The following is a 72,089-nucleotide window of genomic DNA, read 5'->3' as shown; positions in this document are numbered from 1 at the left end:
ATCAACCATTTCAATTGCATAAAAAATACAAATAAATGATAGACATTTGATTGGCTCTAGACAGGCCCTGCTCCAGTTGTCACTGAATTTAAGGGCAGTATTTTTGCTGGGTGACTTTGAATCAAGGGTTAAAGACCTCTCCCCTCATTGAGCCACCTCAGCACACACCTGACCTACAGCAGGAATCTGCAGTTGTACTCAGCACATTTGTAAACAGAAAAACATTGTCCATACAGTGAAAAATATGCCAATACTTTAGAATACAATAGGACAGAATATTTCAATAGAAAAGAACCTAGAAGGACTTTCTAGTACAGCTGCCTGACCAATTCAGGGCTCACCAAATTAAATCATGTTATTAAGGGCCATGGCCAAATGTCTCTTAAATATTGACAGCTTTGGAGCATCAACTACCTCTCCAGGAAAGGAAGCCTGAAGTGTTTAACTGCACTTTTGGTAAAGAAAATGTTCCTAAGGGTAGTATTATGTGGGTTACATTAAAATACTAAATAAATAATTTAAATAATTAAATTACTTTACTTTTTCCTGTTTCAATTTTCTTTTCCTGTCCTCCTAAAAATTTTGTTGAGTACAGACTAAACATTAGCCAGTCCTGAAGTGTCTTGTGACTGGACTAATTCAGGATAATCTGGCAAAGAAACTCCATTCTCCAGCCCCACTCTTGCATGTGCAAAGCATTCCCCATCACTTTAAAACCCAGAATTAACATCGGCACTCTGACTGAAGGAAATCAGAGTCATCAGTTTCACCAGGTCAATCATCAGGTATCTTGAATAGAATTTTGTACTATTTTCCATTTCTCTGCTCTACATCCAATAATTACACACACTAACAAATAGCATGACCTTTAAATAGCCAAACTTAAACATGACTCAGCTTGAGCCTTTCTTTCCTTGCTCCCAAAGCAAGCAGCTTATTGATTTTTAAAGCATGGAAAATAAATGAAATTTTGTGAGGTTAATACAAGATGCAAAAGGAATTGGCTCAGTTGCTGGAGCACTCACAGCCTCTACTTCGTGCTGTCAGTCAAGGCAATTTGACTCTAGTGCTAAGGATTTGATTTTAGTTCTCATGTCCTGGATCCCCCCGGGTCCCTTCTGTTCTGGCCATCCATGTGCACCTGCTGTGTCCACATGTCCAGCAGGTCAGAGAGATTTTTGGGGATGTGGAAAATCTAGTGGCTTCCCCACACACCAGATATTCCTTCAGGGCATTGACCTTCAAGCCAAATTATCAAACTAGGAGTTTTCTCCCAACTAGACATGATCCTGTCACTATGTGTATGGAACAGGAGTGCCTGAAATGACCAGCAAAAAATTATGTGTGTCCCACCTGGAACTGCCTGTGGCTGGAACCCTCATTTTGAGATATAGAAGATGAGGGTAGAAGTCCTTATTTCTAGTGCCCACACCACAGACTAATGTGAGCCAGTTTCAACATGAATCTTCTTTCTCACCCAGTGAACATTTAATTAATTTACAGATTTGCACATTGGCAAGAATAAAGGTTGTTAGTGAGGGAATTTCTCTGAGACATGGGATCAATCAACCAGAACACAGATTTTAACCTGAATTTCCTGTGTGATTTAAAAACTAGGATGCTGATTGATCTCAGCAGCATTTTCCATCCTTTAACAAACCCCTCTTAGACATGTCTCAGAATTGATTCTTCAGTGCCTAAATAGCCTGGGAATTAGCCATTACAAAACTGCAATTAAGTTTTGACAAGGCCATTTAAAACTAACCTCCGCTGAGAGCAGAGAGCAGGTAAAATGAGAAGAAAACAATGACACCCCAGTGCTTCAATCAGGTTCAGTTTTAGTCTAAAAGCTAAATGAATTTGCAGCATGAAGAGTTTTGCTCGAACTGTTGCCCCTAAATTTCTTAGGTTTTTCAGCAATCCCTGTTTTCTACTTCTTTCTCTCTAAATTGCCTCCCATATTTCACTCCCTTGTGTCTATTTCCACAGGTGAGGGCTTGTTATCCTAGAATATAGATCAAAACTGAATGCCATAACCAAATATTAATACAGGGAATGTCTAAAAATTGTCACAAGAGCTTTGATTGAGTATGACTGTCAGTTTTGTGTATCACATAAACAACATGTTTTCCTTCTCTGCCATTGCTGTTCTGACTCCGTGTTGGAATCAGGTGTCACTTATACCACTTCCCATGAGTATTTCAACTGTGATTCAAAACTTCTTTGGCACCCATGTCAGTTCCTCAAGATTTTTAAGTCTCTGGGAACTAAGACTTGTATTAACAGGTAATAGAATGTGATCATTTTCCTTTGTTCATGTTTAACAAAGTCTCCAAGTTTTGTCTGATAAAGGCAGAAGTTTTCTTTTGCCTTTGTTAGTCCACTTGGAATCAGAATGAATAGATGGTCTCTCCTAACATATTTTGCTCTTTTATTGTGATTTCCTTTTTTTCCTTCTGAAAAATATATTCATTATTTTACAGCCCCAAATTGGGCAGATGAGTCTGTAATTTGTCTGGATTAATCCTTTCCTGCAGTCCCAGTGGGGTGCTACAGAATCATTCACGATTGTAAATGTGGGGCTGTTCTGCAGTCAGTAATTAACAGAGCTCATTAGCCCTCCAAGGTGTTTGTGATAGGGCTGCAGAGGACTGGAAGAGCAGAAGGAAGTTTGGGATGCTGCGTGAAGGAAAGACATGTGGAGCTACCTAACAAAGTGCTGTGGTCAGAGGCAGCAGAATGGAGCGGGAGCGCTGCTGGGGGCAGCCTGCATGGGCTGCGTGGTGCTGGTGCCTCACAAGGGATGGTCCCAGCAGCTGCCAGAGCATCTGAGCAGGGTCTTGACACAGAGAAAGCTCCCATGGAAGACACAGCCCTGCAGGGGTGCAGGGACTCTCACTAGGGCTGGAGGAAGGTGGGCTCATCGCCTGCAGGAGCTGTGTGCTCATGGAGAGCCTTTCTTCTCACCAAAAGAAGAGCTCTGGGAGCAGATCTGCAGACTGGAGTGGCAGAGATGATAGAAAGAAGTTGTCCAGATCCTCTCCAAGACTTTGCAGGTACAAGAGCCTGAACATTCAGCTGTACTGAAGAAGACACAGGGACAGTCTGAGCTTGTCTGGTTGGGAAACAGAGACTCACAATGACCAAGGCTGGAAGCTTCTGTTTTGAGCACCATGACATTAGGACCCAAACAGACTGAAGAAACAGGCTGTCAGAGCATTGGGGACCACTGAGGGCAGGTAATATCTCTCTCTCAGTGGTGGTGAGAAACCTCTGTACGCTCTGTCCCTCACTGGACTCCCCAGTACGAAAGAGATGTGACAAACTGAAGTGAGTGCCTCACAGGCCCACGATGATCATCAAGGGAGAGTGGGGCATCTGCCACGTGATGTGACACTGAGAGGCAGAACTGTTCAGCCTGGAGAAGGGAATGCTCCTGGGAGAAGTCTTACCCAAATACCTGATGAGGGAGTAAAGGAGACAAAGTCTAACCTTGGTGGTGCTCAGTGAGAGGAAAAGAGGCAAAGGGCAAAAAACTAAAATACAGAAAATTCCATTTAAAAGTAAGGAAAAATATTCTACTGTGAGAATGACTGAGCACTAGAGCAGGAGGCCCAAAGAGGTTGGGGAGTCTCCATCCTTGGAGACTTAACTGGACATTATCCCGAGTAACCCATTGCAGCTGGCCCTGCTTTGAGCAGGTGATTGGACTAGATGATCTCCAGAGCTGCTATCCAGCCTCACTGTCTTGAGGGAAACTGTCTCTTTCCAAACTTCTCAGAGCTGTTGAGAATGCTGATACACCAGCTTACTTTCCTGCTGAGCATTCCAGACCAGTCAGAGCCCAGGAAAACAGAACAACACACTTAAGCAGCATATTAGAAAAGGACCTCTAATTCATGGCTTTTATTTATGACTCACCTCAGGGTACTGTAGGGTTGCAAGCACAGTGGAAACTGTAAAAGTTTTCTAGTTTAAAAACTATTTTCTTTTAATAAATTCTGCTTATGTGGCACTCTAAGTACTGGTTTGTTTTTTAGGAGGCTGTTTGCATGCTGTGTATGACTGCCTGCAGCATCCCTAGGTGAAGAACCTCTGAAATTCAGAGACATGCAAATGACTCTGAGGATACAGTAGCCTGCCTAAGAATACAGGAATCACAGATTGCTACCCAGGGTAGGTAATAATGAATTTTGACACATGACAGAGAGTTATCAGACAGAATAAGAAGTACTAGGTTGGGAGACCATCCCATCCTATAACAATGAAAAATTTATTGTTGTCGTCAACCACCAGGAGAGAATAGGGAACTCAAGTTGTGTAAGACTTGCAGATTATGCCAGTTACAAACCTTTTCTTTCCCATTTTTGTGATGAAAAACATCTAAAGAATTTTAAGATACATTTATATATTTGACTATCACAGTCACCCTAATTAGTTTTCAGGGCAATCTTTTCCTGCATAACCTTTAGAAGCAGCACCATAAGATCTTTATCCCACTTCTAATTGATATCTTGAGTCTTTATAGCATCCTGAGTTATGCTCAAGCACGTATATAAATATGGGCTGTATTTTGGCTCATGCAGACAAGAAAAATGTTTTTTCAATCTATCCCATTTCTACTGTGCAATAGAACCATGCTTAATTTATTAGAGTTCATCAAACTTACAGAAAAAACCACTATATTATTAAAGAAATGTTACAATAAGCACAGACATGAAAGGTTTTTCATCCTGAACAGGGTCTCTTACCATAACCTCTTTAGGCACCTGGATCCCCAAGGGATATAAAATATTTAAAGATTAACACAAATTTTGTAACAATGCAGATTTTGTAACAATGCAGATGCATATTTACAGAGTAGGAAGGATTAATTGAAACATTTCTGGTTTTACAGACTTTCAGTGAATTAATTCCTACTGGTCCATCCTCAAGTTAGATATCTTAGAAGCTGCAGCATCACTGGTATGAGTATCTTCAATAAAACTAACAATCTTGCCATTTTCATTAGAGTTATTTTCTGCCAAATTCAAGCAGAACACCAGCTTCACTAGACGTAGACCTACAAGGTCTGGGAAGGCACCTTTCACAGAAATCTTGGGGATTTTATGTTTCTTTTCAAATGCAGCCTTTAAGATTTCTTATCATGCAGAAACAGTGTTTTCTGACAAGCACTAATACTTTACTTTGCAGTGCACTGAACAGAGAGCCTGTCCAGAAATTATTACCAAGAAACTGCATTTAGTTCCCACTGATGCTGGGATTTTTGCCCGAGTATAAAACTCAGTATTAAGCTAGGAAAAATATAACATTAATAAATCCAAATTAACACATCTTTCTAAGAACTATATTAACAATATATCTTGCATCCACAGATGTTTTAGGGGAAAAGTGTCTCTGAGCTATAGCTTATCAGGTAGCTCCCAGCCCTGGGATCCAAAACACCAAGGCCTAATTTCTAGTTGTAGGAATTGCTACTTTGTGCCTCTGTTTTCCCACCAGTAAGACAGGATAATGAGCTCTTCTTCCTTTATAAAACATTTTAAGATCTGCTGGGGTTATACTGATTAAGAAACAAAGATATTTGGGGTTGCTATTATTTAAAATAATGAAAATTAATAAGACATTGAATTAATGTGAATTTCCCAACCTCCCCACATGGATTTCCTGCTTATTACATCAGGCCTCTACAGAATTACTTAATAATGTCATGCATAAAAAATATATTCCTATCATGATTTTTTATTTTGGCCAATCCACAATAAATACAAGCCATGTTAAAAAAACACACTGATGTGCTCATGCCGCACAAAATATAATACTCCTGAAAATACAGAATTGATCACCATGAGTTACAAATATGTCAAAAACTACTCTGACCTATTCAGCAAGTCCATCTTGAAGCATTTCTGCCCACAGACTCCTAGGAATTATATTGCCTATCACTAATTACAATTTGTTGAGGTGCAATTCTGCTTGGAGCTGCTCTAAATTTGGTATGGCCAGCATCCATGCTAGGAGCTAGCCCAGAAGCTTCTCCCTGCTTGTTCCTCCCATTTTTCCCACGCATATCCACCTTTTGACCCATCAATTCACATCCTCAAGAAGCTGGTAGGAGGGAAAACCATTTTTTTAATGAGTTGGCTCACATTTATTTGTTCTGGGAAAGAGGACATGGAGCAGTTTGGCCCACCTGAAGTCAGTTTTTCAAGTGAAGCCCATCCTTGTATAATTTTCTTTATCACAACTCCAGTCCTTTCTTTATCTTTCAACTATTGCTGTGCACCTCTGCTCAGAGTTCTGCATGACAGAGTTGTCTGCATGACAACTTTTATGTCTCTCTCCTCAGAAAGACCTTGAAAATTCTGGGTCCATCAGTATATCAGAAGCTTAGCCTATTTTTACTAATGTGCATTACCTGATGGTGCCCAATTATACTTTAATAGTCCCTTATGAGGGCTCTTATCAAAACGTCTTTTGAAAATCCAAGTATGCTGCTTCCAGCAGCTCCCCTGCATTAACACTGAAAAGAGCTCAGACAAAGTAGAGAAGCACATTTCTTTCTTAGAGAAGCAGGGCTGCTTTGATCCTGAGGAGCTATACTTATCCAAGCATTGTGCACTCCTACCCCTAATTGAACTCTCAATTGGGTTCCCTGCTATCATAATAAAGTTTTCTGATCTGTAAAGCCTCAGATGCCCAGAGCCTCATTTTGAAGATAAGCATCATGCTAATGGGTTTTAAGTTTTCAGGCTCCCTTGCTGTAAAGACTATAATATATCCTTATCAATGTTGCTCCTCTTTAATGCTTTGTTTGTTTTCAAATCCTTGGATGAGTATCAGTCAGTCCTTGTGATTTACTGCTCCTGGGTTTCACAAGTTGTACCAGACATTCAGTCTATTAAAGGCTATGATGTGATTTTAAATAAAAGTGCCCTTTAAATAGGATTTTCCCCATGTTCTACTATAACGACTGATGCACAAGTGTGCTTTAATTCCTCTGCTTATTTCTATTATAGATGATAGAATGAAAAAAAAAAATCATAGGAGTGAAACTTTACTTAAAAACACTTTTTCAATGTTCCACTCTCCTAGCATATTACAAAACTCAGTGTGAGAATTTGCTTAGCAGGACTGAAGCCAACAATATAAAACCATCCAGGTAATTTTCAACACTTTGTTCTTCAAGGGATAAAATGCACAGTTTGCCTGAATCCCCTCAGCAAGTCCCTCCACTCTTCTGAGTGTAAGAAAAGCCCAAGGTAACTCCTAATTTAGGTGCATCAACTGAGTTCCATTAAAAAGAGAGGAGCATGAGAAATTTTAAAAACCCTCCAGAACTTAACTTGGAGTTTCTCAGTCCACATCTGCTCCAGAGAGCATCTTCATCTTCTGTAAGAGCCCACAGGTTTCCACCAACTGTGGACCTGCCCAATGCACCAGTTGGACCAGCTCCCTAAAATACACATTCCTGAATATATGGGAAAATAGTGCTATGTCCCAATATTCTCCCTAGTTTTCCCAAGGCTGATTTTTTTTTTTGTACTGGAAGACTTTTATAAAATTGTTCAATTGTCATTATTTTTAAGCACACCTCTGTTTGTCACACTGTAAATATGAGCTGAACCAGTGACAATGCTTTTGAACACCTAGTGGAAGAAAGACATACTGTTTTGTGCATAATTAAAAATAAAAATTTGTTAACTTTCTCTTTGAATATTCTCTGGACAGTCATACCTAGGAGGGAGGATGATGGAAAAATAAGGAGAGGGAGAGAACTGACTGGAGATGGTTATCCAGGCTGGTGTTTTTTCCTGTCTTAGGAAATATTTACTCAAAAAGGAGGATAAGACTTTGAGAAGTTATAATTTTCACATGGTCAAGAAGGAGGTTGCTTGATTTTTTTTTGTTTAATATAATTGCCAAGAAGACTTGGATGCAGTCAGTCTTCAACCTAAGAACACAGACTGCTGAACCCAGACACTGAGTATACAGGCTGGATGTATTCTGGCCATGGGTTGAAGTTGTGCAGTGGTAGAATCTGTTATTTGTCATGTCAATACCTCCCAATGTTTGCAAATCAAGTGGACTGAACACAAGGGGATGGACTCACAGCTCCAGCACTGTCACCCTCAGAAACCAGATCAGCACAGTTCTCCAGCTGACCACTAAGCAAAAACTGCCCAGAGCAGACATTTCAGAGCCAGTAATGGTCAATTCTTCATCTTTTGGCTGGGTTAGCTTGCAGCACTGGGGCTCTGATCTGTGTACTTGCTGTGTCAGCTGAAATCAGCCATAGCTCTGATCAGAGCAAATTAACTGCAGGTGCTCAAAATGTTTTGGTATGACGACACTTTACCCAAGTCAAACTAGCGCATAGGTTGCTTTAATGGTCTTTATTTCGAGATAAAACAGAACGTGTAGGTAAAGGCACAAGCACAGCACAGCAGCAGGAGGGCCAAGGCCCCGCTCTGCAGGCTCAGGGCGAGCATACACACACGAGAAGCTTTGCTTTGAAGCAGCACTGGGCAGAGCCACCCACCTGAGGCTCTGCTGACAGTGGCACAGGCTGAATCTGGTGAGAACAGCTAGAACTGAGGGACCAAGGCCAAAATTAAAGGTTTTTCCAGGGTTAATGCCAGTCTGGTTTGTTGGATGAATGTCTATCAGCAGGTTGGAAAGCACCAAGTGTCTTTCAAAGCACATCCTTTAGCTAAGTTTCACCCAAAACAAATTAACTCGATGAGGATGATAAAGTGCCACTCCAATTTATCTCTGACTAAAATTGAAACATTAATGTGGAGGTACCCAGAGTCTCCAAGTTATCAAGCTTGTGTTCTGGCCAATAAGCATTTTTGTTGCTCCAATTTTGCCATAAAATTCAAAGTTTCCAATTCAGTGTAACCAGAAATTAATTAAAAATGTCAAAAGGCTCTCTGCATCAGAGTTGTTGGCAAGTGAATAGCTCTACTCAGAACACCATGCTGTTGCACACCATGAAGAAAGAACATTGTGCTGCCTCTCATGTTGGCATGGAGAGTCATTGACATGTTTGCTGCTGACATTGCTCCAGAGGTTTGATTACCTGTGAATTAATAAAGAGTTTAAATTTAAGTCATTAGAAAATATTAATCCCTCCACATATAAATAAATTGTTTAATTTATGCACCCATTTGTGGGGCTGGATTTGTGGCAGCTGAGGAGATGCCTCTAACTCTGCATGTTCATGTAGTTTAGGGCTCAGCATGACAGCCCTGCCCTCACTCCAGGAAAGCTCGGGTCCTGCTGCTGCTATGGCCAACAGCAGCTCTGTGGGTCGTGTTCTCAGAAACAGCCTGTCAATACCCAGAGCTGATTCCTCAGCAGGATGTCAGTGAGAAAATGGAAGACTCAAACTGGTCTCTAAACTCTGAAAAGAAATTCTGAAAGTACAATACAGCTTTATTCAGGCTGATTTTTTCCTGGGGACAGGTTTCTATAGAGGCCATCAAACCAGCAAACCCACCACTCTGCGTGGCTGCACTCAAGCCCCAGGGCACCAAATAGAAAAGGCAGAACCTGAGTGCAGCTTCCAAGACTTTTGTGGCTATCTCCAGCCCCAGTCTCCCTCCCTCCAATCCCTAAAATGCTGCAATGAGCTGATTCAGAATGAGGGTTAGTTCTGTGGAAATTACCATAATAGATGTTTGTTTAAACCAGAAAATTAAATCTTGGGAGGCTCAGCCAGCAAAGAGTTGCTTAAGTTTGCAAACAAAGTGCAAGAACAAGGCAATGAATGTATTTAAGTGTGAAATTAGAAATCTGTAATCTGAGCAGACTAAGTTTGAGGAGTCACAGAAGCTAAATACCCAAATAGAACCCACAGAGCCTAACAACCTTCTGCAAGGCAGCAGCTGCAGGGTGCCCACAAGCAGAGCAGCAGATCAAAGGGGCCATCCCGTCTGTTTGCCAGCCTGACTCTCACTGTCAGCACCAGGGCTTCCTTCCACAGCCACCTCTGATACCCAACAGGCCCTCCAGCCCTGCAAGGGGTTTGCTTGCTCACTCAGGATGTTATGTGCTTTGACACTTTCTCAGAGAGAGGACTATTCTAAAACTATCAAATGCTTCCAAAAAATACAGTATGTGCTTCTTTTCACCACCACTCAGGCTAATTCATGCCTCAAGTAACAGCTATTCAAGTGCCCTCTTAATGTGAATGGGATTGAGGATTTTACTTTTATCACTACAAAGCACTAGGCATTTTATTAAACATTTGCCAAGCTGTCTGCAATGCAAAACTTTCCCCAGCAGAAATACAACACAAAGTACAAATTCCTTGGTCTATGTGTAGTTTTATGAGAATCTGAATAAAACATGGAGAATCTACTGAATAAACTAAAATGTTTGTGCACCACACAAACTACCCCAAAAAAAAAAAAAACAAAAAAAAAAAAAAAAAAAAAAAAAACCCACACTCACTTTTCTCTGAAATGCAGTCATTCCTGAAATGCTGAAATGCAAGGCTGGAGAAAATATGGATACACAACCATGAAGAGAAGTCTGTCTGAAACTGGGTAGATACCTTGTGATTAACCAATTTCTAGTCTAATCAGGTCTAAAGTCTGGATCAATTAAAAATATGCAAGGATCTTTGGTTCTGATAAAATATGACAAAGTTATTGATTCTATTTCTTACTTAAATAATTGGCTAGCAGCCCTCAAACCTTGTGGTGATGCATTGATTTAGTGCTTAGTGTGGTTGAAAAAATGTGAGATGCAATAGATAAACAATTCTGTCCCCTGTCATTAGCACTGGTATCTTGAGAACGAGGAAAAGTGTTATAAAAGCAGCAGAAGCAGGCAGAAATAGTGACAGAAGTGTCTATCTAGACAGTAATGCAAATAACAGCTATTTGACTCACTAGGCTACCTTGAAAATTGTGCTGCCCCATCTTCACTGCTGCCTAGCCAGCTATATTGGGCATATCTGTCTGTACTGTAGTCACACATCTTATTACAATACTTTTGGGAGTCTCCAAGTCATGTATTGAGGTCTTTTGCTTAAAATGTAAAATCTGCTGCTTGAAGTACAAATGAGAAATTCAGAGGATTAGAAAAAGATTAGAAATAGAAGCCAAGCAAGCAATCAGTCAGCATTCCTGGAAAAAGTAGAGACAAATCCCTAACAGGTTCCCAGCATGGCTATGACAGTGGTACACAGGAGGCCCCAGTGCCCAAGAGCCACCTGTGCCAAAGGTGGTACATCTCTTTGAAATTACTCATTTGGTTTTGCTACAAAAGAAAAGGAGACTCTGGAATTTCCTGAGACAATTTATGCTGCTTTTTACACAGCTAAACAGCTCTAGGTAGTTCACTACAGGATTTTCACTGAGACACCACCAAGGCTGTGATCTACAATCAATATTATTGATTGTTGCCTGGTTTCTGACACATGCCTATGGTGCATGGAAGGAAGACCCGGTGGAAAAACACTATAATTAAAAGCCCATCCTTTGTAATTTTTGCCAAAAGCAGTTGATCTGGAGGAAGCAAAGGTTTTTCTGTACTTGTTTTCTTGCCACCCTGTTGCAGATACCCAAAGCCCAGATGACTCATGGCCATCACAAATGTCTGGAGGCACATGTCAAGGCTGTGGGGCTCCTGCAGATTTGGGGACTTATTTCAAGGTTCAAGTCCTTGGTTTATATACCTAATACTAAGCAGAATCTCATGAAAGACTGTGTTTTATCCCTGCAGCTGCCTCAAGGTTAGCACACGCCTGCCATATGGTGGACTGAAGACCCATCCAAGTATTTTGAGTACCATTTAATTGCTTTTAATCAGTAACCAGAAGCAAACATCAAAGGCTTTCCTTTGAAACTCAATACTCTGAAATCTCAAATAAATTTCTACCCAGACTGAGGTGTAGGCTGCAGAGCTAGAAATTGGACTTTTATCTAAATTTACTTATCTGACACCATGCAAGCCTAAGCAGTTGGGTTTTCTCTCAAGGTGACTGTGCAGAGAGATCCTGATGAAGCTGTAAAGTATTCACTGGCACAGAAGATAGCTATGTGTCAGGCATTAATACTGCTTAAACCTCAGATTTACAGAATGATTTTCTTCCATGTGCTTCAATGCCACAATTTACTGGATTCTTGTGTAACTGATTACAATAGGAGTTGGTGACAGTTCTAGCAGACAGACAAGGACACTTGAAACTTTTCTGCATGATTTCTAAGTCAAAAATACCTTAAGATGTGTACTGCCCACCTACACAGAAGGTGAGATTTTATTTATAAAGGACTGCAGACTGACAATCACCTCCCAAGGGATAGACACACAGCCTCATAAAGGATGCAGCTCCTTGTGAAGTTTCAGGGGTGGCATTAACTGCTAACAGAAGTCATCCCAAACTCCATATATTGCCAGCTGCCAGAGCCTTTTACTTCACCTTTAAAAAAATAGCTGCAGTGTCATTTCACAGAAAGAAGAAAACTACATCCATAGGAAACTTGTTCTGACACAGTTTGCCATCATGTCTGTGTGGCTGTAAAGCACAGATCATCTGGAGCAGCAATTAAAATTGGAGGAGGACGAAGAGGTCAGTGGACCAGTCAATAATCAGAGCACCTTCTCCCCACAGCTGGCACACAACCCTTCTGCAGCTTGTTGCTTAATTAAGATTTGGAGTTTTCTGCAGTGCACTTCTGCCATCTAGAGGCTTTCCTACCCTGCAGGAAATCTCTTCCAGGAGGGATGTTTCTCCCTTCTGTATCCCAAACATTTCTAATCGGGTATCAAATCTCTAATTAAAGGATGGCAAGGCTAAGACTAATATCATGTATGGTTAAAATAGAATTAAGCATAGGTTGGAAATATGAAAGAGGTTTATTTTGAATCAAAGCTTCAGTGGACTGCAGATTTTATCACATAGTTACATTTCATAATAATCCCTCTGAAATAAACCATTTTGAAGTAGAAGGGATAATACAGAAGACCTAAATCAAAATCTAAGATAAACCATTCCAAATACTCCAGTTCAAGACACCGATATTTTTTAGGGTTGTCTGAGTCTGGAAAAGCTTTATGTTTATCACCCACAAAAAAATTCAACTTATAATGAAGGTTGATCCATGATTAATACAAATCTTTTACAAACTGCATTGCTAAGATACTGCAGTTAAACATCCCTAAGCACACAAAAGTAAGGGGATTTACATAATTAATCCCTCCACTCACCCCATCACACAACAACCCACCCCACATGGTTCAGTCAGACCCCCAAGGCATACTCAGAACATCTTTTAAAGCCCCAGCTATTGATGCAAGCAGGAAGACAGTGGCACTAGCTCAGCTACCTACTATCCTGTAAGCTTTGGGCACCTCTGTTGTGCACAGCTCTCCTATTGAAAAGCCAGAGCCTTTTCTTCCTCTCTCGTTAAGGAACTACTCATTGCTGTATTAGGAGAGAGAGTGCACAGGAGAAAAAAGAATGGGAGAGGCAAGTGTGGCAGGGTGAAAGCCCCAAGGCAGGGTGCAAATCCAGATTTAGGATCCATGTTTGCACTGCAATGAGAGGTGCTGCCTCAGGGCTGCTTTAACACCACTCAGCACTGCTTTAGTGGCAAATGGGAAAGCTGAGCTCCAGGGGCAGCTGAGGCTCTCCTGGACGGTGCTTGTACTTGGAGCCAAGTTCATCAGGCTGCATGTTGTCAAGTGCACAGAGAGCTTGTGTTCAGGCTGTGCAGGAGGTAATCTGAAGGCAAGTGGACCACGAGCCAGAATGATCCTAATTGCTCTTGTGCATCCATCAAATCCATCTTCCCATCAACTGCAATGTAGTATAATCACTCAAATGTCAGCGGCCTCAGCCTAAAATGAAACCTCAAAATACAAAATACATGTTCAAGAGCTGCCTGAATGTTCACCAGAAAGATATGGATCTGCCAGCAATGTCTGTAAACCTCGTGCTTCTCTTGAAGCCCTGCTTGAACATCAAAGCTGCTGTGGAGCAGGGTCCCAGTGCCCTCAGCAGCCATAGCCCATAGCCACGTTTGGAAGTATCTAACACACAACAACAGGATCACAGGATCAGCCTTCATACAATGCATGGTTGCAGATTTTTTTTTTTTTTTTTTTTTTTTTTTTTTTTTTTGATAAAAGGGGGAGAGAAGATTGAGCTTTCAATATCCTGTTAGTTTAACGTAAACTGCATGGTGCAAGGTGGAGGCTTGGGATAGTGTGAATCCATTGCACACCTTTCTGAGACCATACTCTGCTTATTCTGCTGAAGAACAAAGCCTCTCAGCCTCTCAGCATCTGCACTTTGAAAGTCATCTCTGCTCTTCTTTTAAAAGAAGAATAACTCATCTTTGGTCTCAGGAGCAAGTTCTAGGTCCTGGACACCAGTGTGCCTCCTTACATGGGTCTGAGAGGGAGGATTTCAGTGACATCCCTGTGTTACAGATTCCTGCTAGTTTGTTCTGGTTTCCTCCCTTCTTTGTAGACACCTCTTTCAATACATTTTTAATAACTGTACAGGATTTATGTACCTTAAACTGAACATTGGCTTAAACTCTGAAAGGTACATATGTCTCACATAGTCACTTACTATTCAGGACATGTTTATCTAAATGAAGTCTTTGGTGACCATAAGGAGAACATTGAGCCTTCTGCCTATTTCTGCTGCCCAAGAAACCAAATACAGTCATCGGGCATAAGCAGTGCCCTAATGCTGGAAACAACTCAGAAGAAAAGGAGCACAAGGCTGTCAGAATCTGAGTTACTGGGATGCTCTTATGGCTCTGTTTTCATCGTGTGCCAGTCCCAAGCCAGCTCACATTCGTGAAGAAGCACAAGTGCCTGAGGAAGGCCTCGCTGGATTTCATGTGATAGTGGAGGCCAGGAAAGGCTCACCAGCACAAAGTGCATCTGTTCCAGCAGGCACAAGGACCGGAGTCCCTAAGATTTGTCTTTTGAAGACAGCAGGGACTACTCCAGTGAGTGGTTAAGCTCATCTACTTCATCAGCTTTTAAAGGATTTGCTGTGGCATGGGGCTGCCTCCCAGTGATCAGATGTGACCCCACCAAGTGCTTTAAAGTTTTAGGGAAAATTGACTTGCATCTCAACCAGTTAAGAACTTCAGTTCTTCTGCCAAGCAGGAATCCTACTACTGGTGTCCCGGGAATAAAGGCCATAAACAAGCAGTAGAAACATCCTGCAGAGTAACCTTTTTGTTCAGTGCTCACAGAGCAGCTAACGCAGTGGGATAGCAGCAACACAAATCATCATTATTATCATCCTGAAAGATGGAGAGAAAAATACCTAAAGGAACAAAATTGAAAAGAGAAGCATGCTTTCCAGGTCAGCTTTTAAACTAGAGGCTGTGCTCAAGTGAGTTGCGATTTAACTGTGGGAAATTTTTATCCTCTGTGTGTTATAAAATACAGAGCAAGATGTGACTAAATTGATATAACTCAAACTCCTCCAGGGAAGCAGGAGAAAGGCACTGTGCTAGAAACAGCAGCTGAAGACATTGTGTTAAATTTTGAGACCTGTATTCTGGGGTTTTAAACACTGATTTATGGAATTACACTATTATCACCAGTATTGATTTGAAACTATTAATTTCCTGAAAGTGATAGGTGACAATGAAATAATTGAAAATTACAATATTAAAAATACTATATGTTTAAAAATAGTGAAATCTAAGTCTATGGACTCTTTTTAGTTATGTATAAAAACTCTGTGCCTGTTGTCTGTGCAAGCAGCACTGAGAAAACCGTCCTGGAAGGTCTCTTCTTTTCTGAGTTCAGTCAAGTTTTAATTGTTTTTCCTATGCACTGGCTTCAGGTGCAGTAGAGTTAATTTTCTTGACATTGACTAGTATGGAGCTATGTTTTGGATTTGTGGACAGGTGACCCAAAGTGACCAGAGAGAATTCCAGATCATATGACATCATGCTCAGGATATAAAGTGGGGGGAAGAATGAAGAAGAAGGGGACATTTGGAGTGATGGTGTTTGTCTTCCCAAGTCACCATCCCATGTAAGGGGGACCTGTTCTCTTTGAGATGGCTGAATACCTGCCTATCCCTGGGAAGCAGTGAATTAATTCCTTTTTCTTTCCCTATTAAACTGCTTTTATCTCAACTCATGAATTTTCTGGCTTTTACCCTTCTGATTCTGTCTCTGATCCCACTGGTGAGGGAGTGAGTGAATGGCTGCCTGGAGCTTGGCTACTGGCTGGGGTTAAACAGCACCACCTTGTGCATTTCAGTCCTGTTGAAACACCGTTTCTAGTCAGCCCCTTAGAATGGCTTGCCCTTTGTGGTGTCTTCTTCTGATTTCCTTCATACTGCACCATTTTGAGTTGTGTGAAATAAAAATTCTGCCATGTGGGGCCATTTCTCATCCACTATCATGATGTGATAAGCAAGGCAGTGTGAGATGTCTATACCTACACCCTACAACCTTTCTGACATTAAGTCTTGGCATCTCCTGACATCCCATCTGAGGTCTTATCTAAGGTAAAGTAGAGAGCAAGCACCCACCAGAGCCACTCTATCACTCAGCCTCCTCAGCTGGGCAGGGGAGAAACAGCATAACTAAAGGCTTTTGGGTCCAGATAAGGACAGGGTTCTCCAAAGGGTCACAAGCCACGAGGAACCTGCTCCAGCATGGACCTTCCATGTACTCTAAGCCTCCTTTCAGCATCTCTCTGCACAGTGTGGGGTCCTTCAGGGGCTGCAGGTGGATCTCTGCTCCACCATGGGCCTCCATGGGCTCAGGGCCACAGCTGCCTACACAGGGCTGCCTGGGAATCTCTTTCCAGCACCTGGAACACCTCCTGCCCCTCCTTCCTCACTGACACTGGTATCTGCAGGGTTGTTTTCTCACATATTCTCACTCCTCTCCCTACTGGTGTTTTTTCCCTTTCCTGAATACATTATCCCAGAGGCACTATCACTGTCACTGATGGCTCAGCCTTGGCTAGAGGCAGGTCTGTCTCAGAGCCAGCTGGCATTGGCTTTGTTGGATGTGGGGAAAAATTCCAGCTGCTCCTCACAGAAGTCATCCCAGTAAGTACTCACCTTCTACCAAAATTTTGTCACACAAGCCCATTACAGTACCTTTGTGTTTCATGCCAGCTCCTCCCCAGAACAGTGTTGGAGCTGTAGAGAGGATTTGAACATTCAGGGGTGGTTGGTGTCTGGGGTAAAGCACCGCCAGCAGAGGAGGCGAGACAAAGCTCATAACAAGTGGAGTCGTACAAAGAATGGTGAGTTTTGTTCAGTACCACTGCTGGTTTTTCACATTTCTCATCTCAAATTCAGTTCTTAGCCCCATGTCTGAAATTGAAAGTCCAGGGAAAAGGCCAAGAGCATCACTCTCCATGTGGCTGGTGCCATTGGTTGATCCAAATCCAACAGCTAAAGCAGATATTATGATTTAAATGAACCTTGTGATGAGGAACAAATTACACCAGAAAATATATTACGGGTCTTGCTCTTACACTTGATGAACTGTATGTCTATTGATTTAAAAATATATTTTTCTTTCTTATTGTCACTTAAATGTATGGGATAGTAACTGATTCATGAAGCAGTAGGTATTGTTTCTTTTAACTCTGATGATAATTACTTTTATTTAATGAATAAGGTCCAGGTTCAATAAAAGACCCATCTGGCTTCATATAATAAATTGATTTTATGGGGCTGCTGTGAAGTGGAAGCCAGAGAGTTTTTATTGAATCTAGGCCCAAACACAATATATCACAACTCTCATCTTCAGCTTACTTCATCTATTAATAAAACTCCATTTAATATCCTTGGATATTTTTGAAAAGGTTTGTCCTTTATCCTCTTTGTCATAATTAGCACAGAGGGTAATTAGTTTTTACATAGGCGTTTTCCTTCATCTAGATAAAAGTCATCTAAGTTGTTTTCATTTGCTTATGGAAATGAGAACACCACATTTTTATTTCTCCTTCAATTGCTCCCTGGCGATTACCTTAATTGGAATTACTATTTCTATACTCTGCCGGGGAGATTAACCCTTCAGGGTTGTGGTGGACAAGGAGCCCAGAGCCTTTGGTAAATGGCACATGAATTGGTTGTGCGTGGACATAAATCCTTCAGCTGCCGTGTTGAATACCCACAGGTAGATTTTGGAGGTCATGGACCCCTGTGGCTATGGGGGTCTCGGGAGGGAGCACAGATCCGCAGCCCCACGCACGGCCTCGGGGGAGGCCACTGGGGCAGATTCCGCCCTGCGGTGCCGGCACCAGGACTGCTCTCCTGAGCCCAGCAGGGAAATCACAGCCCCCGAGCAGCAGCCGTTGCTCCTGCCTCAATTCCACAGAACCTGCAGTCCTTGGGGTGCCCAGCTCATGCTGCATCTGTAAACAGAGCTGGAGGGGAAGCTGAGGCGAGGCTTGACCCAGTGAAGGCTCAGCTCCACCACAGGGCTCCGTTTGCATTCAAGGGACTTTCAAGGGCCTGTCTGCATCGCTGCTGAAATATTCTGTTTGTTTGTTTGCTCAGGAAGATTGTTGTAAAAATGAAAAAGACATAGACATATATACCTGCAATAAAATTCATAGATTTTGATATAGTCTCACATGTAATACAGTGCCACATAGAACTCGATTTGCATTTGATAAATATCTATTTTCTATAATGTCTTTTATTTGAGACAAAATTTGCATGAAAATATAAAGTCAATTAACATTGAATTATAAACTGCAATAAAAATATTATAAGATATGATTATTTATTTAGTATTATTATGATTGATATGATTATTTATTTAGAATATTTAAATTTGCATTCCAGTGTCTGAATCAAATGGGCTAAAAGGAATTCAGGACTCAAATTTATTCCTATCTCTTTCTTTAAATATGAAATTAAATTTTCTATTCTATCAAAAATAATGCAAAGAATTTTCAGATTTCAAAAATATTTTTCTTTTTTATGACAATTTTTTATTCATTAATAATATTTTAGGGACACCAAGTCCTTAGATTGTTGTTAGTACAATTTTGTTGCTCTTTTCTGTTAATCTTCTGCAAACTGCAATATCAGAAGCTCCAAGAGAACAGAAAGGCATGCAGAAAACAGGAAAGATAAAATGGAAAAATATTGAATAATTTTATTTTTTCCATCTTTAAAATAATAACTTGTTTTAAACAACACAAAATATTATGTGTGTGGGATAAATATAATCTGTCATTTCAGAAACATATTATTTAATCTTAAATGTTTCCAGAACTACTTACTCTCACTCTTTTGAACTCACATGGGATCTGTCAGGGCTTTTTAAAGACTGCTTGCTTATCCAAGTATTTTGTTTAATTACTAAGCAGCAAGTAATTTTCTGTTCTTGTTGAATAATGCAGACAATAAAAAGTTACTTATTATGACTAGATATAACACCTATTTGACATCTTTATGTCATAGACCCAGTGGTATCTTTTCTTTAAAATGAAGGTCATTAGAAATTCACATGTTAACCCTTCTCACATCAGGAAAATCACTTTCAAAGTTAATGTAGTAAAACCAGGAGTGCAAGAAAAAAGACCCATAAAAAATAGGCACGGAATTAAAAACCTGGGCAAGCACATTTGCTCAGAAATCAGCCTTGGTGTGTACTTAAGGGCATATCTAAGAAAGGAAAAGATTTTCTAGCTGACAGCCACTATTAACCCTTCACTATGGGACAAAACTAGCGGGGATGAATCTGCTCTATACCTGCATGTCCAATGAACAGAAACCAAGTTATAAATTGTTGAATTCCATAAACTTTGTTTCTGGGGAAGAAGAAAGGACACAGATTTCAAATACTCCAATTTGAGATGTAACACTGAAGGTGAAAAAACACATCTAAGAGGTGAAAACTGAATAAGGAAACCCAAGAGATACAAAAATGTGGCATATGGAATAACAGCTCAGAGTCACCCCTCAGAGCCAAACTTCACTTTAGAGACTTGTCTGCTTATAATTTAAAACAAACAAAACCAAGTCAATCAAATATTTAAGCTGTGTGATTACTGGAATATCCTATTCTGGACTCCTGCATACTGCTTCAGGGACCAATTAAAAGCACATCTTAATTCCAGTCCTGCAGGTTTCGTCTCAGCTACTGGGAGTCAAGGGGTGCCAGCTGCCAATGGCACAAAGCCAGATCCTGAACAGGATACCAACAGCAAGAAGAAGGCAAAAGAAGGAGGAAGCAAAAGAAACCTGATTGCTGCAATCATTCACACAAGTAAAGCACTTTAATATTCATCTTCCTAACTAGAATAGCTAGCAACATTCCCAGAGATGGCCCAATGCAGTAAGAAATGATGAAGGCCAAAACACGGGGCTAAAAGTGCTTCATCCCCTTGGGTAGGAATGGGTGCACATGGAGTGATGGTGTGTAAGGAAGAGTTCAGCTGAAAACATCTCCTATCCTGTGATTGGACCTTTCTTTTTTCATCCTATCTCTGGTTTTGACACAGGCATTTTGATGGAGAAGCAGAGATTGGAGGCTACAGGAGAAGAGAAGCCAGTTGGCAACTAAGCAGGGAGTGCCCTTTGTACTACAGTCATTGAGCAAGGTGGCTTGCAGGAGACAAGACTTTGCTAATGAAATACCAAAGAAAACACTTTTGAGAGATAACTAAAGATAAGCAGCTATAATAGGGTCTTTAATGGAAAGGAGGGATGAAATCTGGAGGTACAATGTAGGCTTGGCACTTTAGAAGAAGGCTAACCTGGGGAAGCTGAAAGCCTTTGAGGCTGGAGAAAGAAGCAGATCTGAGGCAGCATCAATAGTGACAGGGAATTTCTAGAGATAAGAAATTCAGCCAGGGCTGATTGCTGGGACGGAGTCTGAAGGAGTTACCATTTGAAGGGCAGCTGAGTTGGATATCTCCAAGAGAGTTCCTATTTGAGATGTCCCAGCAATTTGCATATAAAACTTATAATTTGTTTTTTAATTGTTTTTGTAATCAAAATGATGTCATAAAAGTACAAGAGTTCTCACTGTCCAACTGCAGGTGCCAATGGCAACTGGAGGACTAGTTTTCAGTGCTGTCATGTAGCTACTGGAGATGGGCTTTCTCCAAGGGATTCAGCAAAAGCCCACCACAGATGATTTGTCTCTTCAAGTGCCTCTTTCACTACAGAGGGAAGCTGGATTAATAGCATAGGGTAGGTACCTATCTTTTACATAGGTAATGTAGGTAAGGTGAAGCAGACTTCAGGAAGTAACTTGAGTGTTTGAACTTACCACGTGATATAAATGCCTTCTATGCATCTGCCTTCAACATTGATGTTGGACTCTGGGATCCTCAGAGTCCAGTGTTGGAAGAACATAACTGGGCAGATCAGACACTCGACTTACCTTGTCCAAAACTTGCTACTCTATCTGGATGTCCATAGGGGCCTCAATTGGATTCAAGCCAAGGCACAGATAAAGCTGTCTACTGTCATCACGGGATCTGTCTTCATTATTTTTCAACTGGCCTGGAAGCCTGTAGATGCCTCAGTTGACTGAAAGTTGGAAATTGTCCCAATTTTTAAGATGAGTAAGAAGGAAGACCCTGGAAACTGCAGGCTTGTCAGTCTTGCTTCAGTGCCTGGTATAATTATGGAGATTTTTCTAGGAGGTACTGAAAATCACTTGAGAGAAAATGGAATCAGTTGTCACAGCCAGCAAGGGAGTGAACAGCCAGGGGAAAGTCCTGTTGACAAACCTAATTTTCTTTCATAACAAGGCCACCTTCCTGGTTGACCAAGGAAAGCCAGCAAATGTGATTTTTTTGATGTTGGCACAAATTTTGGTACTGTGTCTTCACAGCATTCTTCTGGATAAACTGGCCATCACACAGATAGACAAGTCCATCACAAGCTGGTGATCACTTGCATGATGGGTCAGGATCAAAGGATTGTAGTACATAGAGTTATATCATAATAGCAGCCAGTCACCAGTGGGGTTCCACAGGACTCCATTTCAAGGCCAGTTCTCTTAAGGGCTTGTTCCTTCTATAATGTTTTTATAAATGATCTGGACAGAGGAATCTCATGTACATAATTATATTTGTTGACAATGCTAAAGCAGGAGGAACTGTGGATTCCCTGAAGGGGAGAGAGTTCCCGCAGAGAGATCTGCATAGACTAGAGAGCTGGGCAGTCACCAGTCATGTGAAATTTCACAAGAGCAACTGCCAGATTCTCCACCTGGGATGGAGCAATCCTATACCTACAGAGAAATTGGAGATTGAGAAATCTGGGCATTTCAGTCCATGGCAAGTTGAATATGAATGAACGAAGTGTCCTTGCAGCCAAAAGGGCCAAGGCTGTCCTGAGGTGCATCAAGTACTGCATGGCCAGATGGTAGCAGGAGGTGATTGTCCACTCTGCTCCATGCTGGTGTGGCCTCACCTCGAGTACAATAAAAGAAGTCTATAAAGATATTAGGGGAGAATTTATGAGGAGGAACACTTATTAGGAGGGGCTGAGGGGGCATTTGTTCTATTTAACTCAGAAAAAGAAGGATGAGGGGTGATTTAATCGAAGTATACAACTTCGGAAAAGGCGGCAGAGGGGCAGACATTGATCTCTTCTTTCTGGTGACCATTCAAAGGACCCAAGGAAACGGAATGAAGTTGCATCAGACAAAGTCCAGACTGGGCATTAGGAGAAAGTTCACTGGGAGGGTGGTCAGTCACTGGTACAGACTCCTCAGGAGAATGGTTGCTGCATTAAGTCTGTCAGAGTTCAGGGGATGTCTGGACAATGCTTTCAGTCATATGGTTTTGTTTTAGGAAGTACTATGAAAAATAGGGTGTTGGACTTGGTACTTAGGGGCCCTTCCAATTTGAGATATTCTATGAATCTGAAAGAATAATGGGTGGAAGAGATAGAGAGTCCAACTTGCTACTTATGGCACCTGCCCCAAGTCAGACAATGTGCATAATGGGTACTGATCCAGATGACAGCAATGGATCATCAATTGTCAAATATGTCATGTCTCAAACTCATGGGTTACTACATAACTTTATCTTCAGACAATTTGCTTTCTGATACTTATAAAAAGTCACAAGTTATTTCAATAAATTACAAAAATCTATTTTACCCAAAGCCCATTCAACATCCACTACTTCAATTTATCTTTATGAAACCCCCTTCATACAGCTGCATTTCTGTATGCTTCATAACAAAAATCACTTTCCATGTCAGCATCTACTAATGAATCTTCTTTAATTGCTGACAGCAGAATGCACAACACCAGTTTCTTCTGTGAAGCCAAATCCAGCTCATGTTGCTCATTCTTCATAGCTGCTAAAGTAAATGGCAAGCACAGCAGCAACAATGATTTGGTACATCAAGTTTAAGCTGATGTTCCAGGTAATTTTTCTGTTGTAGCTAATTTGGTATTTTCTTGCTTGTGACTGAAGTCTGTTGTTCTCTAGACTTTTGTATGATAACCTCACTGTGTCAGGGATGTTCTAGATAGTCAGAGAGTGACCAAGACAAGGGGCACTGTGCAGTTTCTATGGCATATGTGCACATACAGGAATAGCTGGATATGGAACCTTTAAGGCCTCTGCCCCCAGGCTGCTGCTCGATGCATCTAGTAAAAATGCATGTACATAGCAGATTGCTGCTGTGCAGGATGAGTCTGTTAAATAATAAAATAAAAAGATCACTACTTGGGTAAATGTAATGTAAAATTCATATACTGTAATGAAGGAACATATTTGAGTTACTACATTGTACAATAGTAATCTACATGGACTTTCAGAGATGATCTTGTTCCTTCTTCACTCCTTTGCTAGTTCTATCTTTGTATTTCTCTGACCCATCTTTTAATTTCTTGTGATGTCCCCTTCTGTCTTATTTCTTTATGCCATTCAGCTTCCAGTTCCATGTAATTGCAACAACTCCCATTCCCACTTCCTCAGTTTTCTGCCATAAAGAATATGGATTTCCCATAGATAAAGATGTTAAAAAATTTAGAGCACATTTCTTGACTTCATTGTGCCATGCAAATTTTAGAAATGTATGAAGAAAATTACTAAGAAGATTTTTCAGTCAATTAATTCAATATTTTAGAACTTTTCACTCCTTTTTCTTAACCTTTTCTAATATGTAGCCATATAGAAAATACACATTTTTGTGAGCTTAATGTAAAATATTCTTGCTGTGCCAGAACATGATGTTTCAATATTTTTTAATTTTAAAAATCTAGCAACAAATACATCTAATTAGCATTTTTATTTCCTAAAATTAGCACTTTCTAATATAAATTATTTGCCACATCCAGTTTTGTTTAATATTACCTGTTGGGGAGTCATCAATAGCAACAGTAATTTATTCTCTTTTAGAGACTGCACCAGAACCTGAATACCGGGTGTTAAGCCTGGTTAACACCATGACCCAACCAGTGCAAGCTGGAAAATATGGATGTTCTGTAATTCTCCAGGCCAAATCAAACCTCTCAGAAGTTTTGTGCTGTACTTGAGGAAGATCACAACATTCAGAACTATTCTTATTTTCCTCATCTGTTTGAAAATTGGTGTCAAGTCAACTTTGTTTAAGATAAGCTCTTGACATTGGACAGTGGGAAGCAGAGATTATACCTGGAGATTTTCCATGTTTTGAGGCTTGTATTCCTGTGTCTCATACTGACTTAGCTAGGAAAATGTTTAACTCTTAAAAGCGTTTCATAGCTCTCGTCTGGAAGAAGCAGCTGCTGCTACCGAAAAGAAGAAATTAAACACCGACGGCTTGGACTTCTGGGCAGCAATGGGATGTTTCCTAGCTGCTGTTTTAGTGAATATATTTTCATTAGGCTGCTCCTAGGCTGCCCGGGGACGTGTCCCCCGCCGTCCCCTCGGTCTCCCGGCGCGGGCGGCGCTGGCAGCAGGTGGCACCAGCGGCCCGGGAGCGGCGCTGCCCGGATTCGGATGGATGCTCTGCGCTCATCTAGGGTGAGAGCATGAGATACACACTTGCAAGGACGTACCAGCAGATTGCATCTCGTGGTTATTTTTGTTGTCATTATTTCTCTTTGTGCTACTGTTAGAGGTTCATCCCTAAAGAGAGAAAATAGACACACTAACAGTTTTCATGTACATGAGACATTCTTACAAGGCACTGCAGCGATACACGGCCCTTTGCATTCACTGTGGACAAAAAGTAACATAAAGGGATATTTAGGTTAGACAATAAAGAAAATGCTGTTAGAAAGAGATTAAGGCACTGGAAATTATTGCACAAGGTGACTCTGGAGACCTCGTGACACTGGTTTTCAGGAAAAAGTGAGACTGGTTTAGGATGAAGAGCAGTGAAGGAAGGGCTGGAGGACTTGTCAGGGTCCCTTCTAGAACTATTTTCTATAATTAGGAGAGATAAAAATTATACTCTGGTGCTCAAACAGCATTTTGTCCAATAGTATAGGTTACATAAAGTCTGATAAAATTTTCACAAACTCTCGTCAGATCCAAAGGCACTGATTGAAAGCAAATTCTGGGATATCAAAACTAATGGTAATCACCCCTTTTGATTGCATCCCATTCTCACCCTTAGATTTGACATTCAAAAGGGAGATCAGGGTAAAGAAGCATCTCCTTCCTCTTATAAAGAGTTTCTACCCTTCTCTTTGGAGTTGTTCCTTTTTAAGATCATCTTTGAAAATAAATGCTTGCCTGCTAGTTTCTTCAAGCCTTTCAAGCTTGCAAAAAGACTTTGCTGTAAATAAAAATAATCATATTTTATGAACAATATATTCTAACATTCCTATATGCCACACATGGGGATATTTTTTATATATTGACAAAACTGGAACACTAAGATAATTTTCTGAGATTAAGGAGGTAAAAGTATCTTCATTTCGCTACATGAATGTGATGTTTCTGGATTGGATAGAAATTCAAGATCAACCGATAGATTCTGGCATCATTTAAAAGGGTAGGGAGGAGGTGTACATCTTCTTAAAACTTGTTAGAGCCTTCCAAATTGAGATCCTTCCTAGCTTTTTCACATTGTTAATGACTTTCATTAAATGAGAGAGAGTCTGAATTTGCTTTTAGTGGAGAGTTTTCTCTTTTAGCACAGTGACTTTCTAGAAGGAGTCTCTTTCCTCAAAGAGAAGCTCCCAGCCCTGTGATTCCCCTTCTTCCATGAGAGCTGCTCCATGGTACCCCAAGAATGAACCTTATGTTGAGTATTTCTGTTTGTGACTGTCTTCTCTTTAAAAATGACAGAATAGGAGGGAGACAAAATGATATAAATGAAGCTGTAAAGAGCCAAATGGTGTCTAGTTTAAGGCATTGGGAATTCTGGTACTTCCAAATGCATTAAAGATACTAACTAATCCACAGCAAAGTATATGACACGAGTAGAGACTCTGACTTACAAATTGTAAGCCCTAGACTACCTGGAGTAAAATAGTCACTACAGACTCTGTGTCCTCTGCTTACAATATTTGGAGCTACAATGAGTACTAGAAATCATGCCTGGATTGTGCCACCTTTCATTTCTGCTGTCATTTTGGGTATATGTCAAACTCCCCATGACAAAGTGGAAGTATCACTGTTCCTCTTCATGATTTTTTTTTCCCCCTACAAGCATATGCATGCATAGAAACACAAAGTAAAACTTCCTCCTATTACAGATGCTAAACCCCATACTGTGTTTCAGTTCTACACACTGGTTTTCTTGAGTGTTCTTCCAATTTCACCTGAGTAAACTGATCACTACTATGCCTTACTAGGCTAGGAATCAGCTCCAGGTTGACTGGAAAGCTACAATAAAATAGAAAATGAAAAGCATTTACTTGTATTATAAACAAGAAATCTTTCATTAAAATTCCTCCCATCTCTGAGTTCCCTTCTGGATGGATTATCCATGTCACCCATGTAGTTTGCTGATATGTTGTCTTTGATGTCTGAAGCAGGAAGAAATGGAATCAAGCAGTCCCAGGGAAGCACTTGACTACAGTCAAGTGGCAGATTGCAGCCATCAAGAGATTTTCTCAACAGATATAGTAACCAGCCATCTTGAAACTAGTTAATAAAACAACTTGACAAGAAATTCACATTAGTGCTTAGATTTCACAGAAGCAAGCACTTTGCTAATATGCCTACAGCCATTTTAGTCTTAATTCCAAAGTCCCCACATTGTCATATCCTCCTTCACGCACATTCTAGTATCTTTTAAGAAAACCATCTCATTTCCTCACCTTTCTTAACACTAGCCATGCCAGTGATCACACAGATAAAACTATAATAAGTGTATAAATTTTTATGTGCTGTGCAAGAAGATAAATTTCCTTGGTGCACATTAAAAACAGACTGGGAAAAACAGTCTGGATTAATCTCGGCTCGGGCAAAGGCAAAATTAACCAATGGGATTGCTTTGCTCACAAACTTGAGTGCACTTGCTGGATAATACAGGAGAATTGGGAAATCTGGTGTGTGCCTAAAGGGAATTTGATTTTGGATGAAAATCAAAAATTAATTAAATTGCATTATGTTAGTAATTATCCAACACTGTGTATTACCACTTCAGTGGTGGCTATGTGTGCATCACCTCACTGAGCAGCTCACAGCATTGATCTTAACCAGGAACATTCTGGGGATCCCAGCCTGAGTTTTCTCTGACCATTGCACCCATACCAATGAAGAAGGAACTTTGATAAAACTGAACAAGCACAGCTGCATTGAAACCACAACTGAATAAAATGTGCAACATGTCACAATCCAACACCTTACATCATCTTTCCTGCTTGAAATACAGTTACCAAGGATAAAGGACAAAAGTCATGGATTAAATTAATTCAACAAACTTTTTTCTGTGTGTGTGTTTGTGTGTGTGTGTGAACATTTTATGAACATTTGACAGCCTTCCATAGACTAAGAGAATGGTGTTTGTATATCTAAGAAAATAATCAGTAAGAAAACTAAGGCCTGACAAACAGATTTTCAAACCTGTTTGTTGCACAAGGGCAGGAGAATCTGCAGAGGAGGAGGAGGAGTAACAGTAATAATAAAATGATAAGCCACATTCTAAGATGCAAAAGGTGAATCACTTTTGTTGTCAGTCAGTAAAATGGTAAGGACAAACAAGACATTCAGTAGCACCAAACTTCTCTGAAAAGTTTGAAAGATTTGAAAATTGATGGTGCTCTGAGATTCAGGCTATAGGAAACTGAGAATATTAAAAACAAACAAGAATAGAAAGTGGAGGAGTTTTGGCTGACATTTTCAGAAATGCATTTAGAACAAGAAAGAGTCCCTTTGGAGTAGAAAGTAACTAACATAACCTTTTAGAAAAAGAGTCAAGGGAGCCAACAGGAAAATACAGAGCAGTCATATTCACAATCTACTTTTGGAGATCAAAAGGAAGAATAGTTAAAATAGCCAGACTTCTCTTGCTTCAAATGCATCCTTTGTTAAGACTTCTTTGAAGATCCCTCTGACATGCTGCTCATGAGAGATGCAGCCCTTAGCTAAGATGTCCTAGTGCACTTGATAACACAGCCCACCAGCAACAAATGTCTAATGTGAAGAAAGAAGCATCAACAGATAAGGCAGAAAGTGGAACAATGAGATAAGAATAGCAAGTTGTCATAAACAAATCCTTTGTCTGCTGAAAAGAATGTCTGCATACCTCAGAGATCAGCGTTAGAACTGGCTCGTTGCTTCATCAACAAGTAAAGAGAAAAGTAAAGATTTAAATAGTTTTTATGTCTTGTACACTAGCAGCAGAAAATGCACATTAAGACTGAAAAAAACCAAAGTATGTTAACAGTGATTTAGTCTCTGATGTACCTGCCTAGGAAATGGTATGCAAGGTATATTTCACCTTCTTCTGCCAAATAAGCTACAAATACACCCTAGTGACATCAGATAAAACAGGACAAATATTTGCAGATGTCTCTTCAGAACTCAGCTAAGGTAGGTAGCTTGTGGGTTTCTAATTTTTGGCACAGATCCCCAGCTGATATAAGCTGCCTCGGGTCTATTGAAGTCAAGAGATGCCAAAAGTAAAAGTAAAGCACATAGTTTTGCAACACAAGAGCACACTATGCACTGCTAAGGATTGAGCAGAAGATCTGTTGAGGACTCAGCTGTTAAATCCATCTCTCTGGGGCTGCAGCCCAAAGAGTACCCCCAGTCACCATACAGGACATCCTTAAAGCCAATAAATAGCATTGTATCTTTGCTGCTTCCATGAAACCTTAGGTGATTCAGTTCTTCTTCCGTGTTATTTGCCCCTACACCTGCATGTATCCACTCATTTTTTATCATAGTAAACCAAACTAGCCACCATAAGTGTTCAATGGAGGGCTCTAATCTAATTTGTCACTTAAGTGCTATTTATACCTTTAGTACTGTATAAATAATAAGGCTAACAAGGCTGACCCTAAATATAGGTTCTTAAAAGTTAGACAATCTTAACATTAACATCAATCTGACACTTAATTAGCAGCCAGGGAAGCTTGCAGATTCCTGGCCTAATGTGCATATGCCAACCTGTTTCAGTCAGCAGCTTAGCTGCAGGTGAAAAAAATATCTTTACTGACTTGCACAAAAATATATGTGGAAGCAAAGTAAAACCCAAGAAAATAATACCCACTATAAAGAAAAATTATACAGAACAACAAAGACATTTACAAACAGGTAGGGGGATGGTTTATAAAGTCCATGATGATTCAAAAGTGCAGAAAGATGTTGGGTTCAGTGATGCTGATAGTGATAGATTGGGCATTTGGCAACATGTATCTCCTGCTGTTCCAAGTTGCTTGTCTGAATTCCTGTTGCCTTTTCTTTGTCTCTTTCATCTGAAATGATCTGTCAATACAGGGAGCATGGGAATGGAAACTGAATCCCTGACATGAACAGGACTGAAAGTGCATTGCCAGGAGAGGGAAAGGGCAGGACATGCAAGGGGTGTGCAGTCTTTGGCCAGGTGTATCAGTTAAATAATGAAAACATGTTAAAAAACACAAACTGTGTCCTTTGTTTAGCACCATATGAACTACACTCAGGGATCCTGTTTCAGACTTCAAAACTCATCAGACTCTCAGAGCTGGCTTTTCAGATTACTGGATTTGAGGATTTCCAACCACTGGTATACAAAAAGTTAGTACACATAGAGGGAGCATTTGGCACCTCCTGAAAGAGATTTGAGGCTTCGTGTATTATCAGTGAATCAAATCATACCTTTAGGCCTCTTAAGACATTCTTAAGACAAAGCATTTTATGATACAAGACAGGGGAAGTGAAACAAAGGCTGGACAAGGTACTGGTGATCACGCTGACACAAAGGAAATCCTCATGTGAAAAAAACCCAAGTTTTCTGTTCCACAGAAAATGAAATTGAATGTAAGGACATGGCAAGGCAGACAGTACCAGAAAACAAATACAGTTATATCAAAGAAACTGCTCCTGTATAAAAATCAAATCTTACTCTGCTATAAATGCCATTAACCTCAGCTCATGCAGGGTTTTGTGGTTTTTCAGATGAAAGAAGGCTGCTGTAGACATTTCTGTAAATAGGTTCTATTTTATCACAGGTGAACTTAAAATGCTTTTACAAATATTTTCCTTTTGTTACTCTTTTATTGCCATTTTTATTTTTTGACATCTTCACTCTCCTTTGTCCTGCCTACAGTTCATTCTGAGAACAGAGACTTAGTAGCAAAGTGCCATTTTTCCTTTGGTATGACACCCTTTCCCCTTTGCAATTATTTGAAGGACACCAAGTCCTATGTTTAAATTACTAATCCTTTTTGGATGAAGTCTCAGCTTCTGGGTGGCTTCAGCAGTCAGACCCACAAAGCAACCACTTGTCAATTTATATTTTTCCAAATGACGCTTCCCTTATCTGTCATTTTCATATGGCACAGTAGGACATCTTTGGAACATGAGGTGGACTGTCTGTTTTGTCATATTCAGCTCTCTACTGAAATTAAAACCTGCTTGTCTGCTAAGTAATCACACTTTCTCTGCCTCACAGTCACATTTTCACTTCTTCACTTTCCATACAGCCTTCATATTAATTTCAAACTCTGAAATGGATATGATTTCTCAAGATTAAGCTCCAGACTTAACTGATGACCCCAGTTTTTCCTTAGCAGAAATCTTCCACTTTGATCTTTCTTTGTCATCAAACATTCATTTTTAAACATGAAGAACAGCATTGCACACAAGACACAGGATTCTGGATACCTGCTTCCAATTTTTAACTATGACAGAGCCGTCTCCAGGAGATTTGCCTCTGGCACTGGGAATGGACCTTGTGTTCCCTGACTCAGCTGTTCAGTCTAAGCTCTCTACAGCCAAGACAGATGAATGACCAGGAGTCCTAGGGACTTCATTTGCTATAAGGTACCTTTTACTCTCCTTTGAAAAGTGGGACAGTGTGGACAACAGGGTCAGCCTCCACACCACAGCCTTCAGATGGCCAATATTTACAAAGAAATGCTATCCTTATGGTAATAAAAATCATGACCTTCTTCCACCTGTTACCAGCCATCCCTCTTCAGGATGCTATATAGTGTTGTAACTCTCCTATTCTGTGTTCAAAGAGTGCCCAGTTAGATAAAAGAGGGCCTATGCATGGTTCCACTGAAGGAAAGTTTGCAGCACCACTCTAGGTGCTGTTAGACATCAGGCCAAGCAGGGGAGGACGCATTTGCCCTCCAAGAGCAGGTGGAAAGCTCTGCCAGTAGCTGGCTACATCCATCCAGCTTTCTTCTATCAGCCAGTAGGAAGGTTCTTTGAGAATGATTGTCAATGTCCTTTCAATTTGTCTGCGTTCAGGTTCTGTTCTGCAACTCTTTCATATTTGCTACACTTGTTAGTATCACAGTATAGATTCAGCATTCCAAATACAGAGTTGTTTGGCCTGCTATGCTCAGATGTCACCCTCACCACTTTCACCTTCTAACCTCATATTTCCTCATCTTGACATAAAGATCTTGAGCCAAATAAATCCACACAGCTCTGAGTGTTCAGAGACACTTGCAATTGAGCTTTTTAATTCCAGTGATTATGAAAATTGAGGTTAAAAATTAAATTCATATCCACACCAGGTATCTGATTATAAATATCCAAAATTCAGAAATGCCCAACTAACATATTATTGAGTTCTTCAAGAGTTAGTTCCTACAAACAGATCCAAAATGCTTTGGATTTATCCACCATAGCTTAGACTTTCCCACTAGCTCCTGATTCACCCTTTTAATCAAAGGGTAAGAAGGTAGGGTAGTCTAGTTCAGATCTTGTGACCTATTAATGTCACAAGGAGCAGGAGCCTCGGGCAATTTGGCCTGAGCTGATCTCCATTCTTGGTCCAGTGTTGAGAAGATTCAGGAATCCAGAAAAAAGCAATTATCACTGTAACAAAGTTTATGGCATCAGGAACAACATAATAAGGAGAGGCTGCTGAAGCAATGTACTCAATTTTTGCCAGGAAGACAATCTGTTCCTGGCTCATATGATGGTTGTGCTCAAATTTAGGTCTAGCCTTATATGGTCAAATAAGGATTCTGTCTGTGCCTAAGGAACATTTCATCTGAAGCTATTTTCTACTGTTCCCTTCTCCTTTAGCTAAGGAATATTTAAATTCATTCTGAAAGTGTTCTCCCCATAAACACAACAAGTATGCACTAGCATCTTCTCGTGGTGTACATATCATGGCACAGGCCTTACAGAAGCAGCACAATTCCTACAGACCAATTATCCTTCTGACATTTAATAACCACCAGACAAGACAAGAGCTGCTATCATTCTCCTAGTGTGAAGACAGATGGACAATTCTCAGAATTTCAGTCAAGCAATTGAAATACATGAGGTGTCAGAAAGCATTATTTATTTCATCTACATTTTTAATACAATGGTTTCCAACACAGAGATAACTGGGCAGATGTATACATTTCATAAGGATACAGTTAAATACAGATATAGATACACACATATACACATTTAACATGCTATACAAGAATATGAAATATTAGCTTATATGGTTCATATGCTTTTATAAACATAATCTCCTAAATGTAGAATTTTGTATTGTAATATTATTGAAATATGGCATTTAAACACATAGAACTCATTTTAAATGTATTTATGTTGTCTGTTTCTTCAGTTTTTTCAGAAATCACTTCTGTCCTGAACAAATTTATAACATACCTTATTTAATAGGTCAATACTAATAAATTTTTTTTTATCAACCTTGTATGGCAATTTCAATAATAAATTCAGTTATTATTTTTACAGCTCTCCAAAGCGTGATGTTAGTCTGAGTTTGGAATGCCAATAAACCCTAAGCTAAGTACATATTAAGTACTTGCCTGGATCAGAGCCAACAAAACCAGCTGAGATGGGGTTTCATTAAAGGTAGATTAATGAAACGTTAACATGGAAATGGTCACTGAACATTTTAAAGTAGATTACAGAGAGACTGGACACAAACAAAGAGAAGACAAGAGACATTAATAAGTGCCCCTGTTGGACATGACAGGAAGCTGAGGTCAGGAGACAGATCTGCTAAAGACATCCCAGTAAGAACCTGTTTCTGTTCTGCCAGACCACATGTAATAGTAAGATTGTCACTGGTTTCTGCTGACCTTAATATGGCCCTAACAATTGGGAAAGGGACAAGTGGGAGATTCAGATGCAGCCTTGCAGTTTTGGGAACTGCATATGTGTTTCTACCACTTCTGTCTGTATTAAGGGACTGCAAAAACGTTCAAATGTTGACAGAAACCAAGCCTGGTGTTCCTTCAGAAAACAAAATACCACTGCAGATGTGCAGCTGGAGTGATGCAACAGCATCATCTATCTATTATCAATAGAAACAGTTTTGTAAATACCTGGTGAAAAAATATCAACCATGTTCCTTAAACTGGTTTAACACATTAGTTTTCTGATTGTATGCAGCATTATTTCAGTGTTTTCAGTACCATAGCTGCCAGCACTGCCCTTAGTCTGGATTCCTGCTTTGTGCTTAGAGCTCCCATGTTCTTCCTGTTGTAAATTTACTGCAACATTGAAAAGCCCAGAGTTAGGGATATGCAGACTAAAAAAATGGTGAAAATAGTGGCAAATTGGATGAACTAAAACATGCTCTTCCCATAAGATCTGTTCATATGAAACACAACCTCTTCATATTTAAATTCTAAGGCTAAAGACTGAGGCATAGCAAACTCCTGACTCCTATTATATTTACTCTGTAAGGATGAAAGATTGTTGGTCCCTGTGGGATTATGGGTCTGAGAAGTGCTGTTATTTCAGACCTGATGTTTAGGCCATTAGTGATTTAATGCAGCCTTTTCCTTTAATTCAGTAGTGGCAGTTCTGTCCCTAATGTCTTTTTTTTTTTTCCATTTAGCCTGAGGATTTGATGTGATTAACATCTGAAATGTGTTACTTGGGTTGGTGTTAATTAATTTAGTTGAAATATTACAACTTTCAAACTCTATTGGACATGGAAGGCTGAATGATAAGGTTAATTAATTCTGAACAATTTTAACCATAAACAAAAGTATTTTAAAAATAAAAGAATGTAAAAGCAGAGAAAGACTTTTATCTGCCATTCTTTATTAGGATCCCACCAGTGGTTAGGTGTCCTATAAAGAATTATTCTCCCACTAACTTTGTGTTAGCTGGATAATAGAGGAAAAATGTCCTCACAGTCTCGGATTCAAATGATTACCCCAGCTACAATATGCCTCTTAGAAATGGTGCTGTATTTACTGGAATTAGACCAAGTTCATCAATCCCATATTCCAAAATCTTTCACGCTTAGGCTTAAATTCTGCAGTTCACATTTTGTGTCTGTGTGAATCAAATCTTTTTAAGTTTCTCCCTCATTAGTTTTCAGTCAGGATTGCCAGTTAATAAAATACAGGATGGCACAGATGCTCAACTCATGTAAATTTTCCCAACTCCTGCCACTTGATAGCTGTCTCTTTGACGTCAGTGGAACCATGACAATTGCCATCAACCCAATATTCATTTTTTTCCCCTCCTGTTACCCACTTCCCTGAAGACATGAATCACTAGAAGCTGCCACTGCTGTCATGTAGTGCCACACAGACAAAAGATAAGTCACCCAGAAAACTTCACATTTCATGCTATCAGAGGATATGGATTTGAAAAACTAGTTTGACTCAAATGACAAATGATGAAATACTGAACTGACCTTTTCTTCTTTTCATGCTTGAGTATAAGCTTTTAATTCTCATGCCTGCAGCTATTACTCAGCAGATATCAGCTGCTGAAGGACCTCTTCCCACACCCTCAATATGCATGTTTGCTCTGTCACTTCTGGTAGTAATGGAAGCAGCATCCTGAAATACATTTTTATCATTAAATATTAAGATTAAGAAGAAAGGATGGCAGTGTTGCATCTTCAGTGGGAAGATGTGCACAGGCTGACAGAAGAAAAAATAATATTCAAAAGATATATATTTACAGGTCCAAGGGAAGGACTGTCCTATAGTGTGTGGAACATATGATGGTAAATTACAATCTTTCTACATAAAACAAAAAATTCCTTAATCTCAGCTGTAGAAGTAGCAACAGGTTTTATATGTAAGCATTCTTTATAGACCCAGACTTTCATTCTCTAAGGGCTGAAAAAAGAATTTCAGAGATTTTCCTGAATTAAAAAAAAAATCCTTTCTGCATTATGTAACCCTTTTTTCCATACAGTAATTTGGCACCTGTACATGAAAAATAAAGACATTTGGGTCTGAATATCCTCAGCTCAAACAATGAGAGATAAGGATAATACCTCTAGAAATTAAAAACAAGAAAAGAAATATACAAAGTCTACAATAACATTAATATTTTATGTTTTAAAGTGATGCATTGTTTGTTGTTATTGTTACCAGCCTCACACCAAGAGAGCATATTAAGTCCTTCTTCTGTTGATAACACTTGGATGATATTTGCTAGTACTTTCTAAAAGGACATCTTCTAAAGAGCTAGTATGGGTTAAAATAACATTGTTTAAAAGTCCAATTTTTTACCTTCAAAGCTGCAATATTCTTCCCATTAATACCCTTATAGCATTAAAATGGAAGAATTTTCAGAATTTTAGTTGAACAATAAATAGTAAGCTTGGGGGGTATGGTTATCTTGCTTTGTTGTAGTTTCTTTCCTTGAACAGTCAAACTAATTAGTCATGTTCTCCTTTTCAGGTTACTACTTTCTGGTCTGTTTCACTTCAAGTTTTTCTCTTTTTATTATCACAGAGCCATGTGATATGTCATTCAGATAGTGCTGCCTAGAATTTTTCCATCAAAAATGTTCATTTAATTAAAAGTTTCTATCAGTTAAATGAAAACATCTGTAGCTACTCCTCATATTATATATTAAAAGATGAGCACTTTCAAAAAGAAACCTCCCTCTTGCACATTCCAGAAGTAAAAAAAAAAAAAAAATCATTGAAAAACACACAAAAGTAATTTTTACCATTTTACTGGAGTAACCAGGGATCATGTGGAAAGAGCTGGGAATGATGAAAATACAGCTTTTTAGCAAATTCTGTTTCTATTACCACATGTGCAGTTCTCTCTAAAATACCTGGCGAAAATACCTGGTGAAAACCTTTTAATTGACTTTTGGCATAGTTTGTTTTCTTAAGGCCTACATTTAGGGCCTTTATAATTGTTTTAATGGGTGTTGTTCAATGTAGTCTTTTAAAATCCAGATCAAGCCTTCCCATATTAGAGGAAGCAGGTAACTGCAGCTGAAGAGCTCCATAATGTTGTTTTCAGTTTGATGAAGGAGGCATGGGAGGGTAGCACCCTGCTGCAACAGTCACAGTATACAGTGATGCAGCCAAGGTGATTTGTCAGCACTGCCAGTGCAAATAAAAACCATGTCATGCCACCTGCTAATGCAGCAAGATTTCAGGGAGTTCTGCAGAGGAGCTGAAGACCCATTTGAAGGATTCAGTAGTAAGACTACAGGAGAAGGGAGTTGTGTTTTTCTGTTTCTCCTTTTCTTTGACAATTCATTGCATTGGTTTAAAACAGGTGGATTTTCTCAGAATCCTTTATTGCGGTACCCATGTAATTTTAATTTATTCTGCCTCTGTACCCTTACAGTTTGTCTGCCTGCACTCTTGCTTTCCACATATCTGTAAAGACAGATGCAGCCATGAGAGTTTTCTTAGGTTTGAGGCAGCTCCTCTGCTGTGCCTGTCAAAGCACCATCATCTGCAAGTCTGTGGCAGCTCCTTTCAAGTAACATCACCGTCCTTCTCATCTGTAACAGCCTGATACAGCAGCAGGGACTGATATGTGAGCTCTGTGGGGCTGACACGCCTTTCTTCCTCTTGTTAACATTATTTTCAGTAAAAGCATTGCTACTAGCTATGGCCAAGTCTCTACTTACAGATGACTGGAAGTAAGCCATCCAAAGCAGGAATTCTCCAAATTCTCCAAGCATTTCCATGTTTGGAGATCCTCATGCTGTCACATGGCATCTGACAGTATGTTCACTCTGCTAATAAGCCTTTTTGAGTTGTAACCTCAGAACACACTTAGATCTCAAATAACTAATTATCATTTTCATTCCAGGAAAAGCCTTGTTCCAGATACAGACAAACCTGTGAAAGTGAAATAACTCCAGACTTCTCACTCACTTCACACAGTTCATGGAGAAAGTACTTGCTCATGTCACATTTCATGTTAAAAAAAGCCCCTGTAACAATTAAAAAATAAACAAGTTCACCAAATTCCATTATCCTCTTAAAAACTGCATGGATTACAAGATTGTGAAGTTCCTTCTTTAGTAGCTTGCTTTTCCTCTGTCTCATTTTGCATTTCAAAGTCGCTGGTCTTTAAAGCAAATTTAAAAATGCATTTGTTATGGCGTGCACACTGAAAAGACTGCATTGCAAAAAGAAAACTTGTCTACCCTGGTCAGCAGCACTCTGTCACCAACCATCTGGGAGGTACCAGGAGACAGCAATCCTTTCCAGTAGGCAGTGTGTGTGTTGCTACACTTTTCCAAAGTTTAATGGAGTTAAATATTATTCATATAGATTATTCAACACCAACTGGCCTTACACCCAGAGAACAGCCTGATGAGGATTTAATTTATTAGTACAGTTGCAGTCATACAGAGTCTATTGAACATCTGCTTCACAACATACCATACCCTACAAGCTACAAAAACTTTCCAACATGCCGTAATAAAATTAGGATACACGATGTTTAAGAAAAAAGTCTAAAAGCTAATGTTCAATTAGTACAGATCCAGCAAGATGATGAGTTTTACCATCATCTAAGCCTGCACTAGATGGGAATGTGGTCAGTAAAAATGTCCAGATGTTGTATATAGATTCAGGTTATAATGAGCGATATACTGCTTCTAGTAATTGTGATATACATCTGGAAGGTTATATAGGAACAGGATGGAAAACTCTGGGAAAATAGAGGACATCCTCCATTCTGTAATATATTGCTTGTAATATTGCACAGAGGGAATGTGGCCAGGAGTTTAGCATAAATAATGTCAGTGAGTCAATCCAGGAACCCCACAATAATGCATCAGCCTAGAAGGATGATTTGTGTTCAAACATCTGCCTCCAGCTATGCTTTTTTCCTATCTATTATTCCATTCCCTATTTCACATAGTCTTATATCACTGGGAAGACACAAGTGGCATTTGACTTGCATCAGGAGATGATGGCTTCTGTGGACATGACCTGCACTATACATCTTTCATGCCCTTATAATTTTTTCTGCACTGCCATCTATACTGTTGATGACTTTCATGGTAAATTAGAACACTCCAACCTCCTTATCCAGGAACTATTAGGTGCCTTTTTAATCTATCTATTTCTTTGCTGTGAAATATACAATCTTTGAATCATAAACCATCAAGGACAAGGACTGTTTTCTTCTGTACTCACACAGCAGAAGGAGGTTATATTCTTACCTAGTCTTCTGCTGCTGCCATAATGCATCTGACACAATCACATAACGTATGTGTGTGTTTGTTTAAATCATTATAAATCTACTAAGAACAAAACAAGAAAAGCAAAATGTATCTTGGGATGAATAGATTGTATACATGAATGTCCAGTGAGGTAGTGAAGGACACAGAATGAGTATGTGAATGGTCACACACATAGAGGAGCTACTGACCAGAATGCAAAAATTCCTAGGACCAGATTTGTAGCATCAGAATGGCTGATCTTGTAAATACCTATTTTACATGCCATTCATGTTTACATGCAATATCTGATTAAAATGCACAAAGGGTTGTGAAACCTGTGAATAAGAAACGAGGCTAAAGAATCTAGCTTAATTGACACTGAAAAAAACACAATTTTGGTCATACTTAGGAGGTTAAGGTAAAAGAAAGCATCTTGGGCCACAGATACAAGAAACAAAAATGAGCCTTAATATACTTAAAGAATACAAATGTTCTTTGCAATCTGCTGATGGGTGCTCAGTGCTCCCCCAAATGGTGAGGTGACTTTATTTCTTTCTGTAAAGTCACAGAGAAAGTTTTCACCTACTGCTAGGGGTTTACAGTCTGAGAGAGAAATAAAACATCAATAAGGCATATGAAGAGAGAAACCCTGGGCTGCTGCACCTTTCAGGGTCTAAGACAAAAAGCCATGTACCACAGAGTATAGCAAGGGTCCCCTCACACACTAGGACATGTTTTAGGAAGGAAACAAGCACAGGACCTCTCTGTCTATCCTACTATGCAGTGAGTCACAGGAACATCATCTGTCAACACCTTTGTGAGAACTATGCCTCCAACTGTGGAGCAACAACGGGAAACTGCATACTGGACACGACCCCGAAGGAGAAAACCACCCTTGCACTCCTGATTATAATGCTAATAGCACATAAGCATTCAAACCACAGGGCAGACTAGCTTTTTTCCTGTATTAACTACTGTGAAGTCCACCACAAAGTCATTTCTCAACAATATACTTCCAGCACTGGTGTAACAGCTGTGAAAATATAATTACTCTCTCCATCTCTATCCCACTGGGTACCAGTCACTGCTTCATTGGTCTCTTTAGATATGTTTCTGTCCTCTACTGGCCAGAGGTCAAGTTTTCCAGAAGCTAGTTGCCTGTATAAATTACAGTGCACATATTTTACATCTCATTGTAACGCTTTCTTTTGCCAGCATCCACTTCTTTGCAAATGTTCCATTTCCAAGCCATTTTTCTGCAAACCCCAAGAGAAGTCATCAAACAAGCATGCTGAAAATTTTTCCACAGGCATCACAACTGCACATTTAGCTGATGAAGACATAGAGCTCATATAAACTTTGGTTTGGAATGCCTCTTCTTCCAAAGAGCTAGTCCCATATTGGGACCATTTTCTCAGGAAAAATAGGACTGGGGGAAATGTCTGAAAGTCCAGTACAAGATGACACAGGTTGCCCACAGCTACTTTGGGACAAGGAGAGAAACTTGATATTGTTCTGTTTAAATAATTTTCAGTGTCAGCATTTGGAGTACCAACACAATTGAAGGCTGCAGGAGAGGTGCTGGGTAGTGAGAGACCAAAGGAGACATGATACATCTGCTTCTGGGTTTGGGTCTGAAGTCACCATGTCAAGATTATGCTGAGACTTCCAGAGAGCTCTTTGGAGACAAGCAAATGAACAACTGCAAAAGCAGAAAAATTAGCAGGATGGTGTTTCTGCATTGTGATGCCCTGGAATAAGTCCTGCTACTCCTTTTTCTTCTGTCACAGTTACGGGGAGAGTACCAGCTGCCGGGAATAACAGCCCATCACATAGAACATGGGGAAGGGTAACAATCTGCATGCCCAAAATAACTGACTACAAAACTAGGTTTTAGTGTTTAAAGGAATATGAAATGGGCCAAGGGCAACATTCCTGAGCTGAATGTCAAGAAGGACACTTCAGAGAGGTAGAGAACTGATGATACAACATGCCTATCAAGATCAAGAAATGGTGTGTAGGACCCACTGCATAGTGAGAACCAAAAACCACATCATGTTTTGAACAGCCCACAGGTAGGCTGGATCATCACACTGCACCTGACTTCCCCATATTCTGTTAATGCTTGTTTTTATCCTATGGGAAATAGTAAATCCATATAGTAATTATAGTAACCCACACACTGACCCTGGCTTACAGAGTCAATGCAAGTCCCGACAGTGTCTAAGCTGTTGCAGTGCCGTTTGGATCAGTCGGTGAGAGGACTGTGCTTCCATGTGCAGATCTCAACCCATGATGTTTTCATCCTATTTTCTCCCCCTGTACTGCTGAGGAGGGAGAGGGGGAGAGTGAGGGAGTGTGATGATGGAGTAGTGCACTGGGCATCTGGCAGCCACCTCACCACATAAAGCCATTTTGAAATTGGTGGTTTCCTGGTCATTTTTTCTGACCACTCTGTGAACATTCAGAGGCTGGGCTGTGGCAAACCACCCAAGTTGGTTACTACCTGTATGAAACCCAGTCACAATGCCACTGCTTCTTTGTGCCCCAGCAGACTGCCATTAACCCATACAATGTATAGACACGTTTGCTTATGGATACACAGATGACAGAAGCAAGAGACAAGCAACGAGGCTGAGCCCCTTCCATCTTGCTCTCCTTGCTGTCCTTCTATCACCTACAGCACCAAAGGGCTGTGAAAGAGAATCCTGTAAAGGCAGAGAGATCTTCATTGCCCAACTCCATCTTCTCCTTGGTCCAGGAAACAGCTGTGTTCACCCCCTGCTGAGCACGGACATGAAGTACCACTCTCTGCTCTGATGTTTTGGGCTCTGATCCTGTCTAATTTATGCCATTTTATATAGCACTATCACAGATGACCCTGCTTCCCTCTAAATGGATGCTTTCATAGCTCATGAGAATACCTACCTGGATGTGGAAAACACCACTGCAAAAACCTCCCTTTCACACAAAAAAACTCCACAAGCACCCAGTCCTCCTCACTTACTCACAGCCATTAACTGTTTCCTCTGGTCTATAAATATAATCTGCTGAATTGAACTCCACCTACTTTAAGTGTTGGCCACATCCTAAAAAAAGTTATGTGCCATACTGTTATCTACCACAGCTTGGTAACAGTAAAACTGTGCCATGTCTGTTTACTGTTGGCAAAGGTTCTACAAAGCCCCATTATTTCTCCTTGAATGAACACATAAACACTGAATGGGACAGGGTGGAGAATGAAAGTCCTTCCGTGATTAACACATTTCCCCTAAGCCCATCTGTCACCCTCAGAGCAGTAACAAAGCACTACTGCCTAAGGAATAGTGTGAGGAGACTTGTGAGGGAGTACACTCTTCTTTCTTAGAGGAAAACAGATGATAATCCAGGAATTTCACTAGTTCTGTTTATTTTTAAACAGAATGATTCACATTGCCTTGCAAACATATCAACAGATTTAGAGAAAATTATTTGAACAAAAGCAACAGTTATCCTCTTCCCCCACTTCTGAGGATTTTTACTCTCCTTATAGAGCACAGCAAAACCATCTTTGGAGTTGCTCACGGTATATTGCAAAATATAAAAAAATTCAGAAGCCATTATTATGGTGAAAATTATAATCACTGAAGTAGTTACTCTTTAAAGAGTCCTAATTTCAAATTTGGGTTAAAGTTGATTGGACTAGAGTATTACATGCAGACATAGGCTCCTTGTTAGTTTTTTGGTAGCTTCTCTACAACCCAACAACAAAGGCAGCAGGATTTTATGATACTGGTTTGAACTGATGCCACAGAAATTGAAATGTATATAAAAGACGATATCTGATTTGGACACCTTCCATATGAAAGCACTTGGCCCAAACTAAACATAGAGAGTGGCTGCTTAATAGATTGCTTTTAAAACCAAATTCATCTTTATCTCTTTTGACCAGAAACACATTCTTATCTAAAAGAAGATTCCTTTGTCTGAGAACAAAATCCCAGACCCAGATGGTTCCAGAGAATAGTAATAAAGAATATTAGGCCTACCAGAAACATTCTCCAGCACTCTCCATGTGAAGACTTCTCTCTGTATTTCAACTGCCTACTGTACATGGCAGCCCTGTACTGCAGGACACGACTCTATACAGAGTCTGTCTGGCAGCCCTGAGCAGTAGGTGGTCTGAATCCATCATTACTCTTATGCTATTGGATTTGAGGCAGCAAGTTAAGCACTGTGAACAGAGCTCTTGGGCATGCAATCAGAAGATGAAAACAATACCCTTTGTGCTCAACACTTGAACAGTTCTTGTATCATTTTCTTAGTGTACAGTGAAATGAGAAGCAAACCTTCAAACAAGTCCTTTGAAGCCCTCCAGAGGCTGCTCTTCCCAAGCATTGTCTAGCTAGACACCATGGAATGCTCTTTTGCTTTCTGAAAATATCCTCCTCTTATTTCTATAAACCATATTTCCTCTCTGCTTAAGAAACCACTTTTGTATCCTTTATGCTAAGATCTTTGCTAAAAAATAGTTATTTGTATTGCACCTTGAGAGTGCAGAGCGGGCAGAGTGCTAGGGAGAACTTAGACAGGCAGGAAAAATCTCCAGTTTAGGAAAGGGAGTGGTCTTTCCCCTCAGTAGTCTGTTTCTGAGGTAAAAAATGTTTTATGGAGCAAAATGCCTCTGACAGCAAGTTTATATGGTTCTGTTCCTGAATGTTCATTGACTGCTTTCTTCTTTCTTTAACAAAGGCTGTATACGACACATCAAACTTCTGATTTATTTTTACAGCATTACAAATGCAAGGCATTTCACACAAAAGATCATTTGTAAGAGCTGTTTTAAAACAGCACAACTATCTTTACTGTACTAAGAATTCATTAGAATTTGCAGGTATATAGATGTTCTCTTCTGCATATTTAAATACTTACTGCCACAATAACTCAAATACAGAGTCCTAGATATGATGTCAATTGGAAAACATAGAGAAACTTTGGCACTTACTGATTTTTGCATATTAAGAATTTTTTGTTAGGCAGACAGTTAGCATTAACTATTTTAGAAACAGTTTATTCCAGTCAGGCCTCACAGAACCTGCCTGGCTTCTTTTTGAGGATGTTCCCTCTCCCTCACATAGGAGACCTTGTCTGTACTTCAAAAATGCCTCAATTGTACTAGAGTGATACAAGCATTCAGGGCTTTTCTATTCCATGATTTTTTAAAAAATATTTTTATATCCATATTTTTTATATATTGTGACTCAGGAAGGCCAAACATTAAGGATTTTCTGTATTAGCAATAATACATATATGCAGGAAGGAATAGCAGTACACCCATAGAGCTACAAAATTAGCACAGGTTTTAAAGTTTATGCCGACAATACATACTTAACCCACAAAACAGATACTCAGCCATTTATCGGTGTGACTGGGACTAGAACATCTCTCCTACAAAGACGGGCTGAGAGAGTAGGGGCTGCTCAGCCTGGAGGGGAGGAGAGGAGACCTTCCAGTATGTGAAGGGGCCTACAAGGAAGGTGGAGAGGGACTCTTCATCCTGAACTGTAGTGATAAGAAAGAGTGAATGGCTTCCGAGTGAAAAATAGTAGGTTTAGGCGTTAGGAAGAAATCTTTAACTGTGAGGGAGGTGGTACACTGAACAGGCTGTCCGCAGAAGTTGGGGCTGCCCCGTTCGGGCCAGTGCTCAAGGCCAGGATGGATGGAGCTCTGAGCAACCCGCTCTAGTGGAAGGCGCCACTAGAATTCCACTAGGGGCATGGAATTAAATTATCTTGAATGTCACTTCCAACACAAACTGTTCAATGATTCTATGATCTGACACAGGGGTGGTAGGAATGTATGACTATGGCTGGGGATCCTGACCAAACTTTTCAAACTTAGAGCCCACATGCTGGCTGACCTGCCCGCAAGCCCGCACTGGGTTCAGCAAGCCGGGAAAAGCCGCGGCTCCCGAGCGAGATATTCTCGGAGAGCAGCGGCACAGGGGCGGCCCCAAGCCGGCGCCAGCGCCCCGGCCCCGCCCGGCTGTGACGGCGCCGGGAAGCGCTTCCGCTGCAGATCCGGGGCACGGGTGGGCGAGCGCGGCGGGGCCGGGGCGCCGGGCCGGGCAGGAGCGCCGCGGGGCCGGGGCGCCGGGCAGGAGCGCGGCGGGGCCGGGGCACGGGCCGGGCAGGAGCGCCGCGGGGCCGGGGCGCCGGGCAGGAGCGCGGCGGGGCCGGGGCGCCGGGCCGGGCAGGAACGCGGCGGGGAGCGCTGCGGGCCGGGCAGGAGCGCGGCGGGGCCGGGCCGCGGGCCGGGCAGGAGCGCGGCGGGGCCGGGGCGCCGGGCCGGGCAGGAGCGCGGCGGGGCCGGGCCGTGGGCCGGGCAGGAGCGCGGCGGGGAACGCTGCGGGCCGGGCAGGAGCGCGGCGGGGCCGGGGCACGGGCCGGGCAGGAACGCGGCGGGGCCGGGGCACGGGTGGGCGAGCGCGGCGGGGAGCGCTGCGGGCCGGGCAGGAGCGCGGCGGGGAGCGCTGCGGGCCGGCGCCGCTTCGCCCCGGCAGCCCTGGGCCAGCCGAGTGGGCGGGCAGGTACAGGTCCCGGGGCGCAGGGCTGCGGCTCTGCCTGCTGGAGCTGGGCAAAGCCTCTGTGGTGTTCCCCGTGGGACGGGTCGGGGCAGGCGCGGCCCAGTGACCGCTCTGAGGGGAGGGAGGTGCGTGGGGGCATCGCAGAGCCTCGGTGGGTCAGGAGCGGTGTCCCAGGGCTGCTGCCCTGAGCCGGCCTCCTCTGTTGGACAGAGCCGCCTACGGGGAAAAGAGTGGGATAGCCACCCTGCAGAAGTCAAACAAGTATTTGATCGTTCCGTCATCGCTTCTGTGTGCAGCTCGCCGTAGTGTGACCTGTCAAGGCCGGGAGATGTCCACCCCGCCTCTGGCCGGGGCAGGGATGCCGCCCGGCGCCTTCTCCGGGACGCAGGCTCAGGCTGCCAGGGAGGTGAACACGGCTTCCCTCTGCCGCATCGGCCAGGAGACCGTGCAGGACATTGTCTTTCGAACCATGGAAATCTTCCAGCTGCTGAGGAACATGCAGGTGAGAAACCACTATTTATACACTCAACTTGCCATGTTTTTATCACTGACTGCCTGTATATATAGATACAGGAGAAGCCTTAGGATGTTCAGAAAACTCGATCAAACTGCTGTGAAAAGGAGGTTGAAGAAATGAGTACTACTCTTAATATATTTATATATTTGCTTCGTCCTGTACATTAAGTGAAATTCAGAAATGCCGAATTGTCTTTGCCCTCCCAATAAAAAAATTCTCAATACGCTTAGTAACTGTGTTTTCTTTTATGTACAGTGAAGTCTGTTCGTACGTCAGTTATGTTTCTCTGTTTATGTTAACATATGGGGAGTAAATTTAGAGGAATTTTCATTGATCTTGCTCTGTAATATTTTTCACCTAAAACTTTTTTTTTTTTTGGTTAGGAAAAACAACATAATCCTTCTCAGTAAGTATCTACTTACTGAAAAAACATACAAATTTCTGTTGAATTTTCTCTGTGGAGCGTACAAGATAAATAATCATTCCCACTCCTGTATTTTCATGACTTTTGTGTCACTGAATTGAGTGGCCTGGGGTTGAGACACAAAATCTCAACCCCAGTTACAACGGTGTCATATTTAGGCATTGTGGAGACACTCACTGAAAAGTCAGAGGGATTGACAATGAGCAAAGTGTAGAATACACAAGGGTGTATGACAGCAGTGATTAAGGACATAAAATATGTAATTTTGCTAGTAAAGAAAATTAAAATTTCAGTGATTGCTGTTAGAAAAGTGTGATTGTCTTACTTTAAAATACACAGAAGCCTGTCTGATATCTTTCTTTATTTCATGTGACAGAACCTTTAATATTTTTCATGTTTTGCTTCTCTAAGTTACCAAATGGTGTTACTTATCATACTGCAACATATCAAGACAGACTGGCAAAGCTGCAGGAACATCTCCGTCAGCTATCAATACTCTTCAGAAAACTGAGATTAGTCTATGACAAATGTAATGAAAACTGTGCTGGGCTCGATCCTGTTCCCATAGAAGTAAGTATCTATATTTGTGTATAAATTGTAAATCAGAATAACCACTCCGGGTAGCAGATCATCCATCTTCCTCAATTGCAGGAGACTCATAACAAGTTTTAATGATACTAGAATTATTCAGTGGACTGAATTCTGTTTATTAATTAGAGTTTGTTGAAAGATTGTGAAACTTAGTGTCTAGCTGACATGGTGTTCTATCATAAATTGGACTTGATCTCAGAGGTCTTTTCCAGCCTAATTGATTCTGTCATTCTGTGAAAGCAAACTTAATTTAAAATTTTAACTTTTTTTCCTCTGGCTTCTTCGTACCTTCACCAGTTTCTTTCCTTTAGGAAAAACAAGATCAGGGCAAAGTTTTTACAAGAAGTGGGAAAAAGTGGAAAAAAGCCTGGTTCAAGCTCTCACCTGTCAACCTGGTTCCTGAGTAATAAGTGTTATTTACTTTCTCTGCCCAATAGTCTGTGCCTCCATAGTTCCCTCACTCAGCTATTCCTAACCTGCTGGCCAGTATGAACCAAACCTAAATGTGCAGTGGTGATAGAAAAGTTACAACATAAAACTTCCAGGGAGGCCAAAGGTTTTCTTAATAATACTGCTGTTATTCATAAAATCTTAAATGTCATCTTCCTCATAATTGTTTCTCATTTCTAGTAATACTTGTAAACCCTGAGTTTTGTTACAATTTGAGTTGTTCCTGCTCTGTATTAACAAGAACTCTGACGTTCTTTAATTACTGACCTCTGGATTCTGAGGCAACTTTATTAATGGACTTTTGATTGTCCATTGAATTTTAATCCTACAGGCATTATATTTGAAGTGTGAGTCTCTTAACTGAATAGGAGTAAAGAAATTAAGGAAGTCCATTCTGTACAGTCAATTTTAGACTACTGTTTCAGTTAACAGTTGCTGACTTTTGACAAGGGTTTCATAAAAATGTATTTGGAAACCTGACAGCAAGCAGGGGAATAAGTTAATTTTCCCATTTAAGAAAATAAAACCTGTTTTCACAGTGTGTTGAACTTGTGTGCAATAACCAAATACTTGTGTCCTCTTTAAAAGCTTTTCATGTGTCTTACTTTCCCATAACAGTGGAATGATGTGGCATTCGGTTGTTTTTTTTCTATAATTTTTCACATTTTTTCCCATTATCAGGATGAAAAAGAATCTCCATAGAGAAAATAAGTAGTCAATTCAGGCTTTTTTAATGCAAGGTTTCACTGATAACTTAGTCACAGCAGAATTTTTTATTGATAGTTGGGGTATTTTTTTTTAATCTTCTTAGTCTTTTCTTCTCTGAACTTAGTAGATGCCAGCTTCCTCATGTTTTTATTGGTTAGAGTGAATGACAGTGACACACCATTCCTCTTGGATCAGTTTTCTTAAATTCTTCTTCCAGTAGTTCGGTAATAGTCTCAATTGTTTTATTTAATGGCTGATATTCTAACCAGGTCTTTACAGAACAGCAATGAAACTTTTTTTTTTTGCACAGTCAAGAGAAGTCCCTACCTACTAGTATTGCTTATTCCATTTTAGTGATATAAATATTCATAATTTTTTGTTAATCTGTAATAGGTATTCTGTTAACCAACATAGCAAGGCATGAGATAATTGTGAAGGAGATCTACCTACAAAGATCCAATTTTCTGCGGTTTCTTGGGGGTAATTTTTTGTAGTAGGTATAGTTCAGCTTTTCTTTTTTGTTTTTTTTTTTTAATCTATCACCTTTTCTAAAAGATAAGGAAATTTTAAAGAAATGTTCTACTTTGAGTGCTACTTTATTTTTCCATCAGAGAGTGTTTTTTTGAAGAGCAAATAGCAGCCCTAGTACTTCTTCTTTATGGTCTGCAAATGTAGTAAGTGGTCAACATTTGCTACTTTTTCATGGCAGAGTTTAGTGTGGTAGCTTTTGTCCATTTTGCTAAGCTTTATAAGAGTAGCTACAAAGATTTTTGTATAGAAGGATACTACATTTTTAGTGTGTTAAATCAAAATAAGTTTTCCATCAGAGTGCTGGAGGCACTGAACACTTTGTAATATTGCACCCCAACCTAAGTAAGAAGTTAATACGCACTCGATGAGCAGCAGCTTGCTCCCAGGCTTTTAAACTAATGCCTCCTTGCTCACTTTTATAAGTATTAGTCTTCCATTTGTCTGTAGTGTGTTTGTGAACATGGATGTAGTTTTGCATATTTCAGGACACAAAAATCGATGTTGGACTATGGGCTTCATGGATGTATTATTTTTAAGAAATTTTTCATAGCTTGGGAGTGTTCTGACACAGAAGCAAGTATTTGTTTTGTATCTAGAATGTTTCTTTTTGATTTCTTTTTTTAGGAAGGAGACATATAGTAGTATATATATATTTATATATATATATAGTCAGGGAAGGTTTAGGTTGGATATCAGGAAAAAAATTTTCACTGAAAGAATAATAAAATACTGGAATTGTCTTCCTAGTGAGGTGGTGGAATCACCATCTCTGGATATGTTTAAAAAAAGACTGGACTTGGCACTTGTTGCTACAGACTAGTTGTGGTGTTAGGGCATAGGTTGGACTTGATGATCTTAGAGGTCTCTTCCAACCTCATTATTCTGTGTGATTCTGTGTGATTCTGTGTGATTTATTTAGAAATTCTGCATCAAGGTATATGTCTCAGATTCAGTCAAAGAAAAAACGGAAAGTTTCTAACCAGGCAGAAGCCTGAGAAACTGTTGAGAAGAATATAAATAAGGTTCTTTATCTGTCTTGTTCACATTGTTTATAGTTAGGTTTTGCTACTGTGCATCATTCAGTGCACACCAATAGGTGAGATGTTTTCACTTCAGGACCAATGGAGTTGGTCTGCACAAAGCTCTGTATAAAATAGCAATGTATTTTGAAATAAATCAGAGTTCTACTCTCAAGCCTTCTGACTAGGAGTCTGTTCATTCCCATCCTGCCTCAACAGCGTCATCAAGGAATTTTGGTTTTGTCAAAGCTTACAATAAAAACAGTGCACTATGGTCTTCTCCATCCTAAACCAAACTATGATTCTGTGTGTCTGAGGAGATCATGGTGAGAAATACTTACAGAAAAACTAATTTTAGGTAACTTTGGGCCTGGTCTTAAGAGTAGCCAAACAGAGGCTCATTAGAATAGCAAGTCATAACTAGAGTATTAGCCAAGTAGCTACATAAAGCCAGTCATATTTATGCTCAATATATCACCAAAATGACTTATCATAATGATAATTTTATGTTTGTGGTTTTATTTCTTAGTGTGGAATAATAAATTTCAAAATTCCAATTTGCAAAATTTGAAACTATAAAGAATATCTATGACGAACATATTAAAATGGAAAGACTGGCTTCTGCCTGCAGTTACAAAATCTACGCTTGGTAATGTGTAAGATTGTGTCTTTTTGAAACACATTGTTTTCCTGGAGAAGCAGCTGAGGTCATTGCCAGGCCTTTAGGTTTGAGGAGCAAAGCCTTGTCTTTGCCTTCTCTTGGGCAGTTAGAACCTGTGGAGAAAATGGTTGTACGGTATGCATTTCCTGGATTTGATTTTTCTTCTTTTTCTTTTCTTTTTTTTCCTTTTTTTTTTTTTTTTTTTTTTTTTTCTCTAAAGCTGATGTTTCTTGTCTTCACAGCAACTTATTCCATATGTTGAAGAAGATGGATCCAAGCATGATGATCGTGGTGCTGCAAGTCAGCTTCGTTTTGCTAGTGAAGAGAGAAGGGAAATCATGGAAGTAAATAAGGTAACAAAGTTGAAATTAATTTGCATAAACTGAGAAATGTCATTTTCACGTTACAAAGCCTAAATTTCTAGATTGCTATACTAAATACGGAATGTGTGATGACTGCCATCAAAACTGGAGATAAATACTTTTTTAACAAATACTTCAGTATTGACCTTTTAGTATAACAACTAGTTTTTAGCTGTACCTCTGACAGTAGAATTTCCTAACAACTGGGTTTCCTAACAATTCTAACTTGTGTCTCTTTTAAAACAGAATATATTCTTATGAGTACAATGTGTTATGTTTATATGTAACCCACTAGGTATTGACTGTACAAACTGAACTAAGGTGCCCATTGAACTAATTTATCTTCAAAACTTACCTTAAGTGTAAAAATAATTGATGTGAACACCAGATGTGTAAATATTACTACAATTATGTGAATTGGTAAAGAATTTTCAGGTCTACCTTCTGGATTTTGACAGTTTGAGGAAGACTCTTCCTTTAGTAAAGAGTAGCATTTATTGAATCTTGGCACATTCAGGAAAAAAAATGTACTATGAATTATAAATCTTAAATGAGTTAAAATGTTAAATTTTCAGTTGTGACATTGTGAAACTGGGTACAATTACTGAAGAGGGATTCAAATCTAAAAAAAATTATGCTATAGTAAAAGCTAATGTAATATGAAGATTAAAAATACATAGTTTTACCAGACCACAATTTTGAGCATTGTTTCTTCAATCTGTAAAGTACAAATATAGGATTAAATACATATTTCTATAGCTGTAATATGTGCAAATACTCAGTAAAAAGGAGTTATAATCTACAAAAATAACTGAACAAAAGAAATAAATGGATAAAATATTTATTTATGGGATGAATAATTGATGGATTTTTGGCTTTTAAAATATTTCCAAAGTTTTAATTTGTCTTCTCCAATCATACATGTATTGAATTTTTCATAACCCATTTATTTACAAAAGTGTGTGTGCATTGTACAGGAGGAAATGAGGGCTATGTGAATTTACAGAAATGCAGTTGTCAGCTCTCCTGTTGTAATCTTTCTCTTCACTGCTGATTTAGCAGGATTGAATATATTATATTGTATGTAATGTTGTACTGTGAATTTATGCACATTTATTTGCAATCTTTAGGTATTAATAAGCTTAACTGTCCATATTTGCTGTGGTTTTAATAGTTCTGTGACATGGTTTTGCCCTTGTTGTTGTACTTGTATGCTAATGTGGTTTTAAACCTCCTTGGTGTGATCTTGTGAAAATAATTTCATAAATTTTTATGAAGAGTTCTGAACCTCAAAAAGGTTGATGGTGTTACAGGACCATTGGTTGCTGGTAATTAAGAATGCATTGAAATTTTCACGTAAATATAGGGTGAAATCCTGTATTTCTACTTAAATGCCTAGACCTAATTTCCAGTTTTTCCACAAAATCTTCACAAGATAGGTGAACTTTCTCTAGTATTCTTGTGGACAAGTAAACTTAGTAACTGCAGCAAAAGAAAGTTAAGCTTGTTTTTTGAAAATTCACTGATTTTTTCTTTTGTCTCCCTCCAGTTGTAAAAGGATATTTACTACCATTTTCAAAGTTCAAATTTTAATACATTACAGAGTAGGTAATGCTTTTATGACTAAAAAATATATAAATTCTTCTTTATTTGCAAAGAAAAAGCACTAGAATCAGATAATTGATCTAATTTCTAACACTGGTTGCTGGGTTCAAGGAGGACTTGCTCTGGTTCTTAGCTGGCACACCTGACAGCTCTTCAGTCCTCTCTAACATGTAATGTCCATGTCCAACTCAATTTGATTAATTAATTTTAGGAAAATTTCAGTAATATTAATTGTTGACAAAAATACTGTGACATGGTAGTTAAAGAAGCTTTTTATATTCTTGACCAAATATTTTCTTCCTTCAGGTCCTGGTCTTGTTCTCACCTAATCCTTTTTGCTGCAATAGGCATTATTTTTTTCAGTCTTGCATGTTATTGGTACTAAAAAATCACTGTTGCAATAACCCAAGATTTTGACACTATTGTGGTATTTGAATTAGTTCTTATACCTGCCATGGATCTCTTAATTTTGCCCTTCTTGCCATGATATCCCAGCCAGTCTGATTTCTTTAGTGGCTCTGGATGTATGTCAAAGAGACTAACTTCCCCACTGCATGGAGCACTGCCAAAACTAGTAGTAGCTCTTATAAACTTTGTGGATCATATATTCTCTCATCAAAATGTCCTCATTCCATGAACCACGGACTTGAAAAATAGCATCTTTCCTTTGCTACTGCAGGTGTCTGGGAAAGGAGCATCCTCAGGAGGAGGAGGGGAACATCAGGCATTTCCTATGCTCACCGTCTTGTTCAGGGGCAGGAGAGCCTGCTGGTGTAACAGAGTTCCTAAAACCTGCAGGAGCTTTTCGTGTTGGTTTACTGTGCCACCTTTTAGTTTTACATAGTTATTCTGCTGTATTAGAACTACCCTTTCGGTCAGAAAGTTTAATGTGCTGACCTTGGCTATGTAAGTACTTGTCTGTTAATTTAAAATATAGATTAGTTTACAAGGCAACGAATTTCTGTCCTAGCAATTCAGTAATAATTAGCAACTGTAGGTTTAAATAAAACCTACTAAGCTTTATAGCACAAGGGAGTTTTGCCCACAGTTAAAAGCTTCTGCCACTATTAGAAAACAAACTATTTCTTGAGCACTGGCTACCTCTATCTCTTGTCTTAAACAATTCTTTCCTCCAGTTCCCAAAAATGTACCTTACTCTTTTTTATCTGTGTATGCTTTCTGGGCTTGCAAATTGTTGAGGTGGTTGAATTTTTTTTAATAGATTACTGTTCCAGAATCAGTTTAGCACTTGAATAGGTCTTTTAGTACCTGTCTTGAACCAGTTTTCATTGAAATTAATCTATTTGCGGCAAGTGGAAAATGTTACCAAGATTTCCTCTCTTCTGTTCATGTTTTTCAAGTATTCAATGTTTTGTCTATTAAGTTTTTTACCTTTTAAGTATAGACTTATCAGTATTATTTTCAAGATAGGCTCACCTTCAGTCTGTGGTCTTGTAGTACATTTGGCAGGACTTGAAACAGAAATACCAAATCAAAATTGAGAATTATTTAATCTGTTTTGCTGCCCCATCAATGGTTTTCTTTACTGCTCACTTATAGAAATGGAGCAAGTAGAGCTTCAGTTTCATTCATGCTGTAGGTCTGGTTACAATGAAACGCTTAGGAAAACCATCACATAATTAGTAGTGTAAGTACATTTGGGTGAAAACAAAGCAAAATAGCATTTGAGCATTCCAGGTAGCCCTTCAGAAAACAATCTTATTTTATATTCTTTACTAGTGTTTGTTAAGTGTTTACACTGATCTTGCTAAGAGAGAAAAGAACAATCTAAATGACAGACTTCTAAGTTAACCTTAAGTAACAAGTTTAGCTCTGGGCTTTTTTTTGATAGCACAAACACTTTGCCTTGCAGCTGATGCTGTTCAGGACTATGCAGAAAACGTAAATTCCTTTTAAACTATTTCACACTGTTTGCATGTATTTTAATTGGTTTTATATGTGTAGAGTCCTTTTTTGCCCAAAATATGAGTGTGCACAAAGGAATGCTTTGGCAAGAGCGGAAGAATTCGTTACTTGGACACCTTCTGGGCAGATTAATCTGCACTAGAGACAATTTCATGATTTTTTGAGTACCCAAACTGACTCTCTGCAATGGTAGAATCAGAGGTATTTAGGCTCAGTAGGAGGTCTGGAGATTATCTGGTTCAGCCCCCAGCCCAAGACATGGTCAGTCAGCAAAGTTAGATCCAGCTGCTTCAACTCATGTCCATGCTGCAGCATTTCAAATACCCATAAGGATTGACATTCTGTCTTTTCTGGGCCCTTCTTAGTAGTTGACTTTTACTATGAAATTTTTCCTAATGTTACTTTGGAATTTTCTTTGTCATAACTTGTATATTCACCGCCCCTCATCCTTTTGCTGTGTTTACTCAAGATCTTGAGTCCAGTTTTGTCTTTTCTGAGCTTCACTAGGTGGCTGAAGACAGCACTGTGATCCTGTCCTCTGGTCTTCTCTGCTTGAGATTAAACAAACACAGCTTTAATCATTGTGGTGGCCCTCCACTAGGTATTTTCCAGCCTTGTATTGATCCCCAAATTGGACAATCATTCTCCAAAGCCAAGTAGAGGACAGTATGAGAGGTACTCACCTGACCTGAGAGGTACACTCTAGCTAATATAGGGCAGAGTGCAGTTTGTTTTCCCTGTTGCAAAAAAAGATCCACTGTTGGCTCATGTTAAACTTGCTAGAAAGTATCTAAAAGGACCTCAGATCCTTTTCTGCAAATTTGATTTCTATTCAGTCAGCCCTATGCCTGTGCTGTCGCATGAGTTTTACTGTGTGCAGATGTAGGATGTTGCTTTAATTGAAGTTCCTGAGATAGGTATTGGCCTTCCTTTCCCACCTGTCGAGGTCCCTCTGAATCTGATATCCCACCACTGAGGATATTTTTCACTTTCCCCAGTTGGGCATTGTCCATCAATTTGATAGCTTTGATATGGTGATTAGATCATTAAGTGTGGATTAGTCATTAATGAGGATATTAAAAATATTCACCTTTGTATCAAACTTGAGAAATTTGAAGAGTGACCAGCTCGCACTTGATCTTAATACTGATGATCCCAGCATGTAGAATCCCATAGTCCAGCCAGTTTTCCATCAACCCAGTAATTTACCTATCCAAACCACATCTCTCCAATTTGCTCAAAGGCAGTGAGAGGCTGTGTCAAAAGCCTGACTAATTAATGATTTTACTTCATGAAAGTGAAGAAAATCTCCTGCTCTCCTCTTGCCACACAGCCAATCATTTCTCTATAGAAGCCTGTCATGTTGGTCAGGTACAAGGCATCTGTAGGAGATCCAGTATGATTGTTCCCAGTCAAATTACCATTATGTGTCTGGGAATTACTTTCTGGAGGATTTGCTGCACAGTCTTTCTGGAGTCAAGAGTTAGGCTGAGTAGCCTGTAGTTTTCTGGGTCCCCCTCCTTGTCTTTCTTGCAGATGAGTTGAAATGTTTCCTTTTTCATCAGGAGCATATCCCGCCTCTCCATTAGATAATGAAGTAGGTTGGTCTTGTCATAAACCAGCTTTCTTAGCATTCAGATGTATTTTTATTCCAGATAATGAATTCTTTCTTTTTCAGTTTTGTATAAAATGTTGCACACAAAATTTTTCACATTGCATCCATATCAGAACCATATCACACTTACAAAGTTGAAAAAAGTTAGGAAAAGGTGAGCATAAAGCTGTCTGTAAAATCCCAATTGTCCCCTTTTGTTCTCATATAGCTGTATATTATACAACCTTTATTGCATTATCATGTTTGGTTCCTCTTCCCTCCTTCCCACTTTCTATTCTGGAAGACTTCTTTGAACTTTTCTGCTTTTGTGGCAGACTAGGCACTATTTAGATCAAATCAGTATTGTAATAAATGAGATTATAAAAATCCTGGTTTGTGTATTGCATTACTGGCATTAGACTATTGAGTAAGCAGGGAATTTGGGAATGAGAAGGAAGGATTTATTGTGTGTAGTGAGTAACTAAGGCAGCTCTTGGGAGGTGAGTTTTTTTTTCTCTGCTGCAAATTATCTGTGGTAATTGTTGATTCTTCCCCTTATGGCTCATGGTAGCTTTGAATATGTGGGAAGCTGTTAAAATACAAAGTTTAGAGATGAACATGAATCTTAAATATCTTTGGACAAAGTTGGCAGCACTGCAGTTTTGTCTTTAGTGACTGAGTTTGCCATCTGCAACTGAGGATCATAGATCCTTGTGATTTTCATATAAAGAATGGGGATGTAACACTGAGAAGTGTGGTAGAGAAGCACCTTGGGGAATGAATAATTCCATTACAAGCTACAGAGTTTAGATGGTACTCAGTAAATAAGACCTCAGACCTCATTGTCAAACGATAAATAATTGGTATGAAGCAAACATTCATCTATTTGAATGAAGGTGCTTATTCCTCTCAGAACAACAGATCAGTGGGTAAATACAATCCTGGCTGGGTCAATAGGTAAGAAATATTGAGCTTGCAGCAAAGCACAGGCTGTCAGTGATGTTTCTGTTTGTTTCAGGAACACAGGGTTACACATGCAGGAGCAGTTTTTAGCTGTCAGGTGAGGTGCAAGGCAGAAAACTCAGTCTCTCATTTCTGCTAATGTAGAACAGTTATGCCTGTGGATGACATCAGGAAAAGCTGTAGATACTGGACAGTGAGTGTGTTAATGTTCAATTGCACAGCAGTTACTATATTAGTGATGAATATTTTGTTATCCCTTTGGAAAAACATTATAAGTAGATTGATATATGCATTTATTATGATGGAAAATGAGCCTTGGTATCAGTTGAGCAGCCTTAAGTTAAGACACTATTTGGCAGCTTTAAGAGAGTTCGAGCAAAGTGTTGAGGGCACTTTTTCCATCATATTTTTTTCCAGCTATGTGCATATAATATATGCTATATGCATATAACATTGTGATAATCTCTTAACTACCAAAGGAAAAAAGCAGATTTTCCCACCTTCATACTTCAGAGATTTCATTATGAAGGATTCATTTAAAAAAGAACAGTGTAAATGTCACATTCCTATTGCAAACATTGTGTTTCTGTAGGAATTTCTTGGGCTTGGCTTACCTGGAAATGTGGAGGCCACTGTCACCTTCACAAGGCTTTCAAGAATCACTTCCTACAGCAGTTCAGTGGTCAGAAGGAGTAACATGAATATTGTGTCCAGCTCTGGGCTCTTCAGCACAAGAAAGACATGGACCTGTTGGAGTGGGGTCAGAGGAGAGCTCCAAGAATTATCAGAGGGATGGAACAGTTCTTCTCTGAGGAAAGGTGGGGAGTTGAGGCTGTTCAGTCTGAAGGAGAGAAGACACCAGGGAGATCTTACAGAAGCCTTTCAGTACCTAAAGGGGGCTTATAAGAAAGATGGGAACAAACTTTTTAGCAGGGCCAAGGGGTAATGGCTTTAAACTAAAAGAAGGCAAATTTTGATTAAATATAAGGGAGACATTTTTTAGGCTGAGGGTGATAAAGCACTTGTCCTGAGAGGTGGTAGATGCCCCATCCCTGGGAACATTCACAGTAAGGTTGGACTGGGCTCTGAGCAACCTGATTTAGTTGAAGATGTCCCTGCTCATTGCAGAGTTGGACTAGATGTCTTTAAAGGTCCCTTCCAACCCTAACTGTGCCATGATTCTATACTCCTGGGAAAGAACGTGATCCAAGTTCTCTGTAGTAGACTCTTAATCAACAAAGTAAATGTAATTTAAAAAAAAAATTGCTAAGATTTATGCAAGTAAAGATACTGTGGTTATTAATATTTAATGTAACACTCAGACATTGGGATGTCCTTCTGGCCTGTACTGTTGTAGAGCTTGAATAGAGCAGGTAAAAACCATAGCTGGCACGGCACTCTGGAGAATGGTCTTCAATATAAGATTTTCAAGATGGAAACAGATCTTTGCTTGTTTTTTCCCTTAGGCAGAAGAAGAGCCTGTACAACTTAGACAAGTACTGTTGATGAAGCACCACTTGGAATATGATCTTACTCTTCCACTGTGTTTACATTATTTTCTTTGCCTGAATAAGGGATTTCTAACAAATGGGTTGAGTGCAGCATAATGACTCATAGTGATGTTTTAGTTTTAAAATTTGATGGATACATGAGCGTAAAATGAGGAGAGAGATAAGAACACTGTGCAAAGGAAGGCTCTGATGCATCGCTGGTCGTAAGTTGTGAATTGGTCTAGACAGCACTGATTTCTAATGAAATGCAAGTGCAGCAAAAATTACTTCTCATAAAAAAATTATTTCAATCAAAGTTGCAATTACTATGTCCTACTGAACCCAAATCTGTATGAAACATGGCAGGTTCTTTATGGCAGCTTTTCTTCCTTGAAAGACAGCTGTTTTCTGGAGGTATGTTATGATTCTCCTACTTTGTTTCATTTATGTGGGTTTTGTACTTCAGTAAATGTTTTCATAAATGACCTACCTGACCTAAGCCAGCTAAAGTCTCACTGGCTACTGGAAGGTGCAGTCCTTGCCAGCCCCATCACAATGGCCATAATGCTTGCAAGATCAGTCAAAATGGGCCCCATTGAAAATTAATATCACCAAAGAAAATCCCTTTTCAGTCAGATCACTTTTCTGATAGAGGAACTAACAGAAACAGGCCTGACAGATGTAACTTGAATGTAGGTCTCTTAAACTCATTATAAACTGCCTTGTAGATTTTCCCTGTGCTATCTAAAAACAGATAAAGTCAGAAGCTGTAGCATGTATGTAGGATGAAGTACTTTTTTTTGTTTCATACACCTGTTAATCCTGAGAAGCAGTCTAGAGTTCAACTAAGTTATTTCAACAGAAGGAGGAAAGAGTGGGAGGCAACTTGCAAGCAATCTGTTCAAATGAAAATTTGTCACTGCTGCAAAAGCTGCATAAAGATTTGTCCATTTCCCAAGAAGGCCATTTCACCTATCTTTTCAAGGTTAGGCTTGAGTTGAGATGCTCTTACTGGCTCAGCAAAGTCTTAAGCAGAGGCCAGCAGGCCAGCACTTCCAGTGGTGCAGAACATATTAATTATGTAGTACTTTGTGGTGTGGACCACTGCCTGTCAAAGATCAGTAACAAAGATCACTGTATGCATTTCAATTAGGAGTCTGTGCTCTCTGAAGTAGATTTTTTTCTTCTCTCTTTATTCTTTTAACAGCCAAGCAACCCCAGGGATGGTCCTTCATCTTAGATGTTTTTTCTGGCTCCAGAAAAAGTAGAACTAAGAAATTAGCTCTTCAGTAAAGATGAGGATCTAAAATTATCTTCAGATAAATAAACAAATTTATACTTCTTGTCCTTACAGATGCTTTGAAAACAGATGAAATCCAGTTTGAATGTTCCCCTGTCTAGCAGCATCAAATAAAGATTAAACAATTTACAGTGTCATAATACTTTCCCAAGAAAGGAAAGCAGTATTACAGAATGAGTCTTTCGAGCATAACTTAAACAAAGTTCATGTGAGTAACAGTACTTAGCAGTACAGTTAGACATGGATGGAGGGAGAAAACAGTCTACTTCTCAGATGTCAATGGTTCTTATTTCTGTCTGTGACTTAGATTACCATCATCAATTGTTCAGCCTTCATTTCCATTGACAAAGGTTTTGAAATACCTTGAAACGGCATGGTCTCCGTATGAGGGAGTTACAGCTTGCATTAAACTAGTAGTTTTGATGTAACAGTCGCTGATTTCTTTAGGATTGGATGTTGAGGATGGCAAACAGTTATGTTTAAAAATGCCACAGGTAAGAACATGCTCATTTATCTCATCCCTCTTTGCTTTCTCAAGCATCAGGATCTTGCATTTATGACCTTTGGTAGGAAGACCCTTGCAATTCTGTCATTAGAAGCTGAATCTCTGCTGTATGTTGTGAAGTCTTGGATCAGCAAATGGAAAAGATAAATGCACATACTTACCTTTAAAACACTTTTTAGCCTGTCAAATTCTTGGTTAGGAATTCCATGTTAGTCCACATGAACTGTCCTGCATATGTTTTTGTATCCTTCTTGGGAGTCTAGATCTGACTGTTGTCTCTTCCAGTGTCCCGCAAAGTCTGTATTTAGGAGCATTTCCCTTACTGTGTTCCCCATGGAATCTAACCTAATTACCATATTACTGCAGACTGGTTTTACAGATCTCAAGTGAATAGGCTTCCTTTTTTTCTGTGGACTTCTTTCCCAGCTGACCAGCTGGCAATTTAAAAATATTGTTGAATTGACTGCATCAAAATTCAGGAGACTAATTTTCAGGATATTGTTTCATTTTCTCTCTGTTCCAGTAACTTCGATTGTATTACTGATTTGAGTCACGCTTTTAATGTATTGCCTTTTGTGTAGTGCAAATAACAAAGTTACATCAAACCTGAAACATTTTGTACTGTTTTGATGGAAGCAAGTCTTTCCTGTGCTTTTAGTTTACTTGGAACTCCAGACTTTCCTAATGAATAAATAGTTTGATCTCTAATGTTGGAAGGCTGACATCTTATCAAATCAGAATGAAATGAAGGACAAACTGTGTACAGTTAACAACAACCTAACTTAGTTCTCAACAGCTTTGATTTGAGCAGGAAAATGAATAAATGAAACAATAAATATAGGTATTATTGTGAAACAGGAAAGGTTAGGGAAAATTGTGTGATGTCTTGAAGCCCCGATCTTTCTTCTGTAGAGACATAATTTCTAAGTTTTGTCTATGCAACCAAATGAATGCTAGTTTGCTGTTCTCTCCTGTTTCTCCAAATGCTTCTGCAGTTTGCAAAAACAAATATATAATTTTAAAGAATTCAACATGCTTGGGAAAACCTTTTTCAAGACAGGACTCTTTAAGCATCCCAGTTGACCTACATAGCAGAAGGGCTGCAAAAGTTTGATTTGCTTCACCTATACCCTGTGCTTTGTTCAAACTTGTACTGTTAATGCCTCGTTTTTCTCTAAACCAAATTTATAAAACACATATTCACATAAATTTACCTGCTCCTCAAACTTTTTCTTCCAGCTTAGGATGCTCTGTTTTAGACTTTACAAAGTGAGGACTGATCCCCATGAGCCTCCAGCTTTTGAAGGTGTCAAGTGTTTTGATAAAAGGCTGCAGTGAAATGAAACAGCATTCCCCCTCTTGCAATGGTCCTTAACTTTTGAGGCTTTCTTGTATTTTTAGAATGCTTTAAAGGGGATGTATTATCCTATTAATAGTGCTCACCGACAACTGAGAAAAATATTTATATAGCATTTCATAGCACTGTAACTTTTGTTGAATTTTTGAGTGCACTATTTGAACTGATCACAAAAAAACTTCTAATAAATTCTTCCCACAGAAACTGAAACAGAAGAATCAGCAGCTGAAGCAGATCATGGATCAGTTACGAAATCTTATTTGGGACATAAATGCCATGTTGGCAATGAGGAACTGAACAAGGAGAATCAATCTTTGTAACTAAAGAAGATACAAATCTGCTTGGATATACTTAACTTCCTTCTAAGAAGTAACATGTTTTTCCACAATTATATTGCAATAATGTTTGAAAAGTCTCAAAGATTAAAGTGTTGGGTCATTTTCTAGTAATGTAAATGGTGTTGGATTTGTTTTTGTAGAAGATTCATTGTGTAAGTTTTACCTGTGCAATTCTGCTGTACAGCTTCAGTAATTTGCAGTAGTAGTTTGGATTGCTATGCAGATAGGGGGTTTTATAAATTAAGTGTTTCTGGATTTTCTTTATAATACAATTAAAAATTATAAAAACATGTGTTTATCTGCAGTTTTTTCTGCAGTGCAAATGCCTCTACAGAGAGGAAAACTTGCAAGACAGGAAAGTTACTCCAGAAAGCTAGAGGGCTGAAATCAGCAATCAGATACTGCAATTCTGTCTGCAGTATTTTTTATGTTATCTGCAGTGCAGAGCAGGACAATCCCCTCCCTTGCCCAGTGATGCTGTGCCTGATGCCCCCAAGGACAGGGTTGGCCCTGCTGGCTGCCAAGGCTCTGCTGGCTCATGTTCAACTTGCCATTGTCCAGGACCCCCAGGTCCTTTTCTACAGTGCTGCTTTCCAGCCTCTCATTCCCCAGTCTATACACACAGCTGGGGCTGCTCCATCCCAGGTGCAGAATCTGGCACTTGCCCTTGTTAAACTTCACACAGTTGGAGATTGCCCAACCCTTTAATTTGTGGAGGTCTCTCTGCAGGGCCTTTCTGACCCCAAGGGAGTTGACAGCTCCTCCCAGTTCAGCACCATCCACAAACTTCGTATTCATTCCAGTCCTGCATTGAAGAGCAAAGGGCCAAGGATGGAGCCCTGCAGAACCCCACCAGTCTGATGTGCCCCATTCACTGTAAGGCTGTTGCCCAACCCATTAGTCAGTTGCTTACCTGTCATGTAACTCAGTTATCCAGCTGTGTGCTGGACATTTTGTCCAGAAGGCTTCTGTGAGAGACATTATCCAAAAGCATTGCTGAAGTCCGAAAATATCACATCTGCTGGCTTTCCTAGATCACTTAGGTGGGTTACCCTGTTCTAGAAGGAAATCAGGTTCATCAAGCAGGACTTGCCCCTCATGAAGCCATGCTGGCTCTGAACAACTGTGGTTGGTGGTGTATTTATGTATGGTTGGAATACTTTGGTTTTGTTTACCAGAATTCAGTGAATAAAGACCTCATTAATCTTTTCCCTATAACTATCAGTCATAGTAAACTTTGGAGTGTGTGAGCCGTTCATTATTTTGAGCTAATCATAAACTTCATCTTTCTTTGTTCTAACTTTGTTGTGCCTCACAATTTTCATTTGCCCGGAAAATAATCTTGAAAATTTTTGTTATCCACAGATGCTGCCAGTGTACTATGTGTCTTTCTCCAGATGAAAAGATACATAAAACAACATTTTCAGAATAAATCCATAGGGCACTTTAATCTTAGTGTTTGTCAGCTTGAAAACTAGCCATCCTTAGTATTTGCTTCTTGTGTATCACTTTTAACTTATTCCATGCCCACTCAGACTCCATAGTAGTTCTATGTGAAAGACTTGTTCAGAACCTCCTGAAACCTCCAGTTAAGTGTTATCCTTTTAAAAGCTACCTTTTTTGCAGTCTGATGGTTTGATACTGAACACTTACTGATTTGAGATTAATGGATTTTATTTAAAATGTTACACTGATTTTCAGAGTCATAGCATGGTTTGTGTTGGAAGGGACCCTGAAGACTATCTTGTTCCAACACCTCTGCCACAGACAGGGTTGCTCAGAGGCTCCTCCAGCCTCACCTTGAACACTGCCATGGATGGGACATCTGCAGCTTCTCTGGGCAACCTGTTCTAGTGTCTCATCACCCGCATAGATGTTTTGTTGTTCTATGAGCCTCTTTAATTCTGGGGTATTTTTAATAATTTCAACCCATTTGTCTACTCCTTGAGGCAAAAATCACTGGTAACAGATCTGATCACACCTGGTTAACATTATGTGACTTTTCCCTGAAAATAAGTACAAGTCTTTTGTTTCTCTTTTTAAAGACTGTAAATATTAACAGATGGATGAACATCCAGTCTCAGAGTTGAAAATAAAGTGGTAGAAAATGCTGATTTTGATTAGTTTACCTGGTGTTGAAAGTAGTCTGTATGTATGACAGTACCTAGATATGAGTAGATGTCAGAACACCTTACAAATAAAATCTCTCTCTTTTTTCCTATGTCACAATTGCAAGAGTAGATCTCTTCCTCTGTGGCAAAGGCTGCAGCAGAATTGTTTGTTCCCTGTTTAGATTCAGCACTATGGCAGATTTGCTGGTCAGAAATAATAGTTTTTTCTGCAGCTGTGAGAGTCATAACTATTTCATATGCAAAGCTTTTGAAAAAGAGATGACTGCAAGTAGAGATTTTACTTTGTTGTTGGTTTAAAATGCAAATGCATTTATCTATTTGCAAGCTGTAGTGGCAGCTTTCTGTTTAGTGCATGCATAAGCATGCAGGCAGCTTGGAAGAAGTATTTGAAGTGAATTCTGAAATGGCACCATCATCTTTAATTATAAGTGTAAAATTCTCAGTTCTTCATATTTTTGTTCTATTTTTAGAACAATTATGGAAAATGGAGATTAGACTTCACTGTACAGCTCATATGGCATTTAGGTCTTCTTGCTAAATGTGTTTAAAGTTTGGTGACTTTTTTATTACACACAAACAGTACAGAAGTAACCTAAAATGTGAGTAGGAGTGCAGCTACTGCAAGTAGATGTCTGGGTGATGAAATATTCGGCTTTCTCTGTGCAGCTGCTAGCAGTAGCCAAGGTCTGTACTACAATTTTTCATCTGGGAAAGAAGAGAAACACTTCAAACCACTACCAGAATAGATGGGCAGTAGCTAAATTGCAAAGTGCAGAAATAGACAGAATTGTAAATTATCACAGTAAATACTGTCAAAACAGGACTGTGCAAGGTGTTGGACCAAAACCATACACTTTGACTTACACAGATGAAAGTAAGGGTAGTGAATATATTTCAAATGCTATCGGGTCCATGAATAAGTATAGGATCTGGCCAAGAAGATGGCAGTTTTAAGAAAAGTGATTCTTCAGCTGTGAAACACTTGAATGAATTACTGGGCATCTACATGTGCTGAAATTTAATATTTTATTAATGCTAACTGAACTTTAACTGCTGCTTAATGAAATGGCGCCAGATGAGGTATTTACAAATACCAGTAAAGCAATACAAACACAGATGTTTCAGTGTTTGGTTTATGTATCATTGACTGTTATAACATTATATATCATTGAAATTATCTTCATGCTTCTGGCACTCTCCTACTTTCCTTATGAGATTGGTGGCTCCCAGAATTGCTGCCTGCAACAGTGCTGGTCTTGTCCCTCCTGAACACACAGAGCTCTGACTGGCTCTGGAAGTGCCCCCTCTTCATGTGGAACATCATTTTCATGTGACTGGTAATAAGTTTAGCTGCTTGCTAATGGTTGGACTCAATGGTCATAAAGGTCTTTTTGGTCTTAAATAATTCTATGATTTTGTGGCTATTTTTATATTTTCGATAAGGGAGAAGCTGGATAAACATGCTGATACTTCCAAAAGCAAATAACAGAAAATATGATCATTATATTTTGGGAATACAAAAATATTTGAGGGGTTTGGATTTCCTGGGATCTTGTTTTGCCCAGATACGACTTGGAAGAGTAGGGCTACGATGCATAATACTTCAAAGTGTATTTGTGGGAAATAGTCTCAAGTTAACACACACTCTAAAATACTACCATTAATCCAAGACCTTTGTAGACAAAATAAAGGATATTGAATGTGTGGTTCAGTGTCACAGCACAGAAGATGCCTGCTAGGCAGTATGCAAAGTCCAAGGTTTTTCTTACATAAAAAGACAAAAGTTTAGAGCAGATTTATGCCTTGCTCAGGAAAGATACAAAGAGCTTACCTTACCTCTTGTCTTCCATAGAGGTAGCAAGGCCAAATCCATGACTATTGTTGTTTTCCCAGAGAAAAACCCTGCTCTGATTGTAGTATTTCTTACTGATGGAGAAGCTGGAACTTTTGCACAAATGCTACTCAAATTAATCTCTAAAGAAGGGACTTGGAGGAGGACAAGGATTCTGTAGGAACCAAGATTTCATTGGTGTGCAGGATGGCTGCAGAAACCAAAAACACTACAGCTGAAGGGTAGTTGACTATTGCTGTGGAAAACAGTACGCTCCAGATAAGGGTTTGAAGACCCGAATTCAAAAATAAAACTTTAAAAAATGTACAGTGGCACCCAAAGACACTGTGAGTCAGCTGGGGTTGACAGAGCATGGATTAGTTTAATTGCTTCATGCTAGCAGATGAAATGGGGGATTATAAAGGAATTTACAAATACATCAGTGGAGAAATAATATTTGGGGAAGGAAATGAGTAGTTTTCTCATTCCCTTATGTAATAGGAATGAAGTCTGATGTGGTAGAGCATCAGCTTTAAAAGAGAAGGGGGTTTTCCTGACTTGGAAGGTTATTTCATAGGCAAAGAGAACATGCTGGCTGATACATATTGGAGGATATTAATTAAAGTGAAAGAAATATGTACCAATGCCTGTTTTTATTTAACAAAATGTAATGGATAAGTGGAATGTAAGAGCTCAATAAATACAATATAATAAAACTTCTGCTAAGTCTAACTTCTGTGTAAATTTTAAGGATTTTTTTTTTTGCTCATATTGCATAAGGGACACATTCTGGCATCTGTTACAACACTACACTGTACAACAAATAGCACTGTGAAGAATCATTTGCAACAGTGTTTGTATTGATTGAATTTAATCAGAAGCAGAATCTGTGTTTTCCAGCACTTCTGACCACAATAGGCACAGTAAAGACCATCAATGTGTTTGAGGTAAACAAGTAGAGGCAAGTTTCCATGTCTCCTTAACCCTGGGAGCATCACAGCTCATTGAATGCCTCCATGTTCAACGTGCTTGAAGTTCTGCTTCTGCACTTGTTCCCAGCAGCTGATGGTATCTGATAATCACTGCTGAAGTTGTAGAAACTGTGATTTTTCTGCCTAAATCCTGTAAGAGACCTGATGTGCTCAGGCCCTTCTTGGCCCCTTGGGCTCTCACCTTCAGCTGACTGCACCTACTACAAAGCTACAGAGCAATGTTCCAGAATTGAAATTGAGTGGATGAGTGGAATGAATTACATACACGTTTGTGCTAAAATTTTCTCCTACAACTCTGTGTGTTTATCATGAAATCTTGCTTGAAAAATAGATTTCTATTTTCCTAAATAGAATGAAAGATTCATTATTTTAAAGTTGTCTGAGTAGCAATGGATAGTAATGCAGTTGTTTTTACAGCCATGTAGTGAGTTTAATGGTATTTACAGTCCTGGAGAAGGGGGAGGAAGTTCATTAAGTCAATCTGTTCCTGAAATACATTGTTGGAGTGGGAAGACTTTCAAAAATTAATGGGAAAATATAAAGAAATACAACAGCAACAATCAAAACTTGGGTAGATACACCTTACCATAAAATAGAGGCAATGAAATGGTATTTGGGAAAGCACACTTTAAACCTGCATTAAAGAGATAAGTTTGAATACAGTGAGAGGAAAAAAGCCACTGCAGTTTTAGGGTGCATGTCCAAATATTGCATAGTAGGGAGTGAGAGAGCTCTTGCTCTGAAACCAATGATTCTGATACTGTAATTCTGCATGAAATACTGAATTAGTTTTGGGGTCAGCATGATACTAACACAGTAAAGGAGAAGAATACTGATGTGGTCCCATATGAATAGTCATTAGAATAACTTGTGAAAGCAAAGACAAGGCTGAAATATAGAAATTCTTGGGTAGATGCAAAGGGGAGGTAATCAGAGTGTTTTGGAGTGGCTGTACTATAGAACAGTGAAAGAAGGTAAACAAGAACTTATTTCACCAAACAGTAGTGAAGAGGGAAACCTCTTAGCATCAAGATAAGAAATTTAAACTGCAAAATTTCCTTTGCAGTTTAGAAGATATCTCTTGGGTTACCTGGAAATTTAAAAACTAAACAGCACAAAAAGGCTAAACAAAATGTTGGGAAAAGGAAAAAAAGAATCTTGTCTTGGTTGGGCAGAGCAAGAGGTGGACTGAGCTGCCCTGACTGGCTTTTTCACCTTTAGAGTGTACAGTTGTAAAGCATGTTTATCAGATGACTGTCAGATAATGAGCTCATTAGAGAGCACCTGGACTGGATGCCACCTGCAAGTATTAAAGAGGATTTCATGTCTTCTTTGTTATGATTTGCTGCTGAAATTCCTCTTCAGGTTAACATGCCCTCATGGAATTTCTATTAGAAGAGTGACATTGGAGCAGACAAAGAAATGAACCTTGTGTCTCACTCCTTGCTTCCCCACCTCACATCCCAAGCCTCCCACTCCTAGTTCTGATGCATTTCCTAGTGAAGTAGCTGATACCTGATTCTGTCTGTTGACTCAGTAGAACTTAGAAAGCCTTTTACTAACGGGACATGGGTTGCTATTTATCCACCCTTCCCCATCTTGTAACAAAAGCAGCTGTAGTGCTTGCGTGCCTTGCAGCGTGAGCTGGTGTCACAGTCTGCACCAAGCGAACACAGAGGGCTGATCTGAGCATGTAAAATATCTGATCACATATTGCCTCAGATATGAAGTATCATTATAAGATTGTTATGTAAACCACATGGTACTTTTATAGCATTTACACTCATTACATATATTTTTGTTTGATGTGGAAGTTTTCAGTTACTTTCTAGGGACAAGAACTTTGTTTAAAGATCTTGAATAGTCTGAGCAAATACATCTAAAATACCCTCCAGCACTCACAGAAGACATAAGTAAAGGATGGAAATAGAACGTAGGCATTGCTCTTCCTCACAGAAAAGAAAATGGGTTTTTACATATGTATTTATGACTGCCACAGTCCCAATTTCTCACCAAAATCATTTGGTAGCTTAGATTTTATTGAAACTATGAGCCTCCACCATACCATTTGGGAAGTAATAATGAGATTCATGTTAGTAAAGCCACACACAATTAGATTTATTTATTTTAATTTATTATAGCAAGAAGTTGCAGAGACAGCTATAATTTAAATTAGTTTTACAAAGCCAGAGTGGAGTTGGAATTAATTCAAGTAAAAAGTATGTGGCTTTTATATTAGAGCTTTTGAACTTGATGCAAACAATTCAGCTAGTTTTCCTGTTGAACAAAAAATTAGGCAGAGAAACAGTAAATCCTCATGTGCAAATGTGTGTCACAGACTGGAAGAAGGAAAACAGGTGGAAATTTCAGTCTGCTAATATTCTGAAATACAGTTTTCAAGCAAATAATGATATGTACTAATAAACTTTTGCCACAGCACCTACCAAGAAAAGTGGTTTCAGTGACAGAGCCCAGACTTGTAGCATAAGGCCAGCAACACTCACCTCACACATGTGGGCTGGCTGTGTTCAGGTCTAAGGCACAAATATTTATTCCCAAATTCAGTTGCTTCCATGTGCCATGCGTATAAAATTTCAGAAGCCCCTTGTATTATGGTTGGTATGCTTTTTTAAAGGCTTTTCACTGACATGTAATAAAGTCAAATCTCTGGTGATAACCATATACTAGGAAAAGATCTCTATCTGTATGAGTGGAGATGTACAAAACCAATGGGTATCTCTGTCCCTGAAGTGCAGGTTAGATAAACAGGAGGGATTAATGACAGAAACAGACAGCAAAGAAATGCTTCCCCCAGGACTAAAGGATTTGGTTTTTGTTGGTGAGCTTTTTATTTAAATATGTGAATAACTGTCTCAGTGCATGCAGGTTTCCATTTCCACCTCCAAGACAATTTGCATTTGAAGTCTGGGTTCAGGATTTTGAGAGGCAGGAATTATCTGCAGTGTGCAAATGTGAATGTGGAGTGCAACTGCCCAGGAGATTAGTGATACATCATCTCCAGGGTTTTTGTCAAGGTCTTATATTTTAGCAATGTCAGCCTTCCCAGTCTGTGGCAAGCACAATTTACACCCCTTCTGTCCCCAAAGAGGAAAGGAAAGGCGACAGAGATGTCCCCAGAGGAGTGACTAATTTTTACCCTTCAGGAGTGTTCAAGGATAGCCACCCCTAGTAATCATTAAATAGTTGTTTTTAAAACAGGAAGAGGGGGGAGAATCAGTTAATGCCATTTCCCAAGTGTTCAGCAGTGCACATCATTATCTATTCTGCTTCTTGTAGTCATTAGCAGAAAAAAATTAGGTCTAGCAATGAATGGTCAGTATGATGCTGTGAGCGACACAGAGTTCAATTTGAAATTTAAAATAGACTCTGTTGTCTGCCTGTATCAGCTATTAACTTTAGTGTCATTGTCACAAAGCCATCAATCTGTGTCTATTCCAAACCCATTTTCTGTATAGAGTCAGCCCATCTTCCTTATTTCCTACACATGCAGATTTTAAATCATCTTGTAAACCTTGTACTGCACCAGAGGTTGAAGGCTGAAAGACTTGGCAGGTTGGGGTTTTTTTAATTCCCCTGCCTCCCCCAGTATACATTCAGTATCCACCAACAGATGACAGATTGCAGCTACTCTTTGAACTGGATCATGCCAAAAATAGGAAAGCGGAAAAAACCAAAAAAAACACCCCCAAAGCTGATATGAAATGGATGAAAGCTTGGTTCCACTGAGGCTAATGGCAAATGCAGTAGAATGTAATTTCCAAGTAATTGCTATAAAAATTGTTTCAGAGAAACAGTATACAAAGTAGCCTTTGTAGGCTGAATCTTGTACCTTCTAGAGACAATCTCTGCTTTTGTAACACCAAAGCAGCAGAACACATCAGAAATGCCTCAGTTAGTTGCCATCTAGTTTAATGTGGGGGAGTTTGTTACTGGAACATTTTAAGCATTTAATTGAGAGTCTCCTGTTATGTATTGTGCTAAGGACATTGACTTTTAAGGCACATAAATTTCCTCAAAATTTCCAGAAGTTACAGCTTTAAGAACATACATTTTATTTCTTAAGGATAGCTGTAATAGGAATAATTGCTTGACTAGAGAGCCTATTCCAATCTTCATTTTATTCTATCAACATTAAATCTTCAAGCAAGGGTCTTGTTTAAATATCTGCAAAGACATTTCTGCCTCTTGAGTCCATGACAAAATGTTGCTTCATTAGCCTACATCTCTCTGGAACAACTATGAAGGGACCAATTTGTAAAATACAATAACTGTGATGTTGTGTTGCATTGGTACATAACACAGCAAGTAATGAAAACTGGCTAATTCTGGCCATTTATGTGTGCAATTACTTTGTTGTTTAAGTGTTGGGCACTGAGTACTTCAAAAGTTGTACCACTGCTTTGAGTGCCTTGTCCAACAATGACACTAATACTTGTTGCAAATCTTGTGTTCAAATCCCATTTCAACCTATAGATGTCTACGTTACTGCAACCCTGAAGCCTAGGTTTTGCTTACAGGAACTCACAAGCTCGCTAAGCCTTGATGTAAGTGAGCTGCTGTGATCCCTAGATAGGATCTAAGGGTTGGCAAAAGTCCCATACTGACCCTTTCATCACCTCTCACTCTTGGGAACTGGCACCAGTAGGCATTTTGTCAGTGAGGCACAGGAGACTGCACAACGAGATGCAACACCCGTGCCACTGGCATTTAAAGCACTTCCTCGAAAGATCCAAACTCAGGTCTTCGATCTTTGGGAGCACATCAGGCTCAGGCTAAGGTGAACAGGGGTACAGCAGAGTCAGTCCTGCCTGAAAGGAGCCAGGAGTCAGGAGCTCGGTGTCTGGAAGGCGTTCTTTCACATGCAAGTCTCTTTTTTTGCATACACAGAAGCCTCACTGCAGAGAGAGAAGGCAAATGTATTTAATGAAAACAGAGATGACACAGACTATGTGCATAATTTATATTTGTTGCAAGATACGGCTTCTGAGTGCAAATCAAACAGCTGATCCAGAAAAGGGAAAAGTAGAAAATACTTCTGTGTTGGGGTTTTGTGGCAGAGTTTCAATAGTGGATGGCTACAGGGGTGGCTTCTGTGAGAAGCTGCTGAAAGCTTCCCTCATGTCTGACAGAGCCAGCACCTGCTGGCTCCAGGACAGAACTGCTGCTGGGCAAGGCTGAGACCATCAACCTGTGGTAGCACCTCTGGGATAACGTATTTAAGAAAGAGAAAAAACTGCTTGGATGAGTGAGAATATGTGAGA

At 39.6% G+C, this 72,089-nt stretch overlaps 1 protein-coding gene across 3 annotated transcripts; it reads left to right on the top strand.

Annotated features, from left to right (window-relative positions):
• Positions 1 to 44,963: 44,963 nt before the first annotated feature.
• On the top strand, positions 44,964 to 66,531 carry MED30 (mediator complex subunit 30). Of its 3 annotated transcripts, none has more exons than XM_021546582.2 (5): positions 44,964 to 45,016; positions 45,808 to 46,013; positions 46,864 to 47,022; positions 50,655 to 50,765; positions 61,716 to 66,531. In XM_021546582.2, exons 2-5 carry the CDS (start codon positions 45,840 to 45,842, stop codon positions 61,809 to 61,811), a joined length of 540 nt encoding a protein of 179 aa, XP_021402257.1. In that variant the 5' UTR covers positions 44,964 to 45,016; positions 45,808 to 45,839; the 3' UTR covers positions 61,812 to 66,531. The 3 variants fall into 3 exon arrangements, with proteins under 3 accessions (XP_021402257.1, XP_077638452.1, XP_021402259.1); XM_077782326.1 differs by lacking the exon at positions 44,964 to 45,016 and adding an exon at positions 45,398 to 45,402; XM_021546584.2 differs by lacking the exon at positions 44,964 to 45,016 and adding an exon at positions 45,427 to 45,514.
• Positions 66,532 to 72,089: the final 5,558 nt, after the last annotated feature.

Source organism: Lonchura striata, chromosome 1, assembly GCF_046129695.1.
Source record: "Lonchura striata isolate bLonStr1 chromosome 1, bLonStr1.mat, whole genome shotgun sequence".
Classification (NCBI taxonomy): domain Eukaryota; kingdom Metazoa; phylum Chordata; class Aves; order Passeriformes; family Estrildidae; genus Lonchura; species Lonchura striata.
The sequence above is the reverse complement of the archived record's forward strand: the minus strand, read 5'-3'. Positions and strand labels throughout refer to the sequence as shown.

What these genes read in the sequence shown, in the direction of transcription:
- MED30 (XM_021546582.2), top strand. Translation starts at nt 45,840, where the DNA reads ATGTCCACCCCGCCTCTGGCCGGGGCAGGGATGCCGCCCGGCGCCTTC. An exon ending in TCGATCCTGTTCCCATAGAA is followed by an intron (nt 47,023 to 50,654) that starts GTAAGTATCTAT and finishes TTGTCTTCACAG; the next exon opens with CAACTTATTCCATATGTTGA. An exon ending in AAATCATGGAAGTAAATAAG is followed by an intron (nt 50,766 to 61,715) that starts GTAACAAAGTTG and finishes TTCTTCCCACAG; the next exon opens with AAACTGAAACAGAAGAATCA.